At 40.1% G+C, this 72,089-nt stretch overlaps 1 protein-coding gene and 1 pseudogene across 2 annotated transcripts in view; both read right to left on the bottom strand.

Moving 5' to 3' along the window:
- The window catches only part of LOC311497123 (uncharacterized protein), a gene marked incomplete at its 3' end in the record, with an annotated part of 2,343 nt that extends 615 nt beyond the window's left edge, over positions 1-1,728 (bottom strand). Inside the window, exons 1-4 of the mRNA XM_084557273.1 lie at positions 1,568-1,728; positions 933-1,268; positions 488-799; positions 1-201 (exon numbers count right to left, since the gene is read on the bottom strand). The exon at positions 1-201 is cut by the window's left edge and continues 138 nt beyond it. Coding sequence (XP_084413399.1) covers positions 1-201; positions 488-799; positions 933-1,268; positions 1,568-1,613 — 895 coding nt within the window. The 5' untranslated portion in view covers positions 1,614-1,728. The remainder of the gene's footprint in view (positions 202-487; positions 800-932; positions 1,269-1,567) is intronic.
- Positions 1,729-42,622: 40,894 nt separating this feature from the next.
- On the bottom strand, positions 42,623-47,885 carry LOC311497501 (sialoadhesin-like; annotated as a pseudogene). The gene is made up of 6 exons (XR_014699973.1): positions 47,525-47,885; positions 47,065-47,376; positions 44,743-45,057; positions 44,375-44,453; positions 43,550-43,643; positions 42,623-43,354 (listed from the first exon to the last, which is right to left on the bottom strand). The product of XR_014699973.1 is annotated as a sialoadhesin-like (transcript).
- Between the last annotated feature and the right edge of the window lie 24,204 nt (positions 47,886-72,089).

Genomic DNA, 72,089 nt, shown 5'->3' with positions numbered 1-72,089 from the left:
TCAATTCTCCATTTGTGCTAGTTTTACTATCAAATATAACCTCATAATTACTAATCTTTTTCCACATTGCTTTACATGTCTGATCTAAATAGTTGTTATATTTCCTCTCTATATCAAAGTAGCAGGGGATGGTCACACAGGATCCTCTCAGAACCTCGATGGTCGGTGGCATATTGACTCTCCACTGTCCACACTGGACACCTGAAACACAAATACACAGTTTAGAAAGAAGAAAAGGAAACAGTAGTTCTCAGCAGCAGTCTAGTGGTAATGACTGATACTCACTCTCTTCAAAGTCATTACTGTTACCAGATTTAGAATTATTATTTAATAATCTGTCAGTTATTTTAATTGTTAAATGTAAATTGTAAAAAAAAAAAAAAAAAAAAAATCCAACTTCAAAGATATTAGAAGAAATTCAGTCAGTAGATCATTTCAGTTATAATCTTATTATTTTAGAGTTTTAGTAGAAGACAAAGTAACTCACAGGAAACATCAGCTGTTAAACTTGTGGTAACAGATGCATCAGGGCTGCCATCTTGTTTCCTGTAGACAGCAGTGCAGGAGATTTTCCGTCCATGATGGAGGCGAGAAGCAGTGAAGGTCAGAACAGAGGTCTGGACTTTAGTTTTGTCCTGATTCTCCTGCAGTGTCTCCTGACTGTCTCCCAGTCTGGGGCTCCATGTCAGAGTTGGAGGATGAGACAGACAGGGAGCTGGAGCAGAGCACGTCAGACTCACTGAGGTTCCCTCCTCCACCTCCAGTGTGGACGGAGTCAGAGTGGGTGAGGGAGGATCAGCTGGTAGGAAGGAACAGTTGGACCAGTCAATAAATAATCATTGATTATTCATTTGTAGTAAATCTACAGCTGAATGAAACTAAATGATGGGAACTTTAAAAGACAAAACATAACAATAGATATCAAAATTTACCTTTGGCCATAATCTTGATTACGTCATTATTGAAGTCTCTTTTCAAGTTATTCTCACATTCCAGTCTGAAGTGATATGTGTCATCAGAAACCATGTTATTCAGAGTTGTGGTGCAGTCTCTGTCTGTCAGTACTCCCATCAATTCTCCATTTGTTCTAGTTTTACTATCAAACATAACTTCATCATTACTTCTCTTCCACATTGCTTTACATGTCTGATCTAAATAGTTGTTATATGAGCTCTCTATATCAAAGGAGCAGGGGATGGTCACACAGGATCCTCTCAGAAACTCTATAGTCTGCAGCATATTGACTCTCCACTGTCCACACTGGACACCTGAAACACAAACACACAGTTTAGAAAGAAGAAAAGGAAACAGTAGTTCTCAGCAGCAGTCTAGTGGTAATGACTGATACTCACTCTCTACAAAGTCATTACTGTTACCATGGTTTCAGTTATTTTAGATCTTCACTTAATAAATCATTGATTTATTTTGTAGTTTACAGCAAATCTCACTTTGAAGGATGTTTTCTCAGACATTGAGACAATGAGCATGAATGCTTGAACTTAGCAAAAGAGTATTGTGGTCATTTGAAATAATCTTCCAAAGCAGGTGTTAATGGACTTGAACTCACCCTGCAGCAAACAGCCAATGAGAAGGAAAGTCAGAGCTCCAGCCATCTTTGTTTGTCAGGAGAAAGTCTAGTTTAAAGGAGTCTGGAGTTTACACATGAAACACGTTTGGTTCATTTCTTCTATTAAGCTGTTAAGACATTTAAGGAATTCTTCTCTATATATTTGGTTATTGTTATGTAAACATATTAACAAAACAAACAGTTTATTTCTTTAAGACAAAAAGTGAGAAAGAATTGAATTTTGTTTTTAAAACAGAACTGAATTTCTTTCAGGTATCAGATCAAATACATCACATGTGTTTCACTCATTGGTGGAAACAGTGGTTTATTATTATGATTTTTAGTCAACACAATTTGAATGAATTCAATTGAGCTCTCCACAATGCTATTAACTGAAAGAGACTCCCCACTATTATTTAGCAATGTCCAGAAGATGAAAAGACAGTAGAGAATAAAAACAGAAGTTCTATGCTGGAAGCAGTCATGACAAACATTTGATATAATTCCTTGTTCCACATTCCACGTGTTTCATGTTCCTAATAGACTCAGCAGCAACAGTCTCCAAAACACAGAGTACTGTTAACAGTGTCACATTTAGAAAAGAAAAGATCTCACCTCTTCAATGGAACTGTTTGACCTTTTTCTTTGACTTCAAGCTTGTAAATATGACGACTAATCCCACTAAATCAAATGATCATTGAACATTACATTAACCTTATATTAATCTTTGATATCCAGTTATTCTACATTAAAGATAGAATAACTTCCATTTTCATGAGGTCTGTAGAAAAGCCAGCTTCCTCAGAAGGGAGGTTACACTTTGAAGAAGTGTTTAACAACTGACTAAAAATGAGGAACTGACAGAGAAACCAATGAGAGAGAGAGAATGAGATATTATGGACCTGTTATCAGAAATGTATTTCACCAGGACCACCCTTTTTTCTCACCTTGAAGCTGCTGTAGACATTCAGTTCTCTCAGAAATGATGTTGAAGGAAGAATCTTTGACTTTGTTGCAGACGTTAAATAGACTGATAGTAGCTCTGGGATGTTTCCATTATTTTAGAATCCAGACTGATAATCTGATAACTGGACACTTGGAGATATACCATCAAATAAAGGTTTTGTTGAACTGATCAGTGCAGCTGTCACTAGTTTTAGTCTTTGATCATTTGTAGTTTTAATAGAATTTCTAGTTATTTACTTTGTCCTACTTTGAAAAGTCATTTAGGTATATATGAATTTGGCGGCATGAATTTGCAAAGCGCAAAATGCGGACATTACACAGAACATTACTGGTATTTGGGAAGGTTCATCAAGTATATGGAATGTCCTATGTTCAACATGGTTTCCCAGCTGTTATTAATGCTATTGACAGGTGTCAATCTGTTTGATTAGCCAATTAGTGATGTGAGTTAGTAACTTCTTGCCTTTTACCTCAATGACGTTAAAGTAGTGCCTATACTTCCACCTTTTAACGCCGTTATTTCCATCACTGGTAATAATGTATTTCCTTTTAACGAGTAGGGAACTATGGGGCCCCAGTGGTTTTGTTAATGTATGGGAGGCTGAGCTCTCATGGCAGCATAGCTAGTTGCCACCGTTGCCTTCAGGCTTGCTCTGGGGGTTTCAGGCCGGGTTTTTGTAAAGCGTCTTGAGACGATTTGTATTGTTATTGACGCTATATAAATAAAATTGAATTGAATTGAATATGAAGATAACCAGGCCTCTGAACCCTAAAGAGTCATACATTCTAACTGCTGCTAATCACACATCCCAAATTTAATACTTTAGTAGACCGTCATCTGTTCACCTTTCATGCAAAGAGTGATTACTCAGAGCAGTTTTGAGGCAGTCCCCCCCCCCCCCCCCCCCCCCCCGAAATGTTTTGTAAAATGATAGCCAATTAAATGTAAACATTTTCATAATGTACTTGTTTTTCTCTGCACTCGAACAAAGGTCAACATTTGGAGTTGTTGCTATTTTTAGGTTATTATACTATTATGTTACTGGCCTGGCCCACTTGAGATCATATTGGGCTGTATGTGGCCCCTGAACTAAAATGAGTTTGACAAAGCAGATCCCAGAAGGTTGGAGCTGGTCCAGAGCAGTGTGGAAAGTTCCCTTTCCTGTGACTAATTCACTGTGATGAAGATCCTCTGACCTGTGTCATTCTGAAGTGCTCTCTATGTCAGTATAACAAACCATGTTATTCAGGGTTGTGGTGCAGTCTCTGTCTGTCAGTACTCCCATCAATTCTCCATTTGTTCTAGTTTTACTATCAAACACAACTTCATCATTACTTTTCTTTTTCCACATTGCTTTACATGTCTGATCTAAATAGTTGTTATATGAGCTCTCTATATCAAAGGAGCAGGGGATGGTCAAACAGGATCCTCTCAGAGCCTCTTTAGTCCATGACATATTGACTCTCCACTGTCCACACTGGACACCTGAAACACAAAAACATATTTAAAGACTTTACTAAAGAGCGCTTGATAGTATCAGTGCTGTTTTAACTGTTTACTCTCTTCAAAAGATGTGATTAGTGTTACCATGATTTCAGAGTTTTTAGACAATCACAAATCAATAAAACATTGATTCCTGCTAGGTATTAAAAGACCAGAGACTTTGGAAGTTACTTACAGTATATCTTTCACTTTTAAAGTTGTTATCACAGACAGTGAGTTGCTAAAGAATGAATTCTTTAAATTAGAAGCAGTGCACTCTGATAATCTTTAAATAATCTCTTTACAAACTAGGTGTTGATGGACGTCAACAGAATGTTGTTAATGGGAGCCTTTGGGTCCTAGGGGAGGGGTCTCTGTGGATCATCCCACAGATACTTGATCAGTTTGGGAACTAGTGAATTTGGAGGCCAGGTCAACACCTTGTTCTGTTCTTCCTGTTTTTTGAGTTGTTCGTAAAGAGCTTCTGTGTGTGTGCCTGTGTCAGGCTGCATCCTGCTGGGGATGGCTGCTGCCATCAAGGAGTGTCATTGCTATGGGGTGGGGATGCCTGGTCTGGTCTAGGTGGGTGGTACATGTCTCAGTAACATCCACATGAATGCCAGGTCCAAACATTTCCCAGCAGAACCTTGAATTGTTACAAGATGGTCAATGTTATTTGCTTCTACTGTCAGTGGTTTTAATGTTGTGGCCGATAAAAATAAGAATAAGAATAAGAAAACCTTTATTAGTTCCGCAATGGGGAAATTACAGTTTACAACAGCTTACAGAAAAGGCAGAGTAAAAAAATAACAAGAGCAAAAAGAGTAGCTTATAAAAGATAAATAATGGAATAGAATAGGATAAAAATATTGCACGGATTGAATTGTAAAATATTAAATAAGTTTTTACACCTTGTGGTGTAGTAATATTACACATATTAAGAGTGTTGGTTGTGGAGTTTCACAGCAGCAGGAAGGAAAGACCTTCTGTATCTTTCCTGAACACATCGATGGTGAAGCAGTCTGTCACTGAAGCTGCTCCTCAGTTCTGTCAGGTCTCCATCCAGGGGGTGGGACTCATTGTCCAGCATGGATGACACTTTTGCCAGGACTCTCCTGTCACCCACCTCCCTCACTGAGTCCAAAGGGCAGCCCAGGACAGTGCTGGACTTCCTGAAGATCTTATCCAGCTTCTTCCTCTCCCTCTCTGTGATGCCACTGTTCCAGCAGACCACTCCATACAGGATGGCTGATGCCACTACAGAGTCATAGAAGGTTTTCAGGAGTGCCCCTTTTACTCCAAAAGACCTCAGTCTCTCTCTTCTCTCCAGAAGGTAGAGCCTGCTCTGTCCCTTCCTATGGAGTGCATCCGTGTGGTGAGTCCAGTCCAGTTTGGTGTTGAGGTGAACACCCAGGTACTTATAAGAGTCCACTTGCTCAATGTCCATTCCCTGGATGTTCAGTGGTGAGGGGAGGGCAGAACGGCGTCTACGAAAATCCACCACCATCTTCTTGGTTTTCCCCGCGTTGATGAGAAGATGGCTTCGCTGACACCAGTCCACAAAGTTCCCCATCAGTCCTCTGTACTCTGCGTCATCATCAACTCTGATGAGGCCTACAATCACAGAGTCATCAGAGAACTTCAGCAGTACACAGCTGTCGGTGTTGTGTCTGTTGTGTAGAGGGTGAAAAGAAAGTGGGCCAGTACAGTCCCCTGAGGGGCACCCGTGCTGCTGGTGAGCAGGTCAGACACACAGTTCCTGTTTCTAACAAACTGTGGTCGGTCTGTGAGGTAGTCCAGGATCCATGTAGACAGCTGGTGGTCCACACCAATCCTCTCCAGTTTGTCTCTCAGAATCACCGGCTGGATGGTGTTGAACGCACTGGAGAAATCAAAAAATGGTGATTCTCACAGTGCTGCCGGACTCTTCCAGGCGATAGAGAGCTCGGTGTAGCAGGAAGATAACAGCGTCCTCCACTCCAACGTTAGGACGGTAGGCAAACTGTAATGGGTCCATGGATGGGCCCACCTCAGAGCGGAGATGTCCCAGTATCAGTCTCTCCAGTGTCTTCATCAGGTGGGATGTTAGAGCCACCAGTCTGTAGCTGCTGAGGTCTTTAGGGTGCGATGTTTTAGGCACCGGTACCACACACAAGGTCTTCCAAATCTGTGGTACCACTCTCAGCTCAAGGCTCAGGTTGAAGACATGCTCCATCCGATCAGTGTATTTATAAAACTGCTTTAATTTAACAGCATTCTGAGGCTGAATAGAAAGTTGAGAATAAAAACAGGAAGTATTGTGCTGGAAGCAATAGTGACAATCATTTAATGTAATTAATTTAATTGTTGTATTTTAAATGTGTTTCATGTTTCTAATAGACTCGGCTACAACAGCCTCCAAAATACAGTGGACTGATGGACTGAAGTGTCACATTTAGAAAAAGGAAAATATCTCACATCTTCCAGTGGATCTCTTTAACCTTTAGCCTTCAGTTTCATAAATATGATCATTAATCCCACTAAATCAAATGATCATTTAACATTATATTAACCTTGTATTAATCTTTGATATCCAGTTATTCTACATTAAAGATAGAATGACTTCCATTTTCATGAGGTCTGTAGAAAAGCTAGCTTCCTCAGAAAGGAGGTTACACTTTGAAGTGTTTAACAACTGACTAAAAATGAGGAACTCACAGAGAAACCAATGAGAGAGAGAGAGAATGAGATGTTATGGACTTGTTATCAGAAATGTATTTCACCAGGACCACCCTTTTTTCTCACCTTGAAGTTGCTGTAGACATTCAGTTCTCTCAGAAATTATGTTGAAGGGAGAATCTTTGACTTTGTTGCAGACGTTAAATAGACTGATAGTAGCTCTGGGATGTTTCCATTATTTTAGAATCCAGACTGATAGTCTGATAACTGGACACTTGGAGATATGCCATCAAATAAAGGTTTTGTTGAACTGATCAGTGCAGCTGTCACTAGTTTTAGTCTTTGATCATTTGTAGTTTTAATAGAATTTCTAGTTATTTACTTTGTCCTACTTTGAAAAGTGGTTTAGGTATTAAATTAGTCACTTTCTCTAATAATTCATTATCATATTAGCCTACATTCAGAACAATGTATTTCATTTAATATTGATTCTCTGTTTTTTATATTAAATATCTTTACATGTTGAAGTCTTAACCCTAATAATAACCCAATAATTACAAAGGATGTCCATCATAACAGACCATTTTCTGACTTTTGTAGATTAACTGTAGATTGATCAAAGATGATGGCAAATGTTTACAACCCTAAATGTGTTTATAATTGTTGGGCCTGTGTACTAAGGCACTAAATATTGGGGTTTGGCTATCATGAATAATTAATAATTATCAAAAAATAATTATTTATTATTAATTAATTGGATCTAAATTACTAGATCACCTCGGGACACCATCCTTCTGAGAAGGGAAAAGATTCATCAAATTCATCAAATCAGTCTTATAATATTTACTAAATTGTCAATTTGGATTCTGATTAATAATTAACTTAATAACTATAAACAAAATTACCACATTCACAACTAGTAAAGGTGAAGGAGTTTTTGACAGTGTAGAGGTTGGCAAAATTCACTCTTGTTTAACATTAAACAGACAACAGGTATGTTTAAAAGATATTTATTACACGAATAAAAGTAAACATACAATCTAACTACAGTGTACTTCATACAATGGTGTGTGTGTGTGTGTCGGGGGGTTCACATACAACTTACAACTACGCCTCCAGCAAGACTACTCCCCCTCCCCCCTCTGATACTTATTACATGCCTGTTACGGTTTTTGCTCAGGTTTTCAAATGGAACACAGTCATTTTCATTTACAACAACATTTGCATGTAAACAGCTGTATTTTTCTCCAATATCCATTTTTATGTATAGTTTGAGAAAGCACAACAGCGGGCTAATAGAGTCTGTCATTGTGCAACACGGGCACCATTACTAGCCTGTCCCTGCAGAGGTTCGAAAAACAAATGTGTTAGGATTTAACAGAAGTCTGTGCAGAGAAATGTCATGAAAAAGTTAAACACTTTCTCTTGTTTTTCAATAATCCAACTGTTTAAATTTAAATTCAAACTGAACCACAGTACAGTAATAAGCATTTGATATAAATAACAAATAATTCCTTTACTATACAGTATGTATAGCTACAATGACAGATATTCATTCATTTGTTGTCATTTCTTGTTGACCATTCACTTTAATATATCCACAGAGTCTTGAGCTGGTGGCTTGGTCTGTTTGAATCTGTCACAATGGAAGGTGAGAACGGCTGCAAATAGTAGTTAATTCTAATGTAGCATAAACCAACATTTTACAAGTAAATGAAAGAAAACAGCGCAATAAATGTCATACAATGTGAAAATATTCCAGCTGATTATCAACTTTAAATAGTAATTTTAACCAACATTGTTACTGTTCTTCACAGGTTCACATCAGACGTTCTCTGATGTTGCCTCAATGTTGGCCTGTGCTGGTTCTGGATCTATGTTCCGTGAAAAAAAGGTACTGGCAAATAGGGAACACCTCCGGAAAAAGCTCAAATATGCAATTAATTTATTCATTTATTGGAAAATAATGAAGGTGTGGAGTACAGCTGAGGTATAGAAAGGCAGATGATGTAATTCATCTTTTTAATTTGGAGAAAGTAATGCATTTTTACCAAAGTCTTGATAAATTTGTGGTGGCCTGCTTCTTCAAGGACAGCAAACAAAAATCCAGAAGCCACTACCATTGCCAGTTATGTCAATTTAGAGCTTTTACACGGTCAAGTGTATTTAGGAAGCATTTAAAAGGCATACATGGTAGGTGTTCTGCAGTGGCATATGCAAACATTTTAATGTCGATGTTAACAAACATCACCATCTTATTTTGAAATGTAGGTAAATTCTCAAAAATAAGAGGGAGATTTTTCTTTTAAAACTTAGTCAAGCAGTGGGACAGACAAGCATGGAGGGATGATCTTGGTATGGTGTAACTGACAGTGCCTCATGTGTAAGAGGAAAGCCAAGCAAATAGGTAGATGCAAAATAAATAATAAAATACAAAAAATTTGATCAATTCTATGATGCATTGAGAAAAACAATATAAACAACTGACCATGTGAAATTAACAGTCAATAAAAGTACTTCTCAGGACATCTACAATATTTAAGAGAAATTTTATTATCTAGTGTTATCAAGTTTTATTTAGATAATTAGGCACTGAATGAGCCATCTACATTTGACTATTAAATGTGTTTGTACATAGCTCATGCTGACCACAAGGGTGGAGTATAGGTTCTGTTCATGCAGTGCAGCACAGCAAAAGTTGTTTCAAAATAACAGGTAATCAGTACGTTAGTGTGAGCCTGTAGGTAGTGAGGGGCATACGGTTCTTACCGGAATAAGGTTTATTCTCAAAAACCAGCATCAATCAATACTCCATAAGCGGAAAAATGCTGTTTTGTAGTGAATCGTTTTCTTTTCTTTTGTTCTGACCTCGGGGTGCATGTTTTAGTTTTAAAAATGCTAACTTTAATGATAATCATGTAATCCTAATGTGTGCTGCATTTTCACAGTGTCTATCTCTGCAGGTATTGAATCACACAGGAGACAAGGTAATACATGGCCCTGATTATTAGTCATTCAGTGTTGTTCTTTGATTTTTGATTCTCAAAAAATGCCAGAACAGGTCCTGATTTTTAATTAGTAATACAACAGTGGTTTTCACAAAATGTGAAAGCTAAGATGTGCATTCAGAAGTTATTATTAACGTCACATGTTTTGCCATGTCTTGGAAATGTGTTCAGTCCATTAGATTTTAAGTAAAAAAAATATAGTATGACTTTAAGGTGTTGACTCAGGTTTGCTATGTCAGTGCTTTCTTTCATATCAGAGGAACAGTCTTGGACTAGCACTAAGCATTCATTTATTCATTCATTCATTCATTCATTCATCTTCTGTAACCGCTTGTTCCTGTTAAGGATCGCAGGGTCTGCTGGAGCCTATCCATTGGGCGAGAGGCAGGGTACACCCTGGACAGGTCTCCAGTCTATCACAGGGCTAACACAGAGAGACAGACAACCATTCACATTCACATTCACACCTACGGCCAATTTAGAATCACCAGTTAACCTAACCAGCATGTCTTTGGACTGTAGGTTGAGTATGACTGTAACTCTTATCAGTGTTCACATGTTTTACAGTAGCAGCTGTTCTTTGTTGTATTTGTTTTAGCAGAAAAACCAAGCACTACTACAAAGAGAAAAGCAGAGGACATGACAGATGAGTCAACAGAGAAATCCAAGCCTGGACATTTTGCTTCTCCGCACTGCACCAGCTGTGTTAAGCGCCCAGAAAAATCTGAAACGTCACATCAGAGATGTCCATGAAATTGACTGCACACTAGGGATGGGCAATATGGACTAAAAAATTTATCCCGATAATTTCTGGTATTTATCACGGTAACGATAAAAATGACGATAAATAAACACAAATACGGCCTAATCTTTTTGACTATAATGCATCGGCAAGTTTTATCTGAGTTGTTGTTGTTTTTTTAGCGGACTCTTTGGATGAAGTCAACGGTGCTTCTGCATCCTTGCGCATTTTCTGGCATTCTTCATATTCTGGTTTGTGCTTGTGTTTGAGGTGGCGGAACAAATTAGTGGTGTTACTGTCCTTTTTATGCACTATTTGTTTGCAAACCTTGCATTTCGTAATTTGCTGCTCCGCATCAGACTTTTTAAAACCAAACCAGTTCCAGATAATGGAGGTGCAGCCTCGTTTAGGAACGAGCTCCTCGCTATCCGGCGTATCCATAGACATATATACATAGACCGCCCTCAATGAGCGCTGGACCGTACGTCAGCGTCGCCGCCATATTGGATCTGTCCCGCGAACTAATATGAGTCAATGGAATGAACTTTATTAAGCGTCTTCTACAAAGTACTATAAGCATTTGCACATTCACACAGAACGTAAGGAACCAAAAACAACATCTGTAACATTAACTACTCAGAATGTAATCAGACGTTGTTTTTGGTTCGTATCAGTTTCCTGAATATATACGTTCGTGCGTGAATATGTAAATGAGAGGCATTAACTTACAGCACTTTGTAGAAGACGCTTAATAAAGTTCACTCCATTCACTCATATTGGTTCTAGGGACAGAGCTGCCTCCTCCAATATGGACGTATCGCAGCGACGTTGACGTATCGCAACAACGGGCCATCCCGCTCAATGAGGCGTCTATGTATATATGTCTATGGGCGTATCTATGTCTATTCCGCCATCGTCAATTTGTCAATATTCCACACGTGTTGGGCTGCGAGTGTGTCGCGCACATATATACGTCATCAATAGGAATTTATCGTTTTTATCGCGGGATGACATATTCTTACCGTGGCGAATGTTTTTGACGATATATTGTAAACGATAAAATATCGCACATCCCTACTGCACACCCATGTTGTGTGCTGATGTGTAAAACGGAATTTATGTCACCCCCAAATATGGACCACAGTCCATTGTTCCCCATTCATGTCATAAAATCCACAACTTTACAAAAAATAGACTGTGAAGTACAGAAGTGCAGGAAATTTTTGCAGATAGCATGGTCATCTGGAAACCCAGGAAGAGAGTACTCACATCTGGAAAGGACAACCAAGGCAAAACCATACGTCAAGCCTGCAGTCCTCACATGTACCTCACTACAGGACCTGTTGAGCAAAGGGTTGGTGTCCTCTGAGTGGAAAAGTGTGCAGAACTGAACACTGCTGCAATCAACAGTGGAGTTGACAGTGTTTTTCCGGTTTTCTTTGAAAATGGGGAACGCCCCCAGTTTTTTTTTCTCAGTATTCACCGACGAAAGAGACAACTGGTGTCAATTTGGGGGAAGAAGGGTGCTTCCAGCACCTAATCCCTCCAATGTAGTGACCACTGATGTATGGGATGAATTATGTAAAAAAAGGTAAGTCAGTGAAAAAAGTAAATCTATAGTTTAGCATGGTTGTATCCGTCATGTTATTACATTCATATCTGGCATCAGTAATGTAAAGATTTGAAAGTTTTTTGTTTATGTTATACAGCTTCATTCATTTCCACAATTCTTTCAATTAACAGGTGTCTCTGTCGCTAGAAAACAGTGCCCAGTGTGTTCAAACGTTGTGAGGTTCCAAGAATATTCGTCAGGATTCCACAACTTTAACAACCGTGTGATCGTAACACTGCCACTGTGTGAGCTTCTGCTGTCAGGTTTGGCAGCAAGGCAGCCAGAAAACCTTTGTGTAATACAGTTCCTGCCAGAAAAAAAAATCAAGCATACATAACTTTGTGAATAAATCAAGTTACAATGATTTGTTAAGTATATCACTTAAATATGTTTAATTACAGAACAAGACAACCAGTGGACGCATGCTGGACACTCTGTCATTCTCCAATGACAATCGCTACCACCATCAACTAGTGAGGAGAGCCTTCCACCATTTTTTTGTCCCTGACAGATTGTCATTATAAATTCTATTGTTACCAGTGTGGATACCACCCAGCTGTAGTGGTACATGTGATTCATGTATTTTAAAAATCACATAATGATGCTGATTGTGATAACTGATGCACATGTACGAACATGCACCCGTATCAGGGATGTTTGGGAGGCAAGGATTTAATATTTAATAACTTCCTTATAATCTTTTTTGGAATTACATATTGATAGCAATGAATATATTTCTTTGTGAAAGGTTGTGTGGTTGTCATTCCTTTGTAACTGTATTAAAAACTTAACTCGTAGTTGGTACATTTAAAAGACCTGATCCAGATACTATATCAGAGAAAGACCTTGGAGTGGACATTGTGAAGGCATGGTTGGCTCTGGAGAGGTCACTCATCGCAGAAGGCTTCAAATCAGGTTTAGACTTGTTAGTGCTCTAGATTATCGTAAATGTAGAATAGAGCAAAAACTTCAATGATGTCAACCGTACACTTTTGGGTAAATGTATGCTATGTAAATGTTACGTTTTACTAATAGGAACATCTGTGACAAACCCATATTGTGCATCTGTTGGCCACACCACTTTGGCACCATGCATGGGAGAGCACACCAGAGTGAGAAATATTCTCCCTAAAACTGAGGTCAAAAAGGCCCTGAAAAAAAGACATCAAGCACTTCACAAAAAAAAATAAAAAAAAATAATGAGGACATAATACTGGATATCATTGCCTCTAAGAAGGTAAAGACTGTGCTAATCTATATGTTAGTATACTTTCACTATATAGACATAGTCCTCCATGCAGTCCTTTTTTTTTGCAAACTTTTTTTGTGTGTGTGTTTACTGCAACATGTTACATGATGTAATAGGGACTTCATCTGATGTAAATGGGCCTTTTGCAACCTCAAAAATCAAAAAAACAACTCCAGGAGGCTTGTTATGCCTTGGTGTGTTCTCTGAGGGGTCAATAGCAGATATGATGAACAGGCTTCAGGAACTCTTAAACTTTAAAGATGTCTACCCAAAGCTTTTCGTGAAGCTACAGAAAGCTGGTGGTAAGTTATACCTTGGTTAATTAATTTCCTGTTTTGTTACAATAACATTAACGTGGCGTTCCATGTTTTTTTTTCTTCAGGTGGTTTCCTTCATTTTTCCTGTGTACAAGGTGTTGTTTATTATCTCAACTTTCTCTTTTGGACGGAGTCAGCAAGAGACCACACAGACGGGTTGCTAAGTTTCAAGCACTTTCCCACTTGTTACTAGAGATGCACCGATTACAATTTTCCCGGCCGATTCCGATTTCCGATTTTTCATTGAGTTTGACCTGCCGATACCGATTTTAGCCGATTCCGATTTCATTTTTTCTAACCACTATACAACACACACAAAGATTTATTTTCTCTTCTTTAATAGAATATTAATATTATCTTTTCTTTAATAGAAAATTTTTTGAACAGATAATCGCTATCACCATAAAAATAGAACTATATAAATTACTACTGGTGTGGGGAAAAAAATAATTAAAATAGCCCTATTTGTGGAAAAAAATATGTAATATTTTTGTTACATAAAAAGCTTTTTATTTGTTTTCTTAATAATTGTCTTTGAAATAGTGGTCAAGAACGTAACCTAACAGGCTAGCTCTAATGTTAACGTCCATTAGCTTGTATAAAAGCCCGACACAACACGTTATCTTTGACAGAAACATTTGAGTTTGGTAGCTCCGTCAGAGAGGATGAGAGATCCGGCTGCAGTCAGGTGACGGAGAGTGATGCGGGAGGGGCCCGCTGTCTCGGAGCGGAGGGACAGAGTCAGGCTACCGGTGAGAGAAGAGAGAGAAGGGCCCAGGCAAGACTGTCAGCTGGCCTGCGTGTGATGCTGATATTGCGCGATGTAAATCATGCGGCGCCCGAGTGCATTTGACCGGCAAAAAATCGGCATATGTCGGACTGACCGGCCGGTCTCCGGTCATGGCCGATCACGTGAAAATCGGCCGATTCCGGTCACCAGCCGATAAATCGGTGCATCTCTACTTGTTACATTTCCGATGTAGCTGGAAAGTTGCTCGCCACACTAACAACACACAGAACAGTTGTTTTTCCAACCACATGATGGAAGACTGTGTGCCCCAACCACTGATAATATCAGACTGGCAGCCAAGAAGGAACTCCAGGTTGATATGCAGTGGGTTAAGAACCTGAGGTCCCCGTTCCCACTACTGCCAGAAAGTGTCAGAATGGCAGCGAGACATCCAATCACAGGGACACATGAAAGGTATTCCCTGTATGATAGGTTCCATCAAAAGAATCAGAGACGTCTAGAAGAAAAGTTAGGAAGCCTCAACATCTGCCCTACCCTACGAACTGAAGCAAACTCTTCAGTTGCAGAGCAGTTCAATTGTGTGACGGCCCCAGGCCTGGGTTCGGTGTAGTGTTTTGCGTACGGTGTACTGTTGGTGGGTTGGTTTGTTTGTTGCAGGTCTGAAGCAGTCCATTAGGTTGACAAGGAGCACCTGGCCAGCATTCCTGTTTATACTGATACTGATTTCCACATCCCACCTGAGTATTTGCTTTAATACATTTTGGCTTGTTGTTCTTGAGTTTTGAGTGTGCATCTCCTGTTTAGTTGAGGCCTACATACCGGTCGTAAAAATTGTGCCAGATGAAAGGGGCACACTTCAAACAGACTGGGTGCTGATTTACCTGCATAATGAGAAGATTAACAGGAGTTGGAAGACAGAAATGGAGGCCTTGAGCAACACACAGTTGTGTATGCATCCCTGCATGGGATGTTGGGACTCCAGTCTGCTGGTAAGTTTGGTCAGTATATGATATTACTAATTGATAATAATATAAAAGTAGACGGAGGATGTACAATAAGAATGTACAACCGTCTATAATCCTGTTGGTGGTGCCCAAACAGGTGGAAACATGTTGTAACAATGTAAACCTGGTTTTCACAAAATCATATTTTGTTTTTGTGCCATGAAGGTCTTCAGTCTGCCTCTGTTGTTTCCCAACCTGGAAGTACTGTCTTATCCTCATTTGTTGCACAATCATATACTGTTGGGGATAATGACAAGGTAATCAAACTGTCTTGTTTTCCTTTGCTCTTAAATGAAGTCATAAATTATGGGTGTTAACAGTTCATATTTCATTATAATTGTTTATTAAGGCAAAACTCAAGCACCTATTCACTGGGTCTTGGGATGAAAATCAAGGCCTGGCGCATGTCATTTCCAGAGTCTATAAAGGACCTTTGCAGTGTTTGCCCACCGGAGTTGTTGGGACAGTCTTCAGTGTTTATGTCACTAGTGCAGTGCCCGTCGGAAGTATGTATTCCTATAGTGGGAGCCTACAGGTGCTGTGTATGAGGATTAGTGGAAATATTAGAGCGGAGAAAACCTATTTTACCGATATATTTTACATTTCTTATCCAAACAACGTCAAACTTAGCAATGCACATCTTCGTGCCCGTAGCGAGACACCTGCCCCGTTTCAAATCAATCGGGCCAACGGTTCGCGAGATATGCGTGCCACAGACAGACAGACAGACGGACACACACACACACACACACACACACACACACACACACACTTCTTGATTTATAGATAGATGGCAGACTACATGCTAGTTTTCCTGCTGGAGAAGATATTGAGCCTATTAGGGTTACCAGGGCAAAATATCATTTCTCCTTGAGTTTGGTTTCTTCTAAAGCCGATTTGTAAACAGTGCTCAAGATTTGTGCGCATGCTCCGCCTCTTCCTCTCCGTTTTTGGTGAAATTCTGAAAGTGGCTGTTTTTGATGCCATGGCAACCGGAGTAGTGGAAATATTAGAGCGGAGAAAACCTATTTTACCGATATATTTTACATTTCTTATCCAAACAACGTCAAACTTAGCAGTGCACATCTTCGTGCCTGTAGCGAGACACCTGCCCAGTTTCAAATCAATCGGGCCAACGGTTCGCGACATATGCGTGCCAAAGACAGACAGACAGAGTGACACACAGACAGACGCTCCTTGCATTATTAGATAGATAGATAGATGTGTTACGGACTGGTAAGATCTAGGCTACATGTTTTCAGGGATACCAGTCCTAACCTGGAGTGAGTGTAGGGTTGCCAACTCCCTGAAAAAAAAAATAAGGGACACCTCATGGCAGGTCCGGCCGACCCGATTGCCTTCACCCTTCCTGGCGTGGTGAATCTTTTTAGCCCCTTTTTTTGTGAGTCAAACAATTTTTTTAACTATTTGACTCAAACCTGAATTCAATTAGATGCATATTTTTGAGTGACATGAACACATGGAAAACTAATTATTATCCAGCAATTCCCTTTAATACAAAATAACAAAATTCACTGAATAAAATAAGTATCTCTTTTAAACAGAAACCTGTCCTGCTTAACTTAAAATAAATTAATAATAAAACAATAGATATAAAGCAGAACATTCATCCAGTAATAGTGCTAATTTGGCTGGTAAGTTTCTGAAATTACCAGCCAATCAGAATTGCCACATTTTCCCGTGCAAAAAGACACATTAGAGAGCAACTGAATTCATTTGATCATTTTATTAGCTAAAGCTTTAAATTAATCTTACAATGAAGTTGGGAATGTATATCCATCCTGTGCGGGTTCCCATAGAAACTGCGCTCAGCGTCCCGCGAAATAGATGGTCAAGTGCCTCATTTATCACTGGCCGGTATTAATTGTATGTATTATTTATCTATTTAATGTACTCATCTATCAGTTGTACTTGAAAAAAATAATTATATCTTTGTCCATAAAATGCTGCTGACATCCATTGCACTTGCTACTTTCCCATATTAAAAATAAAAAGTTCTTTACATACCATATCTGCCTCTGGCGTTGCCTGGTGGACTACAAATTGGTCTAGGGTTCCCCTAGTTTTGTTGTCCCTTATGCTTCGCATGTGCCCACCACTGGAAGCATGTTGCTTTAGATCAGTCAGTCCACCATGGGCTATGGAAAAAGTGCGCCGGCACACTGTGCAGTGCGCTTTATAGAGGTTATCGCGAACTTTTTCCACCCAGGTGTTATCTTTTTCCCAATCCTCTCTGTATTTCTGCATTCTTTTCTGCTTTTTTCTTGGAGTACAAATCGCATTGTTGCTTGAACTTGGTGTACTGCTCCTTAAATCAGTGTCGGCGTCTGTGTCACTGTCACCCATGCTGCTTTGTTGTCTTCCGCTATCTTCTCCGAGAGCGACAGTACCTCAACCAATGGGAGGAGCGTATTCTGTATCGTCATACTCGTGTGTGAATGTGCTGTCAGCTCATTGGTCACAGAGAAGGACAGGGCCTGGGAACAAGTTTACCGTAAATTTTCATATAAAGCGTCCTGTTATTCACTTTCCATTGGCATTTTACTGACTATTTTTTTACTCTCAGTAATACGGGACAAAGTGCGTCCCTTTTCAGCTCAATACGGGACGGGTGCTTTTATTTCTAAATACGGGACGATTCCGTTTTTCAAGGGACGGTTGGCAACCCTAAGTGAGTGAAAGAGGAGAAGTGTCGGAAGACAGGAACTGGTTTTCCTACGGGAGATAATTGTGTGCACCTGCTATCTGGTTTGGAGGGCCCTCCGCCGAGTCCCGACAGCGCAGTCCGGCTCTCACGAGCGACGAGCCCCGTCGATGGCTTCCGTTCAGTTTTATTTTAAAAACAATGGTGGGTCCTCAACCAAAGCGGCAAACCGGTGACTGAAAGAAGGTGGGTTGGTGTGGCGAGCGTCGAAACTTCCTGGAAATCTGGTAGAGTGTGTCCAGCTCTCCTCAAACTTCCACACCTTTTCTTCTTCTTCTTCTTCTGTTGAATTTTATGGCAGTTTACACTCAAAGTGTATTACCGCCATCTGCTGGACTGAGGTGCAGTTCATTTTGGGTTTTTAAGAAACTGAATAAAGTATAAAAGTAAAATAAAATAAATAAATAAAAATAAAATATAGGAAAACAAAATAATCAAAACAAAACAAAGAGTTCTAAATCCTACTTGCTAACTGTGTGTCTTTGATGAATGCTACTATAGTGCTATTTATGTTTCCTGACCTGGGCTCTGCCAATAATGTTTCTAAGGAGAATACTTTCTTAGCTGTATTAACCGCCCTTTTCAGTATTTCTCTTTCCCTAGAAAACCTTCTACACCTTAAAAGGACATGCTCCACATCTTCACTCTCTCCACAAACCTCACAATTCCCAGATGGATGTTTCTTGATGATAAATAAATTACTATTTAAACCAGTGTGTCCTATTCGTAATCTGTTAAACCAAACCTCCTCCTGTCTATTTGTGTAACTGGTCCTTTTCCTTGATATTTCTTGTTGCAATTTGTATAGATGTCTACCCCTCCTCTCCTTATCCCACTCAGACTGCCACATTGCATTCACTTTTTGTTTGATTATTACCTTTATCTCTGACTTACTGAGTGGAACATTTATTTGAATTTCCTCTTCTTTTGTTGCCTCTTTTGCAAGTTTGTCAGCTTGTTCATTCCCTTCTATGCCTTTGTGTGCGGGGACCCATACAAACTGCACTATTCTTCCCTGTTGATTAATTGTAAACATAATTTGATTGATTTCATTCAGGAGGTCCTGTCTACACACTGATTCACCATTCTGAATAGATGTTAATGATGACATAGAGTCAGAGCAGATAACAGCTTTAGGGAGCCTAGCCTCTTCTAGCCATTGCAATGCAATGATAATGGCTACCATCTCAGCTGCAAAGATAGATAAATGATCAGTAGTTCGCTTTTTGATATATATCTCTGATTCAGGAATATACACCCCAATTCCAGTCTTACCCTCAGAATCCTTTGATGCGTCTGTATATATTTTTGCAGTATTGTAACACATAGTCTCAATATACTGCCCTACTATATCTTTTGTTTCTATAATTACTCTAGGAGAACAAAACAACCAAGGTGGGGTTATTGCCAGATGTAAGGTCTTGCTACAATGTATATCCTGTATCTTTAACTGATTTGCTAATCTGTTGGCATCCCACCCAAAGCTACATATCTGCGATCTCCCATATTCCCAACATTCGCTTAGGACTTCCTTAGCAGGGTGTGATGCATTGTGTCCTTTTAAATTGACCCAATAAGCCATACACAATTTCAGGCGCCTGAGGTTTAATGGCATTTCTCCTGTCTCTACTTGTAGCGCTGGTACAGGAGATGTTCTAAACGCCCCACTACATACTCTTAGACTTTTAGCCTGCATTCTGTCCAGTTCTTTGATTTGTGTCTTTGATGCAGATTGGTACACAATACATCCATAATCAAATACTGATCTAATCAGAGCAATGTAAATTCTTTTAAGGGACGTTCCTGAAGCTCCCCAGTTGTACCCTGCTAAACATTTCAATACATTATTTCCCTTTTTGCATTTCTCCAACATTTTTTGGATATGTTCCTTAAACGTTAACTTTACATCAAGCCACACTCCCAGGTACCTAATAGTATTGACTTGCTTTAATTGTTGTCCATATAGCTTTAGTTCTATGGTAGGGTTATTTCTTTTCTTTGAAAAACAGATAACTTGTGTCTTTTCCACTGATAAATGAAAACCCCATTCAAATGCCCATTTTTCAACCTTGTTAATAGCTAGTTGCATCTTAGCTGTAATATTTTGAATATTACGCCCTCTTACCCACAAAGCTCCATCATCAGCATATAATGCTCTGTTTATTCTCATATCTTCTATTGACTCAAATATGTCATTGATCATTAGGTTGAAAAACACTGGACTGCACACACTGCCCTGAGGTGTTCCATTTTCTATAGAATAGGTCTTGGAAAAATTAACCCCAACTCTGACTTCAATTGTTCTGTCTTTTAAAAAGTCCCTAATCCAATTGAACATCTTCCCACCAATGTTCATCCTATTCAGCTTGATCAATAACCCCTCCTTCCATAGCATATCATATGCTTTCTCTATGTCAAATAATGTAGTCAGAACTACTTCTTTGTTATTTTGTGCTTTCCTTATCAGATTCTCCAAACAAACTACAGGGTCCATTGTTGTTCGACCACTACGGAACCCGCTCTGGTGTTTGGATAGTAGATCTTTCTTTTCAACCTCATACATTAACCTCCTAACCACCATTCTTTCCATTAGTTTACATAAATTCGATGTTAATGCAATTGGTCTATAGCTTTTAACTTCAGTTCTGTCTTTTCCTGGTTTTCCAATAGGAACCACTACAGAGTGTTTCCAACACAAAGGTAATTTACCTTGCTCCCAGATCTTGTTATAAAGTTTTATAATCCCATACTTGGCCACATCATCTATCTCCTTAATCATTTTGTAGCATATACCATCTTTCCCTGGTGAAGTATTCTTGACCCCATTTAATGCTCTCTTAAGCTCAAATAAAGTAAACTCCTTATCAAGTACGCTCTCACTATCTACCTTTTTCCCTAGTGATCCTTTATTTTCCTCCATTACTTTAACTCTCCATGATACTTCTCTATCTGTTAAGTTTTTTGAGCTATGAATCTTGACAAACTCTTTTGCAAGCATCTCAGCTTTCTCCTGATTAGTCACTGCCTCTACCTCATTATTTTTAATCACAGGTATAGAGAATTCCCTTCTGATTCCTCCCATCTTTCTAATCATGCTCCAAACATCACCCACTTTAACTTCTGCCCCTATCTTATCACAAAATTCACGCCAATATTTCCTTTTAGTCTTTTTTACAACTTGTTTAACCTTTGCCTGTGCTCTTTTAAATTCTATTAAATTGGTATATGAATGGTTTGATTTTACATTTCTGAAGGCTTTATTTCTGGATTTTACTGCTTCCTTGCATTCATCTGACCACCAAGGTACCATTTTCCTTTTCCTCATGCCAGAAGATTTACCAATAACCTCCTCCGCTACCTCACACAGTATATTTGTTATTTTTGAGTTTAATTCATCAACATCCCAACTCCTATCTGATATTATCTCCATCATCTTACCACTCACTTTATAACTATACAGCCCCCAGTTTGCCTCTCTCATTTTCCATCTTGGAAACCAATTATCTTCTAAACACAAATTTTGATTCCCAACACTTAACCAGATAACATAATGATCGCTGCCAAGAAATCTTTCCTTAACCTCCCACTGACTAACCCCTGCTATCTGATCAGATACTATCGTAAGATCTAACGCAGATTCTGTCCCATGATATGCATCAAATCTAGTACATCTTCCATCATTTAAACATATTAATTTATTGTCATCCATAAATTCCTCAATAGTACTTCCATTTTCATCCACTTTTGTTCCTCCCCACAGAGTGTTGTGAGCATTAAAATCTCCACATAATATTACCTTTCCATTTTCTCCCTCATACATCCTATCTAGCACTTCTCTCACGATTTTTTTACAAGGATTATAAAAGTTGATGATTTTGGTCTTAGTTTTACCTATCCATATATCCACCAGGACTACTTCTACATCTACCAGCATACTCAAGTTTATATTTCTATAATTTATCCCCTGTTGAATAAATGTAGCCACTCCACCTCCTGTAGTGTCCCTGTCTTTGCGCACTGCTGTATATCCATATATAATGAAATCCAGTGTTGGTTTTAACCATGTCTCCTGTATGCAGATAATATTGGGTTTGTCTTCTAATTCCTCAATAAAATTCTTTAGTTCCTGACCATTAGCAATTAAACTTCTAGCATTCCACTGAAGAATAGACAGAGTCATAATGTTTGTGATTCCTCTCGCCCAACCTCTGCTAGTAGTAAATCATTGATGCTATCTATAGTTAGTTCCCCCACACCAATGTACTTCTGTGCTGCTTTTATGATGATTTTGATTCTCTCAGTTTTGCTCGCTGTTTGAGCAGAGCAATTGATAACTTCTGCTATGAAGGCTATAAACTTTACATTGTCCACTGCGATATATTTTGACTTTACTTCTTTTCCGATCTGTCTAATTTCCTGAGAGTGCCTTTGCTGATTCTGTCCAGGTATTCCGGGACCAACTCCTGCTGTTAACACTGCTTCCTTTTTTCCTTTAACTTGTTTAATTGCTTCAGCATATGTTACCTTTTCCTCTACTTTTACTCTCTGAACCTCTGCTGCGCGTTTGTGCGCCTCACACCCTTTATACGCAGCACTGTGCTCTCCTCCACAATTACAGCATTTAACTTTAACACCTTGCTTACATTTACCATACTCATGGTCCTCCCCTCCACATTTGCCACACCTGGCTTTCCCTCTACATACTGCTGCTATATGCCCATATTTTTGACATTTAAAGCACCTGAGTGGTGGTGGGATGTACTCACGTACTTGGTAGCTCATGTAACCTACCCCAACTCTTGTCGGTAATGCCTCCTCTCTCATGGATAACAGTATGGATAAACTCTCCTTTTTAATCCCGTTTTTGTTATACATTAACCTCTTCACTCTCTCTACCTTAGCTCCCGTCACATTTCTCATAATCTCATCATTAGTCAACTCAGTTGGGACCCCTGTGATCACTCCCTGCACTAGTCTTTTATTCTCCCATAATCCACACTTGATCTTCTTCCCCTCCAAGATTGTCATTTTAACCAGAAGGTCTCTTTGTTTGTTATCGACACATGTAATGATTAAACTTCCATCTCTCAACGGCTTAACTGACACAGTTCCTACAGCGTCATATAACGCTTTTGATAGCTTCAATGGATTTAAAGAACATGGCGAATCAAACTTAAGTTTTACCTTTATTTCTTCCTGTTGTCTTACATTTACTCCAGTATCGTCCTCACCTGACTTCAGAGATTTAGTATTTAAACTATTATCACTATTAGATCTTCTTCTCTTTTGTTTTTTCCTAGAAATAACTTTCTCCCATCCACGGTTTGTTTTTCCCGCTTCCTCATTCTCCATCTCACTCTCGCTCGTTTCTGCTACGTCACTTCCTCCCATTGCCATCAACCCAGAACGCACCTCCTTCCACACGTTTTCACACCTGAGCCTCCATATGTAATCAAGGCAGGTGCTGCGTGCGCACCTCCCCAAAATGCTACGTTTGAGACCGCAGGAAATCACCAAACCCTTGTGCACCGCATAACCACCAACATCTCCCAGAAAACCAGTTCAATAAGTACTTTTTGGAAGGAAAGAAAGCTGAGCTCATCACTCCTAACACATGGCAGACTGATGGTGTGTCACACCACGGTGAGTTTGTTTTCTTTGTGTCTCGTGACTTCCTGTTTTATTTTGAAAAGTAACTCTCCTCTCGTTTCAGGTTACTTGCTTTTCCTCTTGTGTCACTGGTCTGATCGTCTTCCCTGATTTCTGTTTCCACCTGTGTCCACCTGGTCTGCGTCTTCCCCTCTCTTGTGCCAGAGTGTTTCGTCTTCTCGTGCACCCCAGCCAGATACCTCGACCAAACCACAGTTAAGAAATTATATTGAGATTCTTTATCTATTCTTTTGCTTCCTCAGGAGTGATTTTTTTGTTTAGTAATCCTTGAGTTTTTCAGTTAGTCAATTATCACCGTAGAGTGTAATTTGCCTCCTTTAGGAGTGATTTTGTGTTGTTTATTTTTGTTCTCTAGATCTCTCTTTTTGAGAGAGTGTTTTTGTAACTAGTAAAACCTGCTTTTTCGTGGAACCATCTCTGTGACTGAGTCCTGAATTGAGTCCCGGCCTGACATGGTGTAAGAAGATAATACTGGTGAAATGAAATGAACTGTTATGACAGTTACAGCAGTGTTTGAATTTTTTTTTTCTTTACAGTTATCACAAACTCTCTACATGGTTTTTAATGTCTGTTCAAGGTTTACTAAAATATTAATGCTATGTTTTCTGTTTTAGTGTGGTTCTTTGGCTCACTATGACTACATTTTGTGGTACCGTGAATGGCAAAACAGTGAAGCTGTCTGTGACCGTATTGTGAAGCGCATCCTTGTAGGTCCTTTTTGTGATTTCATTTTTTGTTTGCGTGATAGAAGAAATTTTGTAGAAATTAACAAAACACATCTGCTCTTAATGTGGAATGTGTTGTCCCACCTGATGTTATTGTTGTGCTAGGTGGCAGACAAGTAGCCTGGTCGTTACCATCCTACGTTTCCGCCCGAAATTTGATTTCGGTCTGCACGTTAGTCTGGCCCAATGTAATAGGAATCTGTCTCCGTAATGGGCGGATGCTTATATTGACGTTTAAAATCATTGGAGTTCCCTTAACCAATCAGCAACGTTTGGTAATGACGTATATTGTGCGCCGGAGTTCAGGCTCTTACGCTTATCACTTCCGCTTCCAGTTAAATAAATTTATAAAATTTATCATTTATAAAATTGACAAGACAAGCCTCTTGTTCAGGTTTTAATTCCGTGATGCTCTCGAGAGTTGAGACAACTTCGCGGATGGCTTCTAGCGTCTCTTCCTCCGTCGCCATTGTTGCTATTCTGTTGAACTACAAGCTTCGCTGGACTACAAGCAACTCGGCATGCGAGTTTTGCGTCATCACTCAACTGTTCGCTGATTGGCACGGTTACACGCGAACCGTAGAAGGGCAGTTTGGCCAGACTAACGTGCAGACCGAAATCAAATTTCGGGCGGAAACGTAGGATGGTGACGACCAGGCTAGCAGACAAGATCTTCCTTTCAAGAATAGTGGGTCATTCAACTTCAGAGGCGGGGAACCACTTCATTGTTTGGGTGAGCCCCCATAACTTTAAAGGTTTTATTTTATTGTTTGATTTTAATAGAATTGGGTAGGTAAATATGTAAGTGTGACATTTTTGGCGAAGTGGTTTTGTTCAGCAGCCTTTTTTCCTCCAAATGTAACGATGGTCATAATGGCCAAACAGTTCCACTTTAGTTTCATCAGACCACAGGACATGTCTCCAAAAATTAAGGTCTTTGTCCCTGTGTGTATTTGCAAACTGTAATCTGGCTTTTTTATGTTGCTTTTGGAGTAATGGCTTCTTCCTCGCTGAGTGGCCTTTCAGCCCATGAGGGTACAGGACTCGTTTCACTGTGGAGAATGACACTCTCTTACCAGCTTCAGCCATCATCATCATCAGTTTTGTATAAAAATATTAGATTAGATTATGACATAAATGTATACTTTTTAAGATGAGGTCTGAAGTAGCTAGCAACAGAGGGGAAATAAGGCGGCTAATGTGAACAACTCATGCACATTATGTGAAAGAGCTGTTTTTTGTCACCACTGTCAGGTTTTCTGTCTGATGGTGGTGATGTACAGTCTGACGGTGCTGACAAAAACCTCCAAATGGTTCTCATTGGAGGCTAGAATATATAATTGTTGATCAAAATAAATACCAATATGACCTGTAATGTTTCATTAACCTCTTTTATATTGTAATTCCCCCCATATTTCTTCCATATCGTCCAAGGGAATGAGGTCTGCCATCCCTCTCTCTCAATTCACTTTTATTTTTTTTATACCATGTTCATTTGGCTTACATCATTTGGGATGCATGTAGTGCACCTACTACTAATATACATAGCACATAATATACAATATCCCTTGTAGGCTCTGCATCTCCAATGTTTAAAGCCAAATGAAAATGACATGACAACATTTAACCAAATCTAACATTCACTGTAATTCCCCCCAATTTCATAGTCATTACACTCAAGTTTGACTTCATATATTTTAGGAAGTTATGGCTAGGCAGCAGCTATCTGTGGAGGAGAGTGCCACAGTGCTCACAATTGTTATTTGTTATCTGTTCTTCACATCAAACATACAATAGTGAAATATAAATATAATATAAGATAAATATAAATATAAGAAGGCCAGACAGCGTCTCTACCTCCTCAGACGCCTCAGAGACTTTAAGCTCCCTCTCAAGGTGCTCAGGAACTTTTACACCTGCACCATCGAGAGCATCTTGTGTGGGAGCATCACCACCTGGATGGGAAATTGCACCAGGCAGGACTTCCTGGCCCTCAAGAGGGTGGTCCGTTCAGCAGAGCAGACCATCAGAACCCCCCTCCCCAACCTGCAGGACATTTACACCAAACGTTGCAGGTTAAGGGCCACAAAGATCCTGAAACAGCCCAGTCACCCCGGACACTCTCTCTTCTCTCTACTGCCATCAGGGCCGGCGTTTCCGATGCCTGAGGACAAAGACTGAGAGGCTGAAGAAGAGTTTCTATCCACATGCCATCCGCCTGCTCAACTCTGAGCCTTAACTGGACTTAAATATCACTCCACTTTATTCATGTAGCTGCTAAATACTGTAAATGTATGTACATATACAACTACCCCCCCTCTAAGTTTACACTTGAGTCTTACAGTCTATATTTTTATTTTATTTTATTTCTTTATCGTGTACATTACACTTATATTGCTTACCTTGTGTGTAAACTACTGTTTACTGTAGTACTTTTTTTTTTTTTTGCTACTGGCTGCAGGTACAACAATACATTTCACTGTGCATTGTACTATGTATAACTGTGCATGTGACAAATAAAACCTATCTATCTAAGCTAACCAAATGCTGCTGGCTTATATGGCTATCAACCAACATGAAGACATCAGATACCTGGCCTAGTCAACAGCAGTATGCAGCATGTCATTGGGGTTTTCAGGTGGGCACCTCCCTTTACAGATATTCTGTTCACGACACCTCAAGAACACCTAACAGTGACTTCCAGCGTCCTGGAGTCACCCCCCTCCATGCTGCCACTGCACAACCCCGTTCTTCTCACCATTCAGTGACCATCAACAACTAATCTTCCAATAATTAGCCTAGCCCTTTTATGTAGCAATCAAACGTACCTGATACGTTGATGTGGACTAAATCATGACCCACACAAATCTACTGTGGTTCTCGCAGTTGATGATGATATTGCTGACATTATATTCCTTGAAAAATGTCACAATGCTCAGGATTGTTATTTTTTGGACCAAATAGTTAATTGAAGTTGTAAAGCAAGAAGCCATTGACTTGAGTGGTATACATTTTGGAATTGTATGTTGTAATGAGGCCACTGTCACCACCGTCAGTTCTAAAGTCACCACCGTCAGAGTTTTATTTGTTTGAAATGAATATGCTTACAATATGCTCCTTCAGTGCTGTTGAGTTATTAAAGTACTAGTCTCTTTTAATACGAAAATGTGTTTGTTAAATAAAAAAAAACATTACTTTTTGTGTTCAGGCTTAAAGTAAACGTTGTATGATGTTAGATCTTTTAAAGGAGTACATGTGAAACAGTATAAAAATGAACAAAAGTGAATATTCAACATTTAACAGCATATATGTGTACTAAGAATGCCAGATAATGATTTTAAAACTAAATACATATTAGACCAAATAAATAAAAAATTATTTACTTACGGTGTTGACAAAAACAAAGTTATAACTGGAAAACGCTTATTTTATATATATATATATATAAAAAAATGCAGAGGTTGCACCGGTACATTTCTGAACAGCCAAGACCTTGGTCTGTAATGATATACTTTCAGACTTTGTAATTTAACTTTTTATTTTCAAAATTAAAACCAGTTTTATCCAAATTCTCAAGAATCAGTGAAATAGAAATAGTTTTAGTAATCCTAACTGACCTAAAACAGGAGAGGTTTAGTCTGATTTAACTTAACACAGTGAGGACAAAATGTTTGTCTTTTAACACAGTGTATGTAAACAAATGGCGGCCGTTGCCCAAAACTAGGATAAGGGATTAAGCCGGGATATCTTGGTTATCGTGGCTCAACTCATCTGTGATCCGGTTGCACAAAAGCGGGATGGGGTAGTAGGATATGTTATGGTATAAGTTACCATGGAGATTTATTCTGTGGAGCTAGCCTGCTCCAGACCAGGCTAAATTCCAGGATCTATTTAATCTCATCCCTTATCTCAGTCAACCGTCACCACAAATGGAATCCAATAGTTATTCCACTGCCCACTACACATTGTTATCACATATAACTAGACCTACTATCATTATTTAAATGTTAGTGATCATTAATTTCAATCATTTGGGATAAATGATTTTAGATGTTGCAATCATTAGATAATTTAGTTTCCCATAGACTATATATAAAATGGAATATTGGGGCCACAGAGGAAAAAAAAAAAAAATTCAGACTTTGAGAATAAAGTCTTAAATTTATGAGAATCTAGTCATAGTATTGTAACCCATTGTTTTAGAGGAGAGTTGTTAAAATGAGGGCTGTGGAATTGTACTTCAGTTTAGGTTTCACAAACAAGGAGATACTTAATCTTTTGGCACATTAGCATCACATTGCCATACGTATCAGGACTTTAAAAAGAAGAAAATGCATCTTTTCCGCAGAAAGAATAAGGGCCACCTGATAAATCAAAACAGGTAAACCATCAGCTCCTTTCAAAACTGAAGTCACACAGTGACTCTACAAGATGGAAAGCACAGAATCAAAGCATATTATACAACACAAGGAGAAATACACATTCAAAGGTCTGTATATAATACACCCCGTATGTCTGCACACTGAAATAAATGCAGGACAAATCCATACGCATCAAATGAACAGACAAATGAATGGATGCAGTAGCCTCCCTGTAAGCTTGTATACACCACAATCATAAAAGGCCAAATGAAATAAAAAATAAAAAAAAAACACAAATTCCTCTGCCACTGTAGGACATATTAAACTGAAATGCACTCTGGGGGCCCTCTCCTTCCTCAGGCAGGCCACACTGTGGAGGACAGCACAAGCCACAGTAATGTCACATGCCCTCAAAGGGCTGACCCTTAATTTGTGAAGACACTGAAAGCGTGCCTTCAGGAGGCCAAAGGTCATTTTAACTCTGGCCCTGGCATGGGCATGGTTGTAGGCCTGCTGTGCTTCCTGGGGGTCTGTGAAAGGTGTCAGGAGAAAAGGCTGGCAGGCATACCCCCTGTCTCATAGCAACACACTAGAGAATTCACCTGTCAACACAAAATCTCATCATTACAACCTCACAAACAGAGTGACATTCTTGACACAGCCATGATGTAAAAAGTGGTTGTTAATAGGGGTTGTGTGGCTCACCTTGTGATAGGCACTGATAGATTTCAGAGGTCCGAAAGACTCTGGAGTCATGGACTGAACCAGGCCATTTTGCTACAACATTGCTGATCAGACAGTCAGCACTGCAGACCATCTGAAATCATAAGATGAGGACTATTAAACCAATCAATGCACATCACAAGCAATGTACAGTGTTCATCAATTGACAACATCAAAAAGTTATGTTCACCTGAATATTAATGCAGTGAAAGGATTTCCTATTCACAAAATCCACCTCATGGGCACCTGAGGGGAATTTTATCCTGATGTGTGTGCAGTCCAGTGCACCAGTGACATTGGGGAAACCTGTAACACCAAGTAATGAGTATCCTACTATGACTGTTAACAGTTGTCCTGTAATTTGTAGATTCTCTTACCTGCAATCCTACAGAACTCCTCTTTGATGTTACAGAGTCTTCTGTGGCCAGGGAAGGAGATGAAGACATCTGACAATGCTTTGATAGCCAGACACACACTCCTTATTGTGCGGCAAATTGTGGCCTTGTTCAGCTGTTCTGCATCCCCTACTGAGTACAGGAAGCCTCCACTTGCAAAAAACCACAAGGCCACACAAACCATTTGCTCCACACTCAGTGCATGGCTCCGTGCTGTGCGGTGTTTAATCCTGGGACCCAGCAGTCTGCACAGATACCTGATGCCATCTGCAGAAAACCTGTACCTTTCATATAGATGGTCATCAGGAAAGGCCAGTGAGTCCAAAAGGTCCCTGGAGACCCTCTCTCGCCTGAAGGCTCTCCTGAGCACAAGTGCTCCCTCATCCACCACATCTCGCAAGAATGGGCACGCCATTGTAAGAGCAGAAAGGAAAATTCCGTTTGACCTTTTATTTTTTTTATTTAAGGTGTGTCATCTTCTTGGAGCTGAGGGAGGAAAGGAGAATAATGATGAATACATTTGTGTTACAGTCAGCATACAGTGTGCATTGAAGGCATAACTCACCTCCCACTCAAGTTTTTTGTTTCAAGTTCCAATTTTCTAATTGTCCTCTTTTATTTTGGACTCCAGTGCAAGGTTTTCCATCTTTTTCTTCTTGTACTGCAAGTCTATATCTGCCAGTTGTATTTGGTGCTGGAGGTGGTTGGCATACAACTGTCTGATAGCTTGTGAGTTCTGTAAACACATGACAATTGGCACAGTGGGAATTTTGCACAATGGAGTGTCCTTCCATTAATACTCACGATGTTGCCAGGCTGGCTTTCCCCCTATACAGCATCTGGGTCCTGATACAGAAATTAGATTTTGTGATTTTATGATGACTCCTCACCATAGTAGACTGAATAGTACTTTCGCAGTCTTGACATAATACCTCATGCCTTCTGGAATCCAGAGAGTGTCACAAAGGGGTAGCAGGGGTTGGGAGTTCAGACCCAATCGCAGGACTCAAGGAGGCAGGAGTAGGCGAAAAAGATATTTAATTAACAAAAAACAAACTTACAAAAACCAAGGGCGCTGCTGATAAGGCAGGAAATCCAAAAAGCAAAACTCAAAAACACTAATAAAACTATGACGTGACATGAAAGTCTATGGCATGAAAAACACTTGACAAGAAACACTTAACATGAAACGCATGTGTAACCCTTATTATGATGTAATAACAGAGCACAGGTAAGTAATAATCAATGCTAATAGATGGACCAGTAATAGAAGACAATAAGCTAGTAAGAGCCCTTGTGGTTAAGTACCCAAAAGACACAGGCAACAATGGTTTGAGTTTTTGTGTGGCCACTTGTTATTATTAACCAATAACACCATGGAAATACAACAGTTTATGGCAAAACATTCTGTTATGGCTACTCTTGCTTTAAAAATAAAAAATAAAAAAAAAATAGTGTAAAAAACATCAGAGTAGTTTGTGAGGAGGAGGTCTACGACTCACTAAATAATAAGCACTCACGGAGAGGTTTCGGTTCCAACAAAAAGGTTTTGGATTTATTTACAAAAAAAACAGAAATATTCTCCGGGTTGACTTCAAACAATAAGCAAAACAAAAAACTTAATTTAGTGGTTGATAAACTATTTCACTCCTCACTCCTTTCATTCCTTCAACAAAAAAAACAGACTCCAAACAAACCAGCTGTCCTCACTCCTTAATCACAGGAGGAGGATGGCCTGACTAGGAGGAGGAGCTTGAGCAGCAAAAAAAACAATTATAATAAATAATAGTTAATCATTATCCTTAGCATTTCCACAATACAAAGAATTAATAGGCTCCAACATCCCGGCCCCTAATTGTTGGCTTTAGCAAAACAATTACATAAATAACATTCAAAGGAGCCAAGATAGAACAATTACACAATGGAAATTACTTATACTCTTCAAATAATCATGCTGTTCAAAGTTCAAATAAGTTACTTGATGACCATCTGTCTTATCAAAGTTCATAATCATGTCAGAATGTCTGATACAGTCCATAGTAGAGGCTGGAGAATTACGGCCTCTCTCCATTCATCCTGCTGCCTCCATTAGAAGACAGAGCTTATCTATTGGTCGTTGAATCACATTGCTTTTGGTTTTAACCAAAACACTTCTCACGAAACCTTTGGCATCTGGAAATGTCTTTACAACACGGCCCATAATCCATGAGTTCCTTGTTGCTGTGTTATCCACAATAATAACCAGATCTCCAGGACTGAAGTTTCTTCTTATGCTGTTCCACTTGCTTCTTTCTTGCATGAGCGGAAGATACTCTTTTGTCCAACGTCTCCAGAAGAGATCTGCAAGATATTGTGCTTGTCTCCATCTCTTTCTTGAATATTGATCATTTTGTTCAAAGATTCCTGGTGGCATGATTGTCTTCGCCTTTAGCTGAAGTAAATGGTTTGGGGTTAGTGGTTCCAAATCATTGGGGTCACTTGACACTGTAGTTATTGGTCGATCATTTAGGATGGCTTCTACCTCACACAGTGCTGTTGATAGAGTTTCATCGTCGAGTGTTTGTTGTTTTAAAACAGATGTGAGGATCTTTTTGACTAGTCTGATCAGTCTCTCCCAGATTCCGCCGTGGTGGGCTCCAAAAGGAGGGTTAAAAATCCATTTTATTCCCTCTGTTAAAAAGGTGTTTTGAATCTTCTGATGATTCAGCTCTTTCAAAGCTTCTTGTAATTCCCTTTGGGCCCCAACAAAGTTTGTCCCACAGTCAGTCCTGATACTTATAACTGATCCTCTTCTGCAGATGAATCTGCGTATAGCATTTATGCATGAGTCTGTGGTTAGGAAGTTTGCCATCTCCAGGTGGATAGCTCGACTCACCAGGCAGGTGAAAATGACCCCCCACCGTTTAACTTGAGCTCGGCCCCTCTTCACTTCAATGGGACCAAAGAAGTCAATGCCAACATGACTAAAGGGTGGTAGGTCTGGATACAAACGATCCTCAGGAAGATCTGCCATTTTCTGTTCTCCAGGTCTTGCTTGCATGCGTCTGCAAAATACACAGTTTCTGATGATCTTCCTGGCTAAGGAGTTTGCATGAGGGAGCCAAAACTTTTGACTTAGCCTGGAAAGCATATGGCTTCTTCCTGAGTGCCCAACCTGATAATGGATATGTTGTAGGATGAGGTTAGATATGTGAGAACCTTTTGGGAGAATGATTGGATTTCTCTGGTGCATTGGCATTGCACTTTTGTTTATTCTGCCTCCTACTCTCAAGATGCCATTATCAAGGATTGGATCCAGTTTGTGGATGGTGCTTCTTGAACTGAGGGTTTTGCCATTTTTCAGGTAAGTAAGTTCATGGCTGAAGTAGCATCCTTGTTCAAAACAAATGATAGCCCTCTCTGCCTCTTGCACATCTTCCACTGATAGGTTTTGCGTCCCATGCTCATCTTTTAGTTTCTTTTTCATCTCTGAAGACACGTGTGTCTGACTCTTTCTTAGTTGGCTTAGCAGTTGAAGTAGTTTTTTCACCTTCAATATCCAGGCCACAGACCTCTGAAGTCGGTTCCATGATGAGTGATACTTGATTAATGTGCTTATTGGATGTTGGTTTTCAATCTTCATACTGTTGACTGTAACCTCCTTTCTCACCTCAGGGTCATTTGCTGATATTTCTCCTAGACCTTGTGTGATTTTTGGCCATGTCTTTTTCTCTCTGCCCAGGTATTCCGGACCTCTCAGCCATCTTGATTTTAAGAAAGATTCCACATGTAACCCTCTTGATGTGTAATCAGCAGGATTATCTCTTGAATTTATGTATCTCCACTGGCTTGTGTGTGAGAGATCATGGATCACTGCAACTCTGTTGGCTACAAACGTCTGAAATCTCTTTGTTTGATTACGAATATATTTCAATACAGATGTACTATCTGTCCAAAAAGTTGAATCTGTGAGTGGTAAATGCAGCTCCTTCTTAAGCATCCGATCCACTTTTACAGCCAGTGTTGCTGCAGTGAGTTCAAGTCTGGGTATGGTGATCTGCTTGAGAGGTGAGACTCTGGCTTTTCCAAATATGAAGGAGATATGGATTCTGCCTTGTTGGTTCATTAATCTAAGGTAGCTTACTGTACCATAACCTGACTCACTTGCATCACAAAAGTGATGCAGCTCCGCAGTCTCCACTGGGTCGAAATTCTCAGGTTTTATGCATCTTGGTACTTGAAATCCAAGTAGCTGATTTAGCTCTCCGATCCATCTCTGCCAGATCCTTGTGGATTCCTGTGGAATAACTTGATCCCATCCATACCTGGATTTGCAGAGCTCTTGAAGTAATTGTTTAGCTTTCAGGATGAAAGGAGAGAGAAAACCTAATGGGTCATAAACTGAACTTACTGTGGAAAGTATACCTCTTCTGGTAGCAGGCTGGCTTCTGACAGTCACTTTAAAGCTGAAGGTGTCACTGTGAGTGTTCCAGTGGATTCCAAGTGCAGGCTCAACTGTGATGTGTTCTTTCAGCTTTTCTTTATCCAGGTCCAGTTCCTTGACTGCTTTTGCTTTGTGATGCTCAGGAATGCTTGCTAACACCTCACTGTTATTGCTGACCCATTTTGTCAATGTGAAGCCTCCCCGACTGCAGACTTCAGTGAGATCTTTGACAAGCTTTATAGCTTGGTCCACCGTTGACACAGATCGGAGGCAGTCATCCACATAAAAGTTAGTTTTGATGGTTTTCAAAACTTCATCAGAGTAATGACTCTGATTGTTATCAGCAGTTTGACGCAGGGCAAAATTTGCAATGCTCGGGGATGATACAGCGCCAAAGAGGTGAACTTTCATCCTGTAAACTTCAAGTGGTTTGCTGATATCACCCTCTGGCCACCACAAAAACCTCAGGAAGTCTCTGTCCTTTTCATCAACATGTACTTGATAAAACATTGCCTCAATGTCTGCCATGACTGCAATTGGTTCTTGGCGAAACCTTAATAGAACTCCAATGAGGGTGTTTGTTAAGTCTGGACCTGGGAGAAGCTCTTTGTTCAGAGATGTTCCTTGAAATAAGGATGTACAGTCAAACACCACCCGCAGCTTGAGCTTTCGCTTGTGGTAGACACCATGATGTGGGATGTACCAGACTTTTCCATCCTCTCTGCAAAGTTGCTGTGGTGGAACCTTTTCTGCATAGCCCTTTTTGATGATGTCCTCCATGAAGGAGGTGTATTCCTCAGCATACACTGTATCCTTTCTAAATTTTTTCATAAGGTGCAGTGTTCGTTCCTTTACCACACCATGGTTATCAGGCATAACCTTGTCTTTGTCCCGGAAAGGCAGTGGTAAATGATAGTGGCCATCTTTAAGAAATGCTGAGCTGGAAGCAATCTCCATAAAACGTTTATCCTCAACTGACATCTCATTTTTCTCCTCGTATAAGTTCTCAGAGAAATCCTGGTTATATTGTCTGATGAGTAGATCCTTCAACTCAACAACAGAGATTCTGTTACTTGACACTGCAATGGGCCCAGCATATTCTGTCGCACTATCAACACTGAGTGGTCCAGTTACCACCCATCCCAGTAAGGTTTGGACTGCATACGGTCCATTATCCTGACTGTTTATTATTTTCCATGGTTCCATTGCTTGAGGAACATCGGTCCCAATGAGGAGGTCAATGTCTGCCTCAATTTCCATTAACTGAATGCCACTGAGATAAGGCCACCTCTTCAAATCATCTTGTGTGATGATGTTTTCCTTTGAGACAGGGATTTTACTCTGTGAGTAAACTTTTGGCAGATCCAGATATGTGCAGCCCTTCAAGTCTCCAACCTCCAATCCTCTGATCTCATAGGTCCCTACAGGCTTTTCCTGTCCCATTGTTCGCAAAAGTATTTCTTTTTTGCGTCCTTTCACATTCAGCTGGTTCATTAGATTTTCTGTGCAAAACGTTGCTGTGCTGCCTGGATCGAGGAAGGCATAGGTCTGAATATACCTGCTCCCTTTTGCCACTTTAACTCTGACTGGGACAATTGCAAGTGCACAGTCTCTCCCGGCCCCAGTTGCATCACCGGCTGAAACAAGAGCACTGTTTATGGGGGTTTCTTCTGTCTCAGCAGTGGCTTTTGGTTGATTTTCTTGTCTTGGACCTTTTGCACCGAGAATATGAAGTACAGTGGGATGTTTCATTTGACAAACTTGACATATTAATCTTCTTTTACAATTTTTGCTTAGATGACCTCTTAGTAGGCATCCGAAGCAATATCCATTACTTCTTAGGAATTCAACCTTGTTGTCATGTGACTGTGTTTTGAATTGTGAGCAGTCGGTCAGAGTGTGTTTCCCATGGCAGAATGTACAGGAAGGGATGATGGGACTGGGTGTGGTTTTAAAAGGTTGTTGTGGAATAGATGATTGTTTTACAGCACATCCTGATTTCGCCATATTCACTGCTACTGAAGTAGCGAAGTTGCTGTTTTTGCCTCTTATTGATTTTGGTTCATTTTTGCTTCTTGGGATAGATTTTTTTATTTGGTCTTGAATGTCCCCAAACAATGGATCCAGAAGCATCTTAGCCTGTTTTTCCACAAAATCCACAAAGTGCTGAAATCTAATCCTCCTGCCAGTTCTCTGTTGTGTCTCAAAAGCTGTGGTACGCCACCTTTCCCGGAGTTTGTAGGGTAGTTTGGATGCTATCAGCCTTAGGTTTGATGGGATCTCAAGTTCCTCTAAATACTGTAAATCTTGCATCACATTACAGCATCCTCTCAAATACATTGCGTATGCATGCAGCATTCTCCCATCCTCAGCTTTAATTGCTGTCCAGTTCAAGGCCTTTTCTAGGTAAGCTCCAGAAACCTTCATTTCATTTCCAAAGTGCTCTTTTAAAAGGCGTCTTGCTTCACAATAGCCCCTGCTCCCATCCATGTGCAAACAGCTGCGAACCAAGTCTCTAGGTAAACCAGAAGTAAACTGCTCAAGATAGTAGAGTCGGTCCTGATTATTTTTCGTCTTGTCTTCAATCATATGTTCAAATGCATGGATAAAAGACTGATATTCCAATGGATTACCATCAAACACAGAAATCTCTCTTGCAGGTAACAGAGATAAGTTTTGCTGTGAGACAATGAGTTCTGCTAAATCATTTTGTCTTTGAATAACGACATCCAAGTTATCATGAGCAGCATTAACAACCACATCTGAGTACTCCTGTGCAACATTAGTTATGGGGCGATTATGGTTTGCAGTTTCACTTTTGTGTTTTTCAGTTACATTCTTTATTTGAGGTTTATTTTCTGGTGTTTTGGTACCCCTTGTAGGTGCAGGTCTGTGGAGACTTAAGATGGTTTGGTGAAGAGGGGTTTTTGGTATTGCACCCAGATGCACAAATTCCACATTGCTCTCCATTGTTTCTGGTTCATGATGAGAGTCATAATATTCCTCCATGCCATCACCTGGAGTTTCCTGATCCATGTCATCACTTTGAAGAATTTTTATCTTAGCGGCTGATGCTGCGAGGTCTGCCTCCAACTCCATTTGCTCCATCTTTGATTTCAGTTTTGTTTCCTCCAGTTGCAAGGTGTGTTTTTCTTTCAATGCAGCAGCTCGAGCTATTGCAGCAGCCTGCTCCGCCTTGGCCTTTTTTAACTCTGAGGAGACTGAGGAAGTGGAAGACCGTGTTTTGTGTGATACATTTGATATGCTGTCCAGTGGTCCAACTTTTGATTGTGCAATTTCTCTTTTCCATGTCTCAACATCTTTCATGAAATAATTCAGGTTAGTTATTCTGGGTTCATACCAGTCATAGTGATCATTTTCCTTTTCCTCCTCTGATAAGAGCTCTTGCACAGACTTGTGAGCATTTTTAAATTCATCCACAGCTCCTTTAAACGCTTCAAATGTGTCATTGACTTTATCAACATTTCCAACATCAGTCATCAAATCCTTTATTTCATTTGTCTTCCTTGTGCATGCTCCCAATCTGCCTCTGCGCGAAGCAATGCGCGATTTCAACATGTCCCCAGAATCAATTGCGGTCTCAGGTGTGTCAGACATCATCGCAAATTACCACACACATTCCTTTAATCTCCGTTTAATTCATCCATAAATATCCTTCCAACATCCCCGTTTTATTGCAGTCCACATCCTCAGTCCACAACTTTGTCTCCCATAGTGTTAGATTGTTGGTTTGTAGCGCAACGGCGCATTCATTCATAAAGTTGATCGTTGATCAGCTGATTTTACTCACGGCCCGACGGCTGCTTTGTTCATCTGTCGGCGAGTGAACGGCTGGATCCGCCAATTCTCCTATTTCCTTCGAGTCTTCAGTGAAGTTTATCAACTTGTTATGGCTACTCTTGCTTTAAAAATAAAAAATAAAAAAAAATAGTGTAAAAAACATCAGAGTAGTTTGTGAGGAGGAGGTCTACGACTCACTAAATAATAAGCACTCACGGAGAGGTTTCGGTTCCAACAAAAAGGTTTTGGATTTATTTACAAAAAAAACAGAAATATTCTCCGGGTTGACTTCAAACAATAAGCAAAACAAAAAACTTAATTTAGTGGTTGATAAACTATTTCACTCCTCACTCCTTTCATTCCTTCAACAAAAAAAACAGACTCCAAACAAACCAGCTGTCCTCACTCCTTAATCACAGGAGGAGGATGGCCTGACTAGGAGGAGGAGCTTGAGCAGCAAAAAAAACAATTATAATAAATAATAGTTAATCATTATCCTTAGCATTTCCACAATACAAAGAATTAATAGGCTCCAACACATTCAATGGAAAATAACAAACTAAAATAATAAAGCCGGCAAAATAAAACCCTTTGTTCCCAAAGTTAGCGTTGGGGCCCTTTTGTCGTTTGATCCGTGTATCAGTGTATGTTCGTTCTGTCCTACCACACAGTCCGTGAGGAAGGGGGAATGAAGGAATCCTTCACCACTCTCAGAGTGCAGTATCAATAGTTTTGATGCGGCTCGCCACCCAGCTCACGCTGGGAATCTACGGATCTTGTAATCTGGAAACAATCTCTGGATCTCTGGAAACTTCACACGAACCCAGCTTGAAGCTCTCCCCTGGACGGTGGGATGTGGCTGGGACCTCATCTAATGATGTCGCAGAATAAAAAAACCTGACCTACAGAGAGGTCAAAGGAGATCCAAATAATACGCTGATTATCACCAATCAATAATACTCCTTTGCATTAACTGGATTAAATCATGCTCTCAAAAGGTTTAGTTGTACAACAAAAATCTATCTTTAGTTCAAATATTAATTTATAGCTGTGAAACTATAAATACATTCAAAGTGTTTTTTACAATTATATTCAAGTACTGTAATTACAGTAATAACTGTTTCAAGATCTGAAATAGTCCTAGTTACATTAGTAACAGAGAAAACATTATTTTACAAAAACAAAAATATTGCATAGTACCCTTTTACTTTTGTAGAAAACTGCATTAAATTCAGAGAAACTCATGGTAACTAAGAGGCATTAAGGCCTAGTGTGCTTAATTGTCTCCCCTTGCACCGGTAACAGTGAGAAACTACACTAAAAATTTACCTCTTCAATTTCCACAAGCACACATTTGAATGTCAACAGTATACTGGTCAACCAGTGTTTAACGGCATCAATAATTCTCAGTTTAAACATTATTTTAATTTCTTACCCTGTACCCGTGGATGGCAACAGGTTCAATCTCTGTTTAGATCAGATAACCCACGCGGCAGCAAATGCAACCATGACCGCAAAACCCGGAAATGAAGACAGGCCGTAACCATTGATTGTATGGCCGTAACTCTACGGGATTGATCACCTGGGCCTACGGGGGTTCACTGATTGGCTATTTAGGGAGCTCGTTCTACGTAGCCCTCTGCAGCAACTCCTTTCTCTCTCTATTTCTTCTTTTCTCCATTTTAACCACTTTTAACACACTTTTTAGTAGTGGTTGAATATAAATCCATTTAAATGAATTAATTTATTTCATAAATAAATGAATTACTTTTAGAATTTTTAATGACTCCCTGATGAATTGTTTATTCCACAAATAAAATTAATTATTTTTAAAGGAATAGTTTTAACAAAATGATTTTACTTTACAGCCTGGGCTACACATGGCATGGCAGACAAACAGTGGCATGATACCTGGGAAACAAGCAGTGTGACGCGACAGAGACAAAGGGGAAGGCAGGGCTATATATACACACACACACAAGGAATAGAGGGGTGACGAGACAAAGGTGAGGCAAATCAAGAAACCAAGGTGAAACCAATGAGCTAATCAAAAGAAAACATGGAGTAACAAAAACAGGAAGTTCAGAACTTAACAAAATAAAACAGGAAGCAGAAAACCTAAACACTAAACCATGATTATGAAAAAGCAGAAAACCTAAACACTAAACCATGACTATGAAAAAGCAAAATTACAATAAACAGAAACCCAAGAAACTTAAACCGTGACTATGAAAAGACATGACGAAAGACATGATGAAAGAAATGACGAAAGACATGACTGAAAACTAAACCATGACTGAAAACATGACAGAGAGATGGTCTCCTTATCATCATCATCATCAGCGTCATCTGCTGTTGCTGCTGCACTGGTGCCTTCACCCTGTCACATTTAATGGGATTCATATTGAAGCTAGTAGACAAGACATGCCAGGCCTACAGTATGCCTTTGATGGAGTACTCACTGGATCAACATCGTCTGGTTCTTGTGCTGGTGGCTCTAACAGTGAGACAGTGCTGCCAGAAACTGCAAGGCAATAGGCAAACCAAAGTCAGTCCAAATGGATTCAATATGAATGTGGTTGTGTCCCACGTAGAGATGGAAGAATATACCTTGTATGAAGCGGGTGGCATCTTGGGAGGGACATATGCTTGTCTCTGTCCCCCCAAGGATCCCCTCCAACACGGGCCTGCCTTTATTTAGTTCCAAGGCTATGTCCTCTGCTGGGGTGAGGTCAGTTTTTGGTGACCCACCAATCCTGCATCCTGCTGGGGATGGCTGCTGTCATTGTTATGGGGTTAGGGTGCCTGGTCTGGTCTGTCTAAGTAACATCCACATGAATGCCAGGTCCAAATGTTTCCCAGGCGAACATGTTTCTAATAGACTCAGCTACAACAGCCTCTAAAACACAGTGGACTGATGGACTGAAGTGTCACATTTAGAAAAAGGAAAATATCTCACATCTTCCAGTGGATCTCTTTAACCTTTAGCCTTTAGTTTTATAAATCTGATCATTAATCCCACTAAATCAGAGGATCATTGAACATTATATTAACCTTGTGTTAAACTTTTATTTACAGCTATGCCACATTAAAGATATAGTAACTTACATTTTCATGAGGTCTGTAGAAAAGCCAGCTTCCTCAGAAGGGAGGTTACACTTTGAAGAAGTGTTCAAGAACTAATTAAAAAATGAGGAACTCACAGAGAATATGCTAATAAGATCTTCTGTACTGTCACCAAATAAAACTGTATGTTTTGACTCTTATAAACTTTGTTAGTTTCAGTCATTAGTATTTGATGAACTTCATCAACTAATTCCAGGACTAAACCAACTTTTCTGACACAAACTGTTCATTGTTATATGACGATGAGAAAAGTCTTTATTATAAATGAACGGATTCCAGATGTCTATGGACGGCACAGTGGTGTGGTGGTTAACACTGATGCCTCACATCAAGGTTCTGAGTTTGAATCCATCCGTCTAGGGCCTTTCTGTGTGGACTGTAGGCTGTAGGTGAGAGTGTAAATGGTTGGCTCCAGTCTCCCCGCAACCCTCCAGAGGACAAGTGGTTACAGATTGATGAAGAATGAGAAATGAATGGATGAATGAAGATCTGTATGATGGAGGTGAGAAGCAGTCATGGTCAAAATGAGCCTCATGCTTGAACCGTACATATGCACAGATATGATTCTAAATTGTCTGTACACACAGTTTTAAACCTTTAGTGCCATTCATCAATGAGTTCACACCAACTCTCATTTTGTGCTGTCAAATATTAATGACGCTACAAAAGCTATTGATGTGATTAAACACAGAAGGAAAAGACTCTATATCAATCATGTGATCATTCTAATTGATTCATTGTGGCTATTAACAGTGGCTAACACAATGCAAATCTATGGGGTAACTCATATAAAGATAACTAACTCTATCAGATAACTCACATTAAGATGTAAAAATCACAAAAAAAAACCTCATTAAAACATGCCCCCTTATCATAGCCCGATTGAGAAGATCATAATTATGCCATGAAGCTCATAATGTCAAACAAGAATTAAATTAATAGCGAAGAAAAGAAACACAAGGCTATGATATGTTCGGCAGGTACTGTCAGGTACTGAAAGAAAAATATTAACAATTAATGTACTGTATATATTCCACATCATCCTGTCTTTACACTTAATAATATAAAACAGATATTTAACTTATATATGACATCTGCATTTTAGAAAACAAACAATCCACAGCATTTTATATAATTTGCTTAAATTATTATATACATATAACTAAAATACATAAAACTAAAAATTTTACTAAAAAATATGCTCCATGAACATATACCATGATAATAAAGAACGTGTCATTTCAAACCATGTTAATATTGACACAGTTTTGCATCAGGCTTTGCAGACTAACCCCCCTCTGGACTGTGCTGATATAGAGCCAGACTGTCCCACAGACTAAGATGCTGCTGTGCATTGGTACATTTATCAAAGCAACCATCCAGTCCTCAGTCTTTTCCCATGTGTTGTGTGACACATGAAAAAAAGACTGGGGCTAATTTTTGCTCCCCTAATTGTGTACTCTGGCATCTGGCAATATTAGGAAAACATTTTTGTGTCTTCCTCAACTTTGGTTTACAGTGTTGTGTCCTTTCAGTGTTACACAACAAGAAAACATACATGTAAGACAGAAAGACTAGTTCTTTTCCAGCATCAGTGCCATCAATACAGAACAGTCTATTTATGTATAGTGCTCTTCTTCTTAAATTTAACTTGAGCATATTCACACTCCACTTCCTTCTCCAGGATTTCTAGGCTCTGCTTCATCATACAGGTTTCCCATCACCATTGCGTTGCTTACAAAATCTTTGCACATGCCCTCTGCCATGTACTTTTCCTCCTCCAGATAGGAGCTACCAGATGGATTCATGTCCACAGAGTCTTCTACCTTGTTTTTCTTGCTTTTCTTCTTCCAATTCACAGCAGAGTAAACCACATCACTCCCTTCTCCATTCTTCTCTGAGCTTTGGCTTTCTCCTTGTACATTGTCTGGCCCAGCACTTGGCAAGTTTGTTCTTTTTTGTTCAGAGATAGTTCCAGGGTGAGAGCTGTCTGCTTGTCTCAACCCATCTGTGTTGACATATATGTCCTCTTCTCTTTCGTTGGGTACCTACAGTTACAGAGGCAATGTCAGTGATATGTAAATGTAAATGTACTTTATTTATATAGCACCTTACATCGACCGATAGGTGAACCAAGGTGCTTTACAACAGATTAAACAACGATTTAAAACAACACAGAGTTTTATAGATAGAGTTTTATTTAGTTAAACAAGGGTACAAAGAGTATCTCTAATTCAGAGTACCTCATTTCCTTCTCTTATCAGATGTTGGCTTGTTGCAGCTGGGCTGGTTTCACCTGTGAGCTGACGCTTACTGCCACGGTGATTCTTCTGAGCCCTGAAACATACAGTACAATGTCTAGAATATGGGTATGTTTGGTTAATCTTTGTTTTCCCCACATCTCCAGTCCCACAAAGGTGGATTATATTAGGTACAGCATGAGAAAACAGCAATAAAACATGATGGACAAGTGAAATAAAAGTGTTCTGGTAGAGATTAAAGTAACCACCAAGGTTATGATAGACATGTTACATGGGGGGTTGGTGAATGTTTGACATGAAATCTAATATTACTGACCAGTTTCGGCAACAGTGAGTAAAAAGAAAAACATCATTGCTTCACTTTAGGACCGATGCTGACACATGCCAACTTTCTTATTGTGCACAGCTAACCACGCTAGCTCCAGGCCTTCAGAAGACCATCAGTGTGTTAGTAGATTTGCATTTACTTCTTTATATTTTGTTGAAAAGCTAATTTTGTCTTTAATTTAATTTTTTTGTATTGATTTTGTGAACTTTTGCTGACTTGTTTTGTACTGAGCTTAATTTGAGAATTCTGTTCATTTATTTGTTCTTGTGTAATTCTTCTCTTTGTGTGGTCTCCCACTGACTGTTTTATCTTGTATTTCAGAATACAGAATGGTGGTGGCATGTACTGCACTGAATAACCCCCATTTGTTTGTTCATGTGTGTGTGTTGGCCTTAGGTGTGTTTAACTCTTAATGGATGTGACATATTTTTGGTGGACCTTAGCAACCCCCACGGGGCATCTTACTTCTCCCATCTTACCTGATGACAAAGAGCAGAACACAGACTAGAACTAGTAAAGCAACAGTTGTGGTGATGAACACTACCGACGTCACTTGACCTGAAACGCAGAATGGAATATTAATATAAAGATGAATTCAGATTGATAATTCTCCTGATAAACTCTGCTTGGTTAGTTATTTCAGATATTAAGATTAATATTGGACATACCAGTGTCTGGATGAAAACAAGATTCTGGGGAAACATCTGTACTGCTTTTGTCAATACTTCCTGTATAACTACTATACTGTATTTGGGTGCTTTACTGTTGACATACAATGACATATCTAAGGTTTGTCTGATTTACTTTGAATCATTCCAACAATAACACAAGCATACAAAAACCACACCTTGATTTTCTGCAGAACTTTGAGTCTCAGGGGTGTTGACACAAAACTGCTGCCTGGCAGATCCCAGAGAGTTGAAGCTGTGACAGAGCAAGGTGGAAAGACTCCTCTCCTTTAGTTGATTGACAGTGATGAAGCTCCTCAGGCCTGTGTCATTTAGAGACTCACTGCTGATTAAAAACTCTCCAGATTGATTGACAGGTCTCCCATCCAAATACCAGTGTAAAGTAGGAGAAGGGTTTCCCACAGTCTCACAGGAACAGGTGACCTGACTTTCAGTTTTGTTGCAGTGAGATGAGGCCAGGATCTGTGGAGGAACTGCAATGAAAGTGGAGAGAAGAGTTAAAAGAAGCCATATCAAGAAAAGCTGACTAAATGAAATCAAAAGATTTACTGAGAAAACAATTATCTAAATGTTTTGTAGAAACTGATTCAGACATATAAATTCCCTGTGAAAGTATCTGGCTTTTGACAGATCTGTCTAAATCACAATATAATGATCAACTGTATGTGCTGTATGTTGAGTGGCTGATGATCATCCAAGCCCAGATATTTGGTAGCTACTACACAGTCAGAAATATGTCCCCATGGATTTTTATCACCCCACATACATTTTCAGATGGGTTTAATCATTTCATACATATTTTTCTTTTCAGTCAATGAAATGGGAATATCAAAAATAGAGAACCCCATCACTAGATAGCTTTTAAAATAATGCCTAAATAATTGTATGGATACCAGTAAAGCCTGTTACAGAAACACATCCTGTTTTTTGAAACATTTTTGATACATACACTGAACATCTATTTGTGTGGTGGTGGATCGTCCAACTCCAAGATCATTCTCAGCCTTGCAGAAAAAAGGACTGCTGACTTTAGAGGCTTCAATGTTTAAAATGTGTCCAGTCCCAATCAAAGTCTCCTGGTCTCTGTCAGCTCTGTACCAGGTGTAGCTCCTTACTGCTGGGTTGGCAGTACTACTGCAGGTCAGAGTCACATTTCTGTTCTCTGGTACTGGACCAGAGGGACTGATGGACACTGTGATGTCTTTCGGTGAAACTGATAAATGGGGAGCAAGAGGTGCATATTATTGGTATATACTGTATGTGACATTGTCATCAGGTCTAAAATCTGGTATGTAACAATCAAATGGGGTTGGCAGTAGCCTACTGAATAACGCCGTTAAAATAAACGGTGTTACTAACGGTGTTATTTTTTTCAGTAACGAGTAATCTAACTAATTACTATTTCCTCTGTTACAATGCCGTTACCGTTACCAACAGTTAAATGTGGTGCGTTACGTTGCGCTGTCTGCCAGCCACAAGAGCTGCAAAGGTGTTTTTTTCCCCCCTCTGGATGGGGTGGGTTGCCGCATAAGTGATGATGATTGGCTAAGGTAGGTTTCACGGTAAGCCAATCAGCGGCAGGGTAGTGTTCAGTTTGGGCACAAACACCCGCATAGCAGTATCACACAAACATCAGAGATAGCCTGCAGCCTGTATTTAAACATATATATTTTTTAAAAAGTAACGCAATAGTTACATTCCCTGATAACTATTTACTTTTATAGTGGAGTAATTCAGTTACTAACTCAGTTACTTTTTGGAAGAACTAACTAATAACTATAACTAATTACTTTTTAAAAGTAACGTGCCCAACACTGGTTCTCTGGTACTGGACCAGAGGGACTGATAGACACTGAGATGTCTTTAGATGAATCTGAAAAATAAGTAATAAATGTTAATATGGTTGCAACAGTTTAATGTAAATTATGATATTTGTAATAGAAAACAAATAAACAAGTTAATAAATATTTTACCAGAGAGAAGTCAATTGACAGCCTACATTAATGGGCTACATTAATTCTATTTTTTCATCAACTCAGAAGTAATATGTTTTTCTCTAATTAGAATTTTCTGGTAAAATACATAATAATCTTGGTAGTGTTATGTATGGCTACACATTTTAGAGCACTAAAAGGTTGACCGTTCTTGAAGGATCATCAATGAAACAGTGTGGTGGATACAGGAGACACTGCAGTCTGGAGGAGACAGTTCAGTTCAGAGACTGAAATTCATCTCCATCTACATGGAGGTAGTTTGTTCCCAAAGACACAGATTCAACCTAGGGCTGCACCTAACCATAGTTTGTACTGAGTTCATATATTGATCAAACATTCCCATTACCATTTTCTAGGCTCAGACGCCATCTTTCTATAACCTGTTTATTCAAAGTGACAAAGAGGATTCAATTTAAACTGGTTTAAAACTAAATGATTATTAGTTAAAGTGCTAATGATGAGATTTAATGTTAGAAATGAACTCACATGAAACAGTAAGTGCTGAAGTTTTACTGCTGCTTGATTGATTGCTGCCATCTTGTTTCCTGTAGACAGCAGTGCAGGAGATGTTCTGTCCATGATGGAAGTGAGAAGCAGTGAAGGTCAGAACAGAGGTCTGGACTTTAGTTTTGTCCTGATTCTCCTGCAGTGTCTCCTGACTGTCACCCAGTCTGGGGCTCCATGTCAGAGTTGGAGGATGAGACAGACAGGGAGCTGGAGCAGAGCACGTCAGACTCACTGAGGTTCCCTCCTCCACCTCCAGTGTGGACGGAGTCAGAGTGGGTGAGGGAGGATCAGCTGGTAGGAAGGAGCAGTTGGACCAGTCAATAGATAATCATTGATTAATAATCAATGATCATTGATTAATAATCAATGATTATTGATTATTATTGATAATGATGGGAACTTTAAAAGATAAAACATAACAACAGATATCAAAATTTACCTTTGGCCACAATCTTGATTACGTCATTTTTGAAGTCATATCTCAAGGCATTCTCACATTCCAGTCTGAAGTAATATGTGTCATCAGAAACCATGTTATTCAGGGTCGTGGTGCAGTCTCTGTCTGTCAGTACTCCCATCAATTCTCCATTTGTTCTAGTTTTACTATCAAATACAACTTCACCATTACTTTTCTTTTTCCACATTGCTTTACATGTCTGATCTAACTTGTTGTTATATGAGCTCTCTATATCAAAGGAGCAGGGGATGGTCACACAGGATCCTCTCAGAACCTCTATAGTCTGCGACATATTGACTCTCCACTGTCCACACTGGACACCTGAAACACAAACACACAGTTTAGAAAGAAGAAAAGGAAACAGTAGTTCTCAGCAGCAGTCTAGTGGTAATGACTGATACTCACTCTCTACAAAGTCATTACTGTTACCATGGTTTCAGTTATTTTAGATCTTCACATAATAAATCATTGATTTATTTTGTAGTTTACAGCAAATCTCACTTTGAAGGATGTTTTCTCAGACATTGAGACAATGAGAATGAATGCTTGAATTTAGCAAAAGAGTATTGTGGTCATTTGAAATAATCTTCCAAAGCAGGTGTTAATGGACTTGAACTCACCCTGCAGCAAACAGCCAATGAGAAGGAAAGTCAGAGCTCCAGTCATGTTTGTTTGTCAGGAGAAAGCCGAGTGTGGAGGGGGCGTGGTGTATCAGCTGCAGGAGAGAGGTGTAGAGAGGGCTCATGAGAGCAGCACCAGGTGAGAGTGATTGGCACACCTGCATCCTGTTGCACTAATCACTCTCTCCTTTTAAAACACAGCAGCGTGTTGGACCAGGAGGACTCAAGGCAGAAAGACACACTCACGACTGTCGGCAGCGGAGAAAGGCGATCCAGCCTGCGAACGACCTCAAATGTTGTGTAGTGTGTTGTGCTATAAATAAAATAACTGAAACGTCATGGCTCTCCGGGTGATTCTCTGCTGAAGGACTCACGGTGGCATCGAAGTACGCCACACCGAGTTTAAAGAAGTCTGGAGTTTACACATGAAACACGTTTGGGTCATTTTTATTTCTATTGAGAGAAAAAGTGACACAAAGAATTAAAGTTTGTTTTTAAAACAGAACTGAATTTCTTTCAGGTATCAGATCAAATACATCACATATGTTTCACTCAATGGTGGAAACAGTGGTTCATTACTGAGTGAAAGGATGATTTTAATTCATTAATGTGTGCTAATTTTAAAGACTTGACAGAGAATGTACGTCTCTGAGGTGATGATAGTTCACTAAAAGGTCAATGTTGCTGTCTAATCTCACTACAGAGATAAATGTTCAGCTCTCCAAAATGATATTCACTGAAAAAGACTCCCTGCTTTTATTTAGCAATGTCCAGAAGATGAAAAGACAGTGAAGAATAAAAACAGGAAGTTCTATGCTGGAAGCAGGGAGACAGACAGGGAGCTGGAGCAGAGCACGTCAGACTCACTGAGGTTCCCTCCTCCAGCAGTCATTACAAACATTTGATATAATTCCTTGTTCCACATTCCATGTGTTTCATGTTTCTAATAGACTCAGCAGCAACAGTCTCCAAAACACAGAGTACTGTTAACAGTGTCACATTTAGAAAAGAAAAGATCTCACCTCTTCAATGGAACTGTTTGACCTTTTTCTTTGACTTCAAGCTTGTAAATATGACGATTGATCCCACTAAATCAAATGATCATTGGACAATATATTAACCTTGTATTAATCTTTGATATACAGTTATTCTACATTATTCTACATTTTCTATGCGTGAGTTGATAAGGTAAACATATTTACTCACCTGGCAGGAGAAGATTTCAGAAATGTTAAGGCTTTAAAGAAAACTCTGTTCCTCCCATCAAAGTCAACCAGTTTATACCTTGTGAGTTCAACGATGAGCTCATAAAAATGTTATAAGCAGGAAGCATCTATTTATACTGAAGCCCTGTGCAACACTCTGCTCTACCCATCCCATACTGAGCAACGAGCAGACACCACTTGGTTAATATTAACTAAAATGCATGTTGACTTTCATCTTGAGTATATTAATAACCTGTTCTTACTAACTCTCTGCTGAAATAAACTGTAAACCTTACAATTACATTTGAATTTCATCAGCCCACGAGTCTGCATTTATTCCAAATTACTACATAAGAAAGACAGGCCTTATTTAAAAAAAAATATATATTCGATTTAGAGTTCATTCTTTAAGTTTGTGTCCAGTGTGGCATCATTTGAGTGGAGAATAGCTATATACACAACTCAATGCATTTAGGCATGTAGACATGGTCAAGGCGATCTGCTGCAGTTCAAACCGAGCATCAGAATGGGGAAGAAAGGTGATTTAAGTGACTTTGAACGTGGCATGGTTGTTGGTGCCAGACGGGCTGGTCTGAGTATTTCAGAAACTGCTGATCTACTGGGATTTTCACGCACAACCATCTCTAGGGTTTACAGAGAATGGTCCTAAAAAGAAAAAGAGAAAATATCCAGTGAGCGGCAGTTCTGTGGGCGCAAATTCCTTGTTGATGCCAGAGATCAGAGGAGAATGGCCAGACTGGTTCGAGCTGATAGAAAGGCAACAGTAACTCAAATAACCACTCGTTACAACCGAGGTATGCAGAAGAGCATCTCTGAACGCACAACACGTCGAACCTTGAGGCGGATGGGCTACAGCAGCAGAAGACCACACCGGGTGCCACTCCTGTCAGCTAAGAACAGGAAACTGAGGCTACAATTCACACAGGCTCACCAAAATTGGACAATAGAAGATTGGAAAAATGTTGCCTGGTCTGATGAGTCTCGATTTCTGCTGCGACATTCGGATGGTAGGGTCAGAATTTGGCGTCAACAACATGAAAGCATGGATCCATCCTGCCTTGTATCAACGGTTCAGGCTGGTGGTGGTGGTGTAATGGTGTGGGGGATATTTTCTTGGCACACTTTGGGCCCATTAGTACCAATTGAGCATCGTGTCAACGCCACAGCCTACCTGAGTATTGTTGCTGACCATGTCCATCCCTTTATGACCACAGTGTACCCATCTTCTGATGGCTACTTCCAGCAGGATAACGCGCCATGTCATAAAGCGCGAATCATCTCAGACTGGTTTCTTGAACATGACAATGAGTTCACTGTACTCAAATGGCCTCCACAGTCACCAGATCTCAATCCAATAGAGCACCTTTGGGATGTGGTGGAACGGGAGATTCGCATCATGGATGTGCAGCCGACAAATCTGCAGCAACTGCGTGATGCTATCATGTCAATATGGACCAAACTCTCTGAGGAATGTTTACAGTACCTTGTTGAATCTATGCCACGAAGGATTAAAGCAGTTCTGAAGGCAAAAGGGGGTCCAACCCGGTACTAGCAAGGTGTACCTAATAAAGTGGCCGGTGAGTGTATGTACTCTGTAGCCCATAAATGTTTTGTATCTTGCCTGAGAACAACAAAATAATTGATTTCCTTCCTGTCATCACAGGTTCTCATATTATTTATATCTATTATATTCTATAAGTCTGCACAAATGTCTATGTACAAGTCTTAACTCTGTAAAAGTGATATATTAAACACAAAATATTATATAAATATAAATATTACATTATATAGCAATATACTCAAGTGGTAAGTGGTGACTGGAACCACAGCACACAAGTTCACGACAGGATAATTTATACTATGGTACTGGTACCAGATGACCCCGAAAGGAGGTTGTGTCTGACATGGCACCACAACACAACTCCCTTCCACTACAGTAATGGTTTTAGGTACAGAGATGCTCCAGCTTCTCACCTGCTGGAGGACTGAGATGCCTTTGTGGAAACGGAGGAGTAGGAAAGGAGGAAAGTAGTATTATAGAGGACAGTAAATGTTAGTTGTAGTTAGGGGTCCATGCAACGACGTTGCAGGATCGATATTGATTTTATTGCGACTTTTATTCTTCTTCTTATTTGCCTTCATGATTAATCTTATTCTGCTTAGCTAAAAGTGTCTGCCCAGGACAAACTGCAAGGGCGAAAGTCATCAAACCTGGTAACTTGGTAGAAGTCCTGCCATTTGACTTTGCCAAGGTGTCATTATACATGCCTACAGCTAGGTGGCGCTATAATAAGTCAATTTACGTTTTACCTCATATCTCGACAACCGTGTGCCCTAGAAACAAAATTCTTCCTGCCTCTTATTCCTTACATAGCCCTGGTTCTAATGGACTAGGCCACGCCCATTTCTGCCTGCCATTTTTCTTCACCAAATGCACCTCAAAGCAAAATCAACTCCTCCTAGCCCAATTATCCAATTCTCACCAAACTTGGCATGTATCATTTATGGACAAAGATAAGTTCTCAAAAGAACTTTAGAAGAGTTATTAATTACAATTATTTATGGCATGCAACAGTATAACTCAAAAGCTAATATTTTGTGAAGTATATAAACTTAATCAAACTTCATATCATTGATAATAACATGATTCTGTACAAGCACCCCGACTTCTGTGACCCTTGGTCGGGGCGCTACAAAAGCAACATTACAATATCTCAAAAACTGCAATAGCTGACTTCATGAAATTTGGCATACACAGTCTGTAACATATTGTGTAGATGCCCTTGACATTACGTCTACGGGGGCGCAAAAGATGACACGGAAACATTTCATATAACTTTAAGGCCTGTAACTTTTTAAGTCAGGATGGGCAACCGGCAGCCCGCGAGCGACCTCACTCGAAGTGGCCCTTAGATTAATTTTTGAAAATTACAAAAATGTGTCCTCTGCAGCACTGATGTAATGGCATCAGTTGTAATGACCCAGTTGGCCACTAGATAGCGCCTCTAATGCAGACGCCGCCTCGTACACGCTTCCACCGGCTCTTTTCCACCAGTGAAGAAGAGACGTTGAGCCGTGGCTAAGAGCGGAGGAAAGAGAAAACTTGATCGATAAAATCGTGTCTTTCAGGTGAAAGATGGTTATCTGTTTACAGAATGTAAAGGCAAACCTATGTGCTTAGTCTGCTTAGAGACGTTATCTGCCATGAAAGATTTCAATTTAAATCGCCGCTACAACACGTTGCACAAAGCTAAATACGAGAAGTGTACTGAAGCTGCAAGGGCTGCTATCGTAGCGGACCTCAAATCAAAAGTACGCAAATAACAGCAGCTTTTTACCAGTGCCCACTGCTGGTAGTGGTGAGGTAGAGTGGGTATACAGTGGAAATGTTAAACTCTTTCTTAGTGTAAAAATGCACAAATTAATTAAATAAATAACTCACAGTAAGTGCTTATTTTTTGTTTGCTTCAATAAACATATATACAAACATATTTAAAATGGCAGTTTTATCATATCTGGTTAAGTGCGCGGTCCTATGTGGCCCTCAGGTAGTGTCGATGAAAAATTGTGGCCCCCTCCATCATTTCGGTTGCCCATCACTGTTTTAAGTATTCACCAAATCCTCATGAAACTTAGTAACCATCATTATAATATGCTTGCGTACAATCATGTGAAATTCGGACTGAAGGGGGAGCTACAACCACTACATGTTTATATCTCACAAACCACCACAGTCAACCACTTGAAATTTGACAATAACAATCTGTGGGTAACTCCTTACAAGCCCACCAAGTTTCGTGCAATGCGGTCTATAGGGGGCACTACTGGTGACTTTTGCCTCTGCCTCCCACTCGAGGACGACTTCGCCACGGCATGGACCCCTTTATGATCGCTTGCGATCATCTAGTTATTCTTCTTGTGATTAATCTTATTCTGCTAACCAAAAAATGTCTGCCCAGGACAAACTGCAAGGGCGAAAGGTATGAAACTTTAAGGCCTATAACTTTTGAAGTATTCACCCAATCCTTATGAAACTTAACAACCAACATTATAATATGCTTGTGTACAATCATGCCAAGGTTAGTGAAATTCGGGCTGAACTGGGCACTCAGTAAACTCTTACTAGCCCACCATTCACTTGTGTGAAGATTACCATTCACTTGTCAGCCAAAAGGATTCCTCCGCAGACACTTCGCCTCCTTTCAGGCCGTGTCCGACCCGCTTATGCCACTGCGTCCCGCTTGGGGACGGCTTCGCCACAGCATGGACCCTTTTATGATCGCTTGTGATCATGTAGTATATGTAATAACATATACGTAAATAAAACCACAATGCTATACGTGGTAAGTCATATTAAAATAACAGAGTACTAAACCTAAGTAAAAATAATGCTAGGACATTAAGCCAAAGATGTATGATTGCCAGTTTCCTTCAAGAATGTATACAAGGCAGGGGTCATGTTAACCGAATATTTTCTGTCATTGACCGTTTTTTTTTAAATTGTGACATAAAAATCTGAAGGCCATCCGTCGTTTTGACAGATTGCAATTCACACCCCTGACCACTTGGTGGCGAGTGACCTTATTAATTGGCTCTTGTCTCTAATCGCAGTTTGCATTCCAAACATCGTGAAACTTTTATCAGGGCATGATTTCCTGGTACACCGATTAAACTGAAAATATTATATTTAAACCACATGCTTTCTTCGATTGTGCTATTTGTTTTGGCATCTTATTATAGACAAACACTTTTAAAATAAAGCAACCAAAAAAAAATTTTTCAACAATTATTTTTAGGAGTGCTGGGACAAAGTTTAAAAACGGGCTAGTCACACCTATGTCAGTAAACAAGATTATCAGTTCAAGCAGATGCGGGGTCCCCATGAAGAAAGTAGTTGCTTTCCACCATTCAGTAAATCACTTCTGATGTATTTTGTTGTGAAACACAGCAGCTTTAACAATGTTTATACAGTTGATGATTTTGTATTATATCATCAGTAAATCAGCAAGTAAACATTTATTTTTTTACTATTATTTCACTAGAAAGTAAGTATATGTACTAGAGTGCTTACCTTGCCAGAAGAGCTGTATAAACGTGTCAGTGATGCTCCACTGATATGTTACTGGGCTCAAGTTTTCCTTTTTTAGCATAAGCCCCGGCACCCACCACTGTTCTAAGTAGTCTCAATTTGGAACAGGAAACTCATTTAAACCACTCTGACAAATTTAACATGCACTGACGTTAGAGTACTGAGCATGTGATTCAGTGGCACCTTTCAACATTACCATAAATATCTGCTCACATGCTCTGCACACTATGCCTTCAATGTAGACATGGCTTGAGCCGTACAAGTGAGCCATCAAGCACAGTAGGAATCTCGAGACAAGTTCACCCACTGTTTGTAATGCTGTCATTAACATGTGTTTGTGTTTTAACATTGCAGGTTTTGATACTGTGAAGTGGAAAATCCAAAATACATAAAACATAAAAAATAGCAAGAGATTAAAAACGTTTCTGAACTAAAAACTATGCAAAGAAAAACCTTCAGAACCTTAACACCAGTTTATATGGTGACGGAGTCTGAAATTTATAAATAATATATGGACAGACATTGCAAAAAGATCTACTACACAAACCACATTAACTAGCCAATGGGGTGATGTCACGGGCTGTGGTATGGACCATCAAAAAGCACAAAAGCAATATATAACTCAGACATAAAATTTGAATATTTGCATTCCGGGTGCCTTAAACCAAAACCTAAGGCCCTACCTTGTGTTAACGTCCAACATGGGCGTGTCCACAGCCAACGCTTGAAATCCGATCTCAGTTTGGCTCTCTGTATTAAATAAACACAAACATCATTTGTATCCACAGTAGAGTATTAGAACAGCTACTCTCTCCTGCTGTATCAGAACCACTAACAGCTCTTTGAAGGACTTTATGGAAAATATGCATATTATAGAACAAGCTGTGAAGTCTCTCTCACTCAATTAATGCACCTGTGTTAAGCTGTTATTTAGATATCAATGTGTACTGAACAGTGGCGGTTCTACATTGAATTACGCCCCGGGCGAGACCCCCTCCCAGCGCTCCCCCCCTCCCCGCGCGAAAACAACATTCATGAATTGCAAATTTAAATAAACATGCCCATACATGCTAAGTGTCTGTCATTAGACGCTATACTAATCTATCTTTCAGGGAGGAACAATTAGCTCCTTGGTTACTGCCTCGAATTCTATGCTTGGCACACTTTTAATTATGACTGGTTAAACTATGTTATGACACAAAATAGAGTTGGAGCAAATGTTCATCTTTGAAACTACCTACAGATATGAAGATATATGTTAAGACGAATTACTGTTGTATAAGCATTGCAAGCATGATAGCAAAAAGGCTAACAAACGTATACCACCAATTAACATTAGCCCTTCATTCATGACATGATACTGTAATCATACAGAGAGAACATAGCATACCTTTATCTTTTCTTTTTTCCCTAAATTGGTCACCTGATGGCTTTGACCTTTTTCATCTCTGCGTTTATTTGACACTCGACAATCAACAGATTTCCATCCCCCAGTGCTGTCACTGACGACCAGAAGTCAAGACTAAACCAATTCACCTTGGTGACCACATAATCGTTTTGTATTACCTATTTTTATTTTTTATTTGGCCATTTCACACAATTCATAAAAACAAAAACGTGCAGAAATTATAGGCCTGTATTTATAATATTATGAATGAAATGTGCGTTATATGGAAGAAAGTCAAGGTGTGACTGACTTTAGCCCTTTTATACAATGGATTCCCCCGTCCGTTCAATTTGGGAGAGACCCAGAGGTGAACCCCCGCGCCCCCCTCCGCTTTCCCTTTCTCACACACACCTTCTGTGCACGGCACCTTCTCAGCAAGCTGGGGCGCCTGCAGCTGCAGGGGGCGACAATTTGCCAGTTCCCTGCACAGATACAAATGAGTCTGCAGATCTTATACAGCTATTTATTGTTTCAATATCTAAAAGAGAAAACAAAGGACACAGGAGATTATATAGATTATTAGTAAATTTCCATTACACCTGCAACAACAGGCCAAAATGACTGCTGTGAAATGTTTTAGATTATAAACACATGCAACTCATTCAAAGAAAAACATAAAAAATACATTCTGTATTGCTCTATTTGCTTCTTTATGTATATATTGTATAATTTCTAAAAGTTCAAACAGGTAACAATAACAGCAACAGTATCAGCAAAACGTCTCTTAGTTTCCAAAAGACCAACATCTGTATTTAATTAAAATGTGTAAATATACAGCATTTTGTATTAGTTTAAAATGATTATATACATCTAAATCAGAGATATGTACATAATCTAACACTCCTGCACTAAAGCTCATCTCCATGAAGGTTATGGTATTCAGCATTGGTTTAAAAGAACAGAGAGCTCTCCATTCAACTGTGTTTTCATTTTGGAGGCTGTGGTTTGTAGGACTATTGAATTATATTGTATCCAGTATTGGGAGTAACGCGTTACAAAAGTAATGTAATTACTGTAATGTATTGCTTTATGCTTTAACGCGGTAATGTAAGGCATTGCAAAAAAAAAAAAAAAAAGGGTAGCCTAATATTTTACTCGGTACAAATGTCAGTAACGCCCGTTACAATGCATTTTAATCCGAAATTAAGTGGTGTTTTGTTTTTTAAACTATCGCAAAAAAAAAAAAAAAAAAAAACAGGAGAAAAATTCTGTGCAAACTGTAAAACGTTTCTTCCTGTACGGCTGAGGCTCGACGTCGGACAGTACATTTTCGGGATTGACATACTCTCATTATTTTCAGTTTGTTTATGTGCGAAACCAAAAGATCTATCTACGTAGCGAAATAGCACAAGTAATCCAACGAAACATTTAAAGCGGTGCCACGCTAACATTAAGTTAGTAAAAAAAAAGCATGAGGACGAAAGCGGAGACAAGCACAATCGAAGAAAGTATGTGGTTTAAAAAAATATTTTAACGAAGACCCCCCCCTCAGTGGTATGATCCACCTCTCTCGTTTACCCCTCCCTCCCCCACGCACGCAGGTTAGGTTTGGCTGACCACCTGAGGGGCGTGGCTCCTATAAGTTACCAAACGATCTATTTACTTTATCACTCAGCACCAACACATTCCAGTCATTAGCAACAGCCCTAACTTTTACTGTTGTTGTTATTGTTCAATAAGAGTTTACTAGCTGACGTTTTTTTCTCTCTGGTGCTAATAGTGCAGGTTGTCAATCAACCACTGTCCACAGTTTAAACTTTTGGTTTGTGCATATGTGTCGATGTTAAAGCCAAGGTTTAAGACTAATACTGCCTATCTACAGAGGACATTTACAGCTTTTGCAGTGATAACAAATGTAAAGGGGTGGGGCTTTCAGCATTCTAATTACCTTACAAAGGTTGGGGAATTAAAAAAAAAATAAAAATGTGATTGGATATTTTTTTTTCCTGGTAGTCAGGAGGTTAGCTTGCTAGGGGTTGATTTCTTGATGTTTATTGACCTTAAGTTTGTTTTGCACTTTTTTTGCACTGTTCCTACCTCATCTTCTCATTTAAATTCTATTTCTTTTCTTTATTTTTTAAACCAAATGATAGCTTTGTGACACAGTAGTTTGACATTAAAGGAAGATGTGTTGTCTCATTTATTGTTGTCTTTCCAGTCTCTAGAATCGCCCCTGACTGTGCCTATTACATTCTTCTGTTGTTAGCCTTAAGCCTAGGAGCATAATAAGATACATTTAGAATAAGTATATATATATATATATATATTTGCAGTTATTTTGGTGAAAGTAACTTAAAAGTAATGCAGTAGTAGTGTAATGCCTTACAATTCAGAGACAGTAATATTATAATGTAACAAATTACTTTGAAATGACAGTAACAATTAATACATAATGTATTACGTTTTTGAAGTAACTTGCCCAACACTGATTGTATTGTACCGACATGTTTAGTCAGTGGGCCAGGCTAAGTAACTGAAACACTTTTATGTTTAATTCAATTCACCTTAATAGCACCACAAACTACAATGATCATCCAGTTGAATTAGGCTGATTCAGCATAAACTGAACATTACAACAATCATGAAGGGGGATTTAGTGCAGGACTGTTACATTAGAATGTCACATTCTGAGTTAACATTTGCAGTAAAAATACAACAATTCTCAGCTCTATGAACATATATCATGATAACAAAGAACCTGCCATTTCAAATCTATGTAGAAGAAAGAAGAAAATGCTCTGAACACCCTGATATAGATCTGGATGGGAGCAAATTCATAACTTGATTCATAATCTGATCAATGTACACGTTCCAATAATTGATCGACCCCAAGTGGAACTATGTTTAGATAACTTACTTAAGTTATTCATCAAATCAACCAGCCAGTCCTCAGTCTTTTCCCATGTGTTGTGTGACATGAAAAAAGACTGGAGCTAATTTTTGCTCCCTTCAACTGATGGGGGACCTTCAACGTGGAGGTTTATTGTGCACTCTGGCATCTGGCAATATTAATAATACATTTTTGTGTCTTCCTCAAGTTTGGTTTACAGTGTTGTGTCCTTTCAATGTTACACAACAAGAAAACATACATGTAAGACAGAAAGACTAGTTCTTTTTCAGCATCAATGCCATCAATACAAAACAGTCTATTTATGTATAGTGCTCTTCTTCTTAAATTTAACTTGAGCATATTCACACTCCACTTCCTTCTCCACATTTCTAGGCTCTGCTTCATCATACAGGTTTCCCATCACCATTGCGTTGCTTACAAAATTTTTGCACATGCCCTCTGCCATGTACTTTTCCTCCTCCAGATAGGAGCTACCAGATGGATTCATGTCCATGGAGTTGTCTTGGTTTTCTTGGTTTTCTTCTAATTTACATTTGCGTAAATGACATCCCTCCCTTCCCCATTCTTATCTGAGATTTGGCTTTCTCCTTGGTGAGCATTGTCTCAACTCATCTGTGTTGACATATATGTCCTCTTCTCTTTTGTTGGGTACCTACAGTTACAGAGGAAATGTCAGTGATAGAGATACTCTTTGTACCCTTGTTTAACTAAATCAAACTCTAATTCAGAGTACCTCATTTCCCTCTCTTGTCAGATGTTGGCTTGTTGCAGCTGGGCTGGTTTCACCTGTGAGCTGACTCTTACTGTCACGGTGATTCTTCAGAGTCCTGAAACATACAGTACAATGTCTAGAATATGGGTATATTTGGTTAATCTTTGTTTTTCCCTCATCTCCAGTCCCACAAAGGTGGATTATATTAGGTACAGCATGAGAAAACAGCAATAAAACATGATGGGCAAGTGAAATAAAAGTGTTCTGGTAGAGATTAAAGTAACCACCAAGGTTATGATAGACATGTTACATGGGGGGTTGGTGAATGTTTGATTGATATGAAATCTAGTATTACTGTCCAGTTTTGCCAGAAGTGAGTAAAAAGAAGAACATTTCTGTCCCTGTCATAGTATTGACTTCTAAACATTTCTGTTATCCTCTTTGGTTTTCTTTGTGTTTCCAGCTTTGAAAGTTTCTTCCTTGGTGTTTAGTTTCTTGCTCTCCTTCCTGTGTTTTCCCTCTATTATTTAGTTTGATTAGTTTCTCCTTGTGTGCTCCACCCTAGGTCTCACCTGTCCCTCATTAGTCTCAGTGTGTGGACATTCTGTATAGTCCTGATTGTCCCTTTGTCCTGTGTCTGGTTGTCTGTTTGTCTCTGCATGTTTCCAAGCTGTGTTTCCACACCTCAGGTATTTTACCTCCAGTGTTCCAGTTATCCTCCCGGTGTCTCCTTTCTCCTTGTATATCAAACTTTGTACCCCTTTTTAGATTTATTCAGTTTTTCTTTGTTGGATTTCTTTTGTGTGGACTATTGTTTGTAATGTCCTGCCCTGACACTGCAGCTCTTTTTATTCCTGATTTGTAAATGACATTACACTAAAAATGATTTCATCCAATCCTCCTTGCTACTCATCATAACAGTCCACGAAAATGATCAGTGTTATTAATGTTATCTTCAAACCTGTGCTTTGATACAGTTGACATATTGCCTTTGGAAAGGACCAGCATTCAGTTTGCTGTTATGGATGAAGGCCCAAGCAAACTAAAGAATTGAAAAAGTCAGGAAAAGTGAGGAAACCCATTACTTTGTCGAGTCATGTGTGCATTTTGGCATCTTACCTGATGACAAAGAGCAGAACACATACTAGAACAAGTAAAGCGACAGTTGTGGTGATGAACACGAGCAACATCACTTGACCTGAAACACAAAATGGAATATTAATATAAAGATGTAATTCAGATGGATAATTCTCCTGATGAACTCTACGTAGTTAGCTGTTCCAGGTATTAATCACTGTACAGCTTATGTTTGGTGTCATTGTGTTTGTGTGTACATCTATACACATGGACATACCACAATCTGGATGAAAACAAGAGAGAGAGAAACACTAGAACCACTTTGTGCAATACTAACGACTTACTTCCAGAGGTGTTGACACAAAACTGCTGCCTGGCAGATCCCAGAGAGTTGAAGCTGTGACAGAGCAAGGTGAAAAGACTCCTCTCCTTTAGTTGATTGACAGTGATGAAGCTCCTCAGGCCTGTATCATTTAGAGACTCACTGCTGATTAAACACTCTCCAGATTGATTGACAGGTCTCCCATCCAAATACCAGTGTAAAGTAGGAGAAGGGTTTCCCACAGTCTCACAGGAACAGGTGACCTGACTTTCAGTTTTGTTGCAGTGAGATGAGGCCAGGATCTGTGGAGGAACTGCAATGAACATGTTTTAAATGTGTGACTGTAGACACATATGATGCAGTGTGTTTCAATACATAATATATATCATGTTCATTTCTGAAAAAATAAAGCTGTTATTTTTTGATACATACACTGAACATCTATTTGTGTGTCTGTGGATCGTCCAACTCCAAGATCATTCTCAGCCTTGCAGAAAAAAGGACTGCTGACTTTAGAGGCTTCAATGTTTAAAATGTGTCCAGTCCCAATGAAAGTCTCCTGGTCTCTGTCAGCTCTGTACCAGGTGTAGCTCCTTACTGCTGGGTTGGCAGTACTACTGCAGGTCAGAGTCACATTTCTGTTCTCTGGTACTGGACCAGAGGGACTGATGGACACTGTGATGTCTTTAGGTGAAACTGAAAATTAACTAATAAATGTTACTATTGGTGCAACAGTTTAATGTAAATTATGATATCTGTAATTGAAAACAAATAAACAAATAAATAAATAAATATTATGCTACAGAGAAGTCATTTAACAGCCCACATTAATTCTATTTTTTCATCAACTCAGTAGTAATATGTTTTTCTCGTATGTTTTGTATGGCTACACATTTCAGAGCACTAAAAGTTTGACAGTTCTTGAAGGATCATCAGTGAAACAGTGTGGTGGATACAGGAGACACTGCAGTCTGGAGGAGACAGTTCAGTTCAGAGACTGAAATTCATCTCCATCTACATGGAGGTAGTTTGTTCCCAAAGACACAGATTCAACCTAGGGCTGCACCTAACCATAGTTTGTACTGAGTTCATATATTGATCAAACATTCCCATTACCATTTTCTAGGCTCAGACGCCATTTTTCTATAACCTGTTTATTCAAAGTGACAAAGAGGATTCAATTTAAACTGGTTTAAAACTAAATGATTATTAGTTAAAGTGCTACTGATGAGATTTAATGTTAGAAATGAACTCACATGAAACAGTAAGTGCTGAAGTTTTACTGCTGCTTGATTGATTGCTGCCATCTTGTTTCCTGTAGACAGCAGTGCAGGAGATGTTCTGTCCATGATGGAGGTGAGAAGCAGTGAAGGTCAGAACAGAGGTCTGGACTTTAGTTTTGTCCTGATTCTCCTGCAGTGTCTCCTGACTGTCACCCAGTCTGGGGCTCCATGTCAGAGTTGGAGGATGAGACAGACAGGGAGCTGGAGCAGAGCACGTCAGACTCACTGAGGTTCCCTCCTCCACCTCCAGTGTGGACGGAGTCAGAGTGGGTGAGGGAGGATCAGCTGGTAGGAAGGAACAGTTGGACCAGTCAATAGATAATCATTGATTATTAATTTGTAGTAAATCTACAGCTGAATGAAACTAAATGATGGGAACTTTAAAAGACAAAACATAATAATAGATATCAACGTTTACCTTTGGCCACAATTTTGATTACATCATTATCGAAGTTCCATTTCAAGGGATTCTCACATTCCAGTCTGAAGTAATATGTGTCATCAGAAACCATGTTATTCAGGGTTGTGGTGCAGTCTCTGTCTGTCAGTACTCCCATCAATTCTCCATTTCTTCTAGTTTTACTATCAAACACAACTTCATCATTACTTTTCTTTCTCCACATTGCTTTACATGTCTGATCTAAATTGTTGTTATATGAGCTCTCTATATCAAAGGAGCAGGGGATGGTCACACAGGATCCTCTCAGAACCTCTATAGTCTGCAGCATATTGACTCTCCACTGTCCACACTGGACACCTGAAACACAAACACACAGTTTAGAAAGAAGAAAAGGAAACAGTAGTTCTCAGCAGCAGTGTAGTGGTAATGAGTGATACTCACTCTCTACAAAGTCATTACTGTTACCATGGTTTCAGTTATTTTAGATCTTCATAATAAATCATTGATTTATTTTGTAGTTTACAGCAAATCTCACTTTGAAGGATGTTTTCTCAGACATTGAGACAATGAGCATGAATCCTTGAACTTAGCAAAAGAGTATTGTGGTCATTTGAAATAATCTTCCAAAGCAGGTGTTAATGGACTTGAACTCACCCTGCAGCAAACAGCCAATGAGAAGGAAAGTCAGAGCTCCAGCCATCTTGGTTTGTCAGGAGAAAGTCTAGTTTAAAGGAGTCTGGAGTTTACACGTGAAACACGTTTGGTTCATTTCTTCTATTAAGCTGTTAAAAAACATTGAAGAAATCCTTCTCCATATATTTGGTTCTTTTTCTTTAATAATATTAACAAAAAAGTGTTCATTTACATTAAGACAGATTTGACCCACATGTTAAAGTCTGTTTTCAAAACTATGAAATAAATGTAATGAATTTTTTCAGGTATCTGATACAGCACATATATCTGTTACAGAGAGATACATATTCAGCTCTCCAAAATGATATTCACTGAAAAAGACTCCCCACTTTTATTTAGCAATGTCCAGACCAGATGAAAAGACAGCAGAGAATAAAAACAGGAACTAATGTATGGAGTGAAATTAATCTCAAAATGGTCACAAATGCGTGTGTTCCATGATCCAAGTGGATCACATAGCACGTGAAACATGACATTTTCAACTTCACAAAGCTCGTCCTTTTCGTTTTCAAAAGATCCGGGTTTTAGGGTTTTACACTACAACGCACACGGAGTTTTGAGACTATTTTCACGCTGCTCAGACCCGCAGATCCACAAAGACATGGTGCCTTTAAGTGTCAACGGGAAAATGGGACGTCTGGTCTTTGGGCGAAGTGAGGTATATCTTTCCTTTGGGGAAAATTAATCTTTACTGATATAACTCGCTTCTCGTTTAGTTACAACACTGAACTCAACAGAGGACCACGTAGATATTAATATGTGTTTTTCATTTAAGATTATTTTAAAAATGTAAAAGTTTTCATTATCTTTGTCCATAGATGATAGGCTATGCCAAGTTTGGTGAGAATTGGATGAACGGGCTAGTAGGAGTTGATTTTACTTTGAGGTCCGAGAGAGAAAGAATTTTGTTTCTAGGGCACATGGTTCTCGAGATATTAGCCAAAATATCAGCGCCACCTAGCTGTAGGCATGTGTATTGACACCTTGGCAAAGTGAAACCGCAGGACTTCTACACCTTTCGCCCTTGCACTTTGTCCTGGGCAGACACTTAAGGTCAAGGCAAAGAATAAAAATCGCAACAATAAGGGATCCTGCATCTTCGTTTGTATGGACGAAAATAATCTTAAATTAAAGGTTGAGTTGAGTGTTGTAACTAAACGAGAAGCGAGTTATATATCAGTAAAGATTAATTTTCCCTAAAGGAAATATATAGCTCACTTCGCCCAAAGCCCAGAATTCGCATTTTCCCGTTGACACTTAAAGGCACCATGTATTTGTTCGTCTGCGGATCTGAGCGGCGTGAAAATAGTCTCAAAACTCCGTGTGAGATGCGCAGCCTGATCTGGCCGTATCTGCCGATCCGTATGCGTGGGCGTAGACACTCGTAAGCGCAAGAAGTCTTTTGAAAACGAAAATTATGAACTTTGTGAAGTTGAACGATCTGATTTGTGAATTTGCAATACAATGACACACATTCAGATTGCGCATTTACGCATTTGTGACCCCACAGATTCACACATAAATCGCTGTACGCATTTGTGAATGTCATGTTTCACGTGTGGCTCATGGAACACACTGTTGTGACCATTTTGAGACTACACAGTGGACTGATGGACTGAAGTGTCACATTTAGAAAAAGGAAAATATCTCACATCTTCCAGTGGATCTCTTTAACCTTTAGCCTTCAGTTTTATAAATCTGATCATTAATCCCACTAAATTAAAGGATCACTGAACATTATATTAACCTTGTATTAATCTTTGATATACAGTTATTCTACATTAAAGATAGAATAACTTACATTTTCATGAGGTCTGTAGAAAAGCCAGCTTCCTCAGAAGGGAGGTTACACTTTGAAGAAGTGTTTAAGAACTGACTGAAAAATGAGGAACTCACAGAGAAACCAATGAGAGCGAGAGAATGAGATGTTATGGACTTGTTATCAGAAATGTATTTCACCAGGACCACCCTTTTTTCTCACCTTGAAGCTGCTGTAGACATTCAGTTCTCTCAGAAATGATGTTGAAGGAAGAATCTTTGACTTTGTTGCAGACGTTAAATAGACTGATAGTAGCTCTGGGATGTTTCCATTATTTTAGAATCCAGACTGATAATCTGATAACTGGACACTTGGAGATATGCCATCAAATAAAGGTTTTGTTGAACTGATCAGTGCAGCTGTTACTAGTTTTAGTCTTTGATCATTTGTAGTTTTCATATATTTTCTAGTTATTTACTTTGTCCTACTTTGAAAAGTGGTTTAGGTATTAAATTATTCACTTTATCTAATAATTTATGATCATATTAGCCTACATTCATAACAAAGTTTGTATTTCATTTCATCATGATGCTCAAGAGCTGAAGCTGTAACATCTGTGGTCGCAAGCTGAAGGGAATCAGAACTTTACAGTGTGAACACTGCTTTAAGTGTGGACAGTCAGGACACTTGTCAAGAGGTTGTAGAGGACACAGCACCAAAATCAGTAAGTTCAAACCAACCCATGCTGGATGATAAAGTGCATGGGCTTCTCTGTGACTGAACTTGGGAAAGTAGTAGTTATAAACAGACTGTGGGTGCTACCTATGCCAGCCGTTTCTTGTTACGTCGGCAAGCTAAGCCAAGAGCATGGTGCATGGTGGTTTCTTTCAAGGAGTAGCAACACAAGCACTGTGGGATGCAGGGTCACAGGTCACAATTATAAATGAAAGTTGGAGGAAATCCTGTCTGCCACACATCCAGCTCCATTGCATGAATGAGGATGAGACCCTTGTCGGCAAAGCAGTGAACCAGACACCCACACCCTTTGCAGGCTGCGTCGAGTTAAAATTCCAGCTAGGATCAAAGAAGGGGCCATAGCCAAAGCTACTTGTACTGGTTCTTGTTTCTAATGAGCCACAAGGACAAAGTGAGTGTGGTGAAAGTTGGGAGATTAAAGTCAGTCATTCACAGTTGCACCAAGTTAAGGCTGTCTACCCAGTAGATGTGTAAGGCGAATACAGACAGGTAAGCACTGGACAACATGATTTATGGGATCCTCCAGTATCAGTCAATCAGTTCACTCTTGACCAACAGGAAAAAGTAAGACAGCTACTAAGAGAAGATGACAACCTTTTCCATAGCAAAACTTTTGATGACCATCTGCAGGATAAGAGAGAAGTGCTACATTGCTATGAAGCACATGGGGTGAAGCTGACTGCTAAAATATGTGAAGTGTTTAAGGACAAGGTAAAATTCCTGGGAAAGATTGTATCTCAAGCTATCTCGAAAAAAAAGGTCGCAAACCAAAAAAAAATGCTAGGGTTCCTATCATACTACCATCCATATATCCCAAAGTTCTCCTGGATTGCTAAGCAATTGTACAGCCTGTTAGCATCAGAAAAGTCTCCATGTAGTAAGGTCCAAAGATCAGGTCCAGGTACGAGTAGGGTGAAAGGCAAGAAGTCAGACCAGGTACCCTCAAGTCAGTAAGTCACTTGGACAGAGCAACACCAGGAGGTGCTGTGTCCGATTTTAGAGCACTTACTTTGTCCTCCACTCCTCAGTTACCTGTGCTTTGAGAAACCTTTTGCGCTGAACTGTTGCAAGAAGGATAGGTGCAGTAATATACCAGAGGTAGCAAGGCAAGCTAGTAGTCATAGGTTATGGGTCAAGAACATTAACTGCCCCAGAAAAGAATTACCACCTGGAAAATTAGAGTTCTTAGCCATGAAGTGGGCAATTAGTACATGTACATGTACTACGCACCCTCATTCACTGTCTACACAGACAATAATCCTCTAACATATGTCTGGATCGCCGAGCCAGACTTCAAATTTTCTATCAAATATTGGCCAGGGAAAGTAAATGGAGATGCTGATGACTTGTCATGAATGCCACTAGACATGGAGCAATACATCAGCACATGCTCACAGGAAATAGATCCAGTCACTGGCAAGGTGCGAGAGTATGAACAGGGAAATGGCCTCCTCTGAAGGGGAGAAACTGGCGTGATGACATCACAGTTCTAGCGATTTAGTGGTTTAGTGATAGTGACATGTTGTTTTTTTGTTGATGCTTTAACAAGACAATCGTTGTAGTAGCAGTGTAAGCTAAGGTAAAATGTTTAAATTCATTTAGTATGGAATGCTGGTTTATTTTCACAAGCAGATTACCAGAGAGACCAGACCATGGACACATACAGAATACAGAATACAGAAAACTTTATTAATCCCTCAAGGGCAATTCAGTTTCTACAGTCCACCATCTAGACGTACAACCATTCACACAACAATAATACATAGCAGGAGTAGCATGATATGGCCTGGGTTCAAGTACAATTAATAACTAAGGGAAGGTTCAGCGTCACCTGAGCCAACCCTAACTATAAGCTTTATCAAAAAGGAAAGTCTTAAGCCTAACCTTAAAAGGGCATCTGCCTCCTGAACCCAAACTGGGAGTTAGTTAGTTAGGGCTTAAATGGATGTCTCCTGGGTGCCTGCCTGTGCATGGCACATATATTACTATTGCTCAGGCTTATTATCTGTGCCGATGCACTAGCTCCCATTGCAGGCAATGGGAGCTAGTGCATGCTGCGCCTGCCTGTGCATGGCACATATATTGTTATTGCTCGGGCTTATTATTCTTCCGCCTTCTTCCGGCCAAAACTTTGCCGGATAACTCGTCCCAGAGTTTTGAAAAAAAATAGACAAATTGTATATCCAGACGTGCGCCTTGATCGGGAATCGTGTGCTATGACTTTTCTAAGCGATTCTTCCAACGGGGCGAGAATAATCGGGCAAAAAGCGGGCGTTTTTTCCCATTGAAATGAATGGAGAAGCCCGAAAAAATCGCCAACATTCCAAAATGTCCTCCTTCGCTTTGTCGAGCGATTACTCGGCCGTGCTTTGGAGTAGAAAATTGCTTGAAAGTTTGTACGAGGCACGAGAAGTGTAGCTTTTTAGTCCTGAAAACGGCGTTTCGATATCTTTTACGGTTTGGTCAGGGTCGCAGTTTACGTTTTGGGGAAATTTTGGAAAAAAATTAAAAAATCATCGTTTATAATGGATCCCTATGGACGCACTCTGGCGCTCACTCTAACTTCAGAGTTTCGTCGAAAATCTGAAAAAAAAAAGGTTCAATCTTACGGGGTGGCCACAGTTGTTGAGGTAGAGAGATAAAAAATACATAAAAACGTAGGGATTTTTGTTGGCTTTCAGATGGTGTGAGTTTTATTTGTGTGGGACGTACGGTTTGGGCTGCAGGCTCCTCAGAGCGAGGAGTGCGCCGATCAGTTTTCGAATTTTTCCCCATGTGTGTGTATGTGAAAAGCGAGGGGGATTTTTCGACGATTTTTCGTGTCGCATGCTTTTTTTCTAAAACAACTACGGCCACAATTTTCGCAGTACGTGCGTGGGAACAACACTAAATTGAAGAAAACCCTCGGCTGACGCTCACAATGTGTTCGTTTTCTCTATAGGACTTGTAGTTTTTGATTTATGAGCATTTGTTCGGAGGGCAAATCCTAGGGTGCAGGAGTATAACATATAGAATATCATGTGCGGCGTGTAGTCGTGGCAACGGGCCCTGACGAGCAGACTCAGCACAGGTGCACACAGAAAGTGGAGGGAAAAGGGTTCTCAGTGGATAACAGGATCTGCCAATACATTAGAACTACCCCTTCCACTACTGTAGGGGGCCAGAACCTGACACTATGAACCCCCCACTCCAACCCCCCCCCACCTCCCCTCACACTATAGCATTACAGACACAGACTGACAAAACATTAGGGACTCTCAGACTGTTACAGTAGGGAGGCAGAACACCCCATACCCCTCCCCCCTCTCGCTCCTCTCGCTCCTCTCCCTCCTCTCTCCCTTATTCCCTCCTCTCCCCCCCTCTCTCCCGCCTCCCCCCCTCCTCTCTCTCCCTCCCTCCCTCTCTCTCCTCTCCCCCCTCCCTTCTCTCTATCCCTCCCTCCCTCCTCTCCCTCCTCTAGCTCCCTCCCTCCTCTCCCTGCCCCCTCTCCCTCCCTCTCTCCCTCCCTCCTCTCTCTCCCCCTCCGTCCCTCCTCTGTCTCCCTCCCTCCTCTCTATCCGTCCCTCCCTCCCTCCCTCCTCTCTCTCCCTCCCTCCCTCCTCTCCCTGCTCCCCACCTCTCCCCCTCCCTCCCTCCTCTCTCTTCCTCCTCTCTATCCCTTCCTCCCTCCTCTCTCTCCCTTCCTCCCTCTCTCCCTCCTCTCTCTCCCTCCCCCCTCTCTTTTCTCCCCCTCCAACATGCATGACATCAAACTCACACCCATCCAGTCACTTTGTTGCCGAGTGATGTGATATAATATGATGATTTAGCACGCACACTTGAAACTGGACGTCAGCATCATCGGCACAGTCAAAATTTCCGCAGGAATTTTCTAGTTATCTGTGCCGATGCACTAGCTCCCATTGCAGGCAATGGGAGCTAGTGCATGCACAGGCAGGCTGCGCCTGCCTGTGCATGGCACATATATTACTATTGCTCGCGTTTATTATTCTTATATTTCTTCCGTAGTTTTTCGGTTCGCTTCTCCTCCCAGAGTTCTTAAAAAAAATAAACAAATTGTATATCCAGACGTGCGCCTTAATCGGGACAAGTGTGCTATGACTTTTCTAAGCGATTCGTCCAACGGGGCGAGAATAATCGGGCAAAAAGCGGGCGTTTTGGCCCATTGAAATGAATGGAGAAGCCCGAAAAAAGCGGCAACATTCCGAAATCTCCTGCTTCGCTTTGCCGAGCGATTACTCAGCCGTGCTTCGGAGTAGGAAAATGCTTGGAAGTTTGTACGAGGCACGGGAAGTGTAGCTTTTTAGTCCTGAAAACGGCGTTTCGATACCTTTTACGGTTTGGTCAGGGTCGCAGTTTACGTTTTGGAGAAATTTTGGAAAAAACGTCAGAAATCATCGTTTATAATGGATCCCTATGGCCCACTCTAACCGTCACTCTAACTTCAGATTTTCTTCGAAATTCTAAAAAAAAAAGTTTCTCTCTGATCCTGTGGCCACAGTTTTTGAGGTACAGAGATAAAAAATATATAAAAACGTAGGGATTTTTGTTGGCTTTCAGATGGTGTGGCTTTTATTTGTGTGGGACGTACGGTTTGGGCTGCAGGCTCCTCCGAGCGAGGAGTGCGCCGTTCAGTTTTCTAATTTTTCTCCATGTGTGTGTATGTGGAAATCGAGAGCGATTTTTCGACGATTTTTCTCGTCGCATCCTTTTTTTCTAAAACGACTACGGCCACAATTTTCGCAGTACGCGCGTGGGAACAACACTAAATTGTAGAAAACCCTCGGCTGACGCTCACAATGTGTTCGTTTTCTCGATAGGACTTGTAGTTTTTGATTTATGAGCATTTGTTCGGAGGGCAAATCCTAGGGTACAGGAGGAGTATATGTGCGGCGTGTAGTCGTGGCAACGGCCCCTGACGAGCAGACTCAGCACAGGTGCATACAGAAAGTGGAGGGAAAAGGGTTCTCAGTGGATAATAGGATCTGCCACAACATTAAAACCCCTCAAACCATTACTCCAGTACTGTAGGGGCCAGAACCTGACACTATGACCCCCCCACTCCAACCCCCCCATTCCCCCTCCCACTATAGCATTACAAACACAGACTGACAAAACATTATGACCCCTTAACCCATTACAGGACTATAGTTGGGCTACAGAATCTGACACTATAACCCCCCCCCCACACACACACACACACACTCCACTTAAGCATTACAGATACAGACTGCCAAAACATTATGACCACTTAACCCATTACAGGACTATAGTAGGGAGCCAGAACCTGACACTATGACCCCCCCCACTCCAACCTCCCACCTCCCCTCCCACTATAGCATTACAGACACAGACTGACAAAACATTAGGGACTCTCAGACCATTACAATGGGGAGACAGAACACTCCATGCACCCCCCCCCCCCCTCCCTCCCTCTCTCCCTCCTTCCCTCTCTCTCTCCCTCTCTCTCTCCCTCCCTCCTCTGTTGGTGCTATCACTTTATTAGGTAAGTGAATTTCTAGAATTATTTATATGTTAAGTGTTTGTGCCCAACATAGCTGAACTGTTAATAGAAGTTAACTACTCGCTGCCCAATGTTTTAGCCTTAGGCTAGCCTTCCAGCATAGCTCATGTATGTTAGCGAGCTAGCGGAGCTAGCCGCTAGCTAACCGCGGCGGACTCAACCGCGGAGTTAGCCTCCAGCTAACCGCGAGCTAACCGGGACTTAACACTAGAAGTCCCAGAGAGCAGCCATTTGGCTTTTCTACCTATAAAACCCACAGGGCAGCCGATCGGCTGGAAGGCTTTTAGCTAATATCCTAAATCACCTGTGAACCCTCCTTTGGTTATGTAAACGAGGCAGTCACTGGGGCACCACAGGAGGGGACATGCTGAGCCACTTCAAGGAAACTTGTGGGGAGGGGAGGGGGAGTGGGCCTAGAGAGCTTATGGGGGACGGGGTAAGCACACAGAGCAGTGTTCACTTCTAACCTGGCAACACCTTGAGACAGAAACTGGTTCATCCCAAAGACAAAACACCTTGACATAAAATGGGGGAGGTGGAGAATCGGAGAGGAGCAGGATTGCTGGGGGTTTGGAGGCCAGAGTGTGTGGGGGAGGGAGGCACACCTGAGGGCTGTGAACTCATTTGCTCTGTCCGGTCTGCTAACTGACTGTCTGTCTTTCACCAGTTTCACCAGGTGGCAGCCTGGGCAGAACAAATGAGCTGAATCAAAATGTAATATATGTAGAAGGATGTAGAAGTTATCAGGACCCTACAACACTGGGCTTCCAACATCCCCACCAGACACA

This window comes from Chelon labrosus, assembly GCF_963514085.1.
Source record: "Chelon labrosus genome assembly, chromosome: 12".
NCBI classification, from domain to species: domain Eukaryota; kingdom Metazoa; phylum Chordata; class Actinopteri; order Mugiliformes; family Mugilidae; genus Chelon; species Chelon labrosus.
The sequence above is the reverse complement of the archived record's forward strand: the minus strand, read 5'-3'. Positions and strand labels throughout refer to the sequence as shown.